Raw genomic sequence first — 72,089 nt, forward strand, 5'->3', positions numbered from 1 at the left:
GTAATGCTAATCTTCCTCATCTTTGTGCCCCTTCAAATGAGAAAAGAGACAGATCACCACTCATTCATTTAGATAAGGGACTGGTCATTGCTTTTATTTGGAAAAAAAGTCATTTTCCCTTCTTTCCTCTCCTCCCCCTACATACTTGTGTTAAATTTTGTGACACTCCTCCCTCTGTTTCCCTGTGACATTTTCTATTGACCCCCCCTCCTCCCCTAATCTCACCGGCTCTCCCGCCCCCATAATTAATGACCAGTCCGTAAGTAGCAACTGAATTTGACAAATATTTAAGTTCTCATCAGCTCTGTGGTTGAAGTTGGTGAAAGAAGGTAAAATATAAAAACATAAAATTTGGCAATGAGTCGAGATCTGATAATAAATTAAAACATATATCCGCTCTTTAACACTGAAGTAAAAGTCCAGCTTGTAACTACAACAAAGCAGCTCTAAAACTTGTGCGTTGATTGTAAAGGTTCATTACAAACTTCTGTTTCAAATGGTTCGTATGTGGGACCTGCTATATGGTAAAGCAAGGATATTGCACTGTAGACGGGAAAGGTCCTGTTCTGATGTTTTGGCGATGATGTCGAGGACAACTAGCACCCAAGTCGGGAAACAGAGACAGTTCACCTGGACATGATGGAGTGAGCCAGTGACTTTGGTTTTACGCTGCTTTTAGCAATATCCCATCAATGTCACGGCAGGGGACACCAGAATGGGCTTCACACATTGTACCCATGTGGGGAATCAAACCCGGGTCTTTGGCGTGACGAGCAAACGCTTTAACCACTAGGCTACCCCACTCCCGGACATGATGGAAGATGATGGTTGATTGGATACACAATAACAGAGACAACAAATCAAGTTGACAATATTCATATATCTTCACAGTTCAGGTTTCTCTCGATTTCAGAAATAAGCTCAGATATCTATTTCAGAATCGGCGCCAGGTTTACGTTACATAACAAGTAGGCAAACAATCTCAACCAAGTCTACACATTAGGCTGTAATAGTGACATATAAAATATACTTGTTGAAACAAACAATAAGTGATGCACACAAGAGCAAGTTAAATGGATGGACACCAGATTATCAGCAGAGCAATGTGTTCATGCCAACACTCGTTTAAAATCATCGATATGTCTTATCACAACTTCGTACTTGACAAAGGGAGACAACTCTCATCAACATAAAAAAGCACATAGTAAAACTGTACAGGTGAAGAAGCTTTGTACAAGGACAGAAAATAATATACAATAGCAGATGTAGTCTGTACAAAAGGTTAAAAGTTGTCAAGATAAATAGCATAGTCCATCCGAGCAGGTTTCTCACTAACGGCTACTAGAGTCAGCCGGTCTTGCATACTATGTACCATGCACTCCCACAGCATTCATTCGCACTGTCACTCTAGCAGTCATACACTGGTGTTCTGCATTTGTACAAGGCATTCATTAACAAGAGAAAACCACTCAACCCAGAAACCAATGGAAATAGTAGCTGTACTGTCTCAGGTTCAATCCAAAGTTGTTGCTCTCGTTACAATTATCGAAACAATTTCTATCAACTACTGCTCTAACTAAATCGTAAACTACCATACCATGAGTATGTATGCAAACATGAAAAGAAAACTTACAAACAATTCATCAGAATTACAGAAGTAACAATATACCACCATGTCAAAGACTAAAACTCATTATTATCCACGTTGAGCAATTTTCTCTTGTTTTCAACGTAAACATATTTGACTACCATGCATAACTCAATCTTAGCATGTCCATAAGACATTACACACACATGTATGACATAACTCATCGTAACATGGACGTGTGACGTATGTCTAATATATTACGTAAATTAATCAATCGTAGCATGTAGGACTTACGCATACTATTTGTGCAGGCCTCACAATTTGTGCCACAATGATTGACTTACAAATATAATGTAGGACTTACGTACATCGTAGCATATTCGATAAGTTATGCATACATCGTAGCATGTTCGACGACTTATGTACACATCGTAGCATGTACGTAAACTGCACACGCGTCAGTGTAGTACGTAACTGAGGAACTGCTTGTAAGAACATGGCCTGCAAAAGCAAGGGGTATAGAAGACGACAAACAGTTCACCTTTTAAGTCGGTCTTCGACTGACGTTTGACAAATGACCTCCAGCTGTTCAACATCCATTATCTTATCAAGGCACAACAACTTTCAGAAATTGATTTTAACAATGAATTATGCTAACACTAATAGAATTCCGAAACTTACGTAGTTATTATGGAATTTGATTTAAATCACCTTCATACTTACGATCCTTCATGGAAGGAAAACACTTTATTCAGTTCAATTTTATTTCTTCCAGGATAATTGAAATTATGCCAATAATAGCAAAAATTTCCAAAAATGTCCTCATTAGGGATTTTTATATTATCACTATCAAATCAATGAAATTATGCCAGGTGGCTACCCTCCCAATATAATTAGACAATTTGAACTAATAAGACAATTTCCAGTTCAAATAAAACTTGATTGTCGAAACCTGAAATAAAGCTTTAACATAAATTATAAAATAAACATATTTCTACTTTCACACCATTGCATGAAAGTTCAATTAATTTAGCTCGAAATTGGATGCAGCTGGACACTTTGATATGTTTCTCAGGTCAAACTCATGACGATGACGTCACTGTCAGCAGATAATGAGGTCATCATGAGTGTTTGATGACGGACATGCTGGCCACTGAGACGGAATATTGCATGCCAAAAGGATGCTGGGATAGGTGGGAGGGGCAGTGCTGAGGATGACAGGCCATGCTTAGAATGGGGCTTGGGTGTGGGTTGCCATGCTTGCAGAATTCTTTCCGAATGGTGTCAAAATCAACCTATGTTTCGCTTCTTCCAAAACTGGATTAGATTTAACCATTAGATAAAGTCCTCTTTATCAACACCCCATGAAAGAATTATGCATGAGTTAGTTTATTAAAGGTAACGCATGCAGACAAGCAGATGTGAACAGAACAGCAATAGACAGGCAAAGAATAGAAAAAGTATTTGTGATCAAGCAGACTGCACTCTGTTTTGACAGTGTTAATTTTGGCAATGGTTACACAAGCATTTGGAAAGCATGCATAAGGTGAGTGAGGAAAGTGAATAAGGAAACGAAAGACGAGTTGAAACAAAGGGAAGTAACTGTTGTGGAAACTGAAAACCAATTTCCAGCATTCACGTCTTCTACAGCATTCAGTCAAGCTACACACCTACTGGCTTCTTCAAAAATAACTTTGTATACAATGTTGTGATCTCTCTCTCTCTCTCTCTCATGGACAGGATTCATTGGCCGGTCTGTCCTCGGTGCTAGGTATCACATGATGACACGTCACATGACTAACCACGATCATGTCTATTGGTGCACACCCACCCATGTGAAATCCAAAGCAAGGCTTTGAGAAGTCCAACAGAGGTTTATGCAGCAGGGTTAATTGCATGATGGGAAGGAAAGAGCGTCAGAGAGCGAACGAACGAACGAGGCGGGCGGGCACTGTAGAAGGGTTAGCGTTGTTAGAAGAACGAAGTGGGTTAGATGTGAGATGGCGGGCGGGCTACGGGCGGGCGGGCAACGGGCGGAGGGAAGAATGCAACGGGCAGGTGGCAGACAGGCAGCAACTTTCCGTCAGTCAATCGTGGTCGGTATGTCCTCAATCTCTAGAAGAGCTACAATAAATAACAACACCGTAGTCATGCATTAAATACACACAGGTTTACAAGAATGCGCATATGTAGTAACACAGTAGGCTGAAAATGATCAAAGAAAATAGATAGACATTGTTTCAAATCAGATCCTTTGGACGAACATTGTGTTCTGGAGCCAAACTGTTGTTCCGATCTTCCACAAGTTTGGACATAAGTTATAAAACTGCGTATAAGTAGTCTGCAGTATAACGATTCACTCTACACTCAAGTGACGAGTTCTGGTTCACTGGTGAATTGCTCAATCACTCTGCATGCAATACAATCAAGCTGATTGGCTCTGGAGTCAGTCACATGACCTGGACATGTGACCAATCACATGACATCCACAAAGAACTCACATGGGTTTCCCATGGCCATTCTAAAGGACTGCCTGCTCCCACTGAGGTCTGCTGGCATCTGTGCAAGAGGCCCAGGAGGTGGGGGGAGGCTGCGATCGCTGGGGGCACCTCGTCGCGCGCTCGCTAGGCTGGCTGTGTCAGTGTCACTGCCGCCGCCGCTCCCAGCAGGACTAGCAGATTTTCGGTCGGACTTTTCTTTCTCCTTCTTGCTGCTACCAGATGCACTGCTCCCTGAAAAAACAACCACGTCTTTGAGGAGAAGGGCTTTGGAATTAATACACTGTACTAAACTGTAGATCTCATGCAGACACACTTTACACATTCAAATGCAAAAGTTCTAATCTTACTGCATGCAGTTGACATTGTTTAGTGAAATCATAATTACATTTTTTATCATAATTATTCACATTTGTAAAATTATTTGTAATTTTGTTTATGTTCAATAACTGATTAATTAATTATAACTTTTCATTAGCATAAACAATGGACATATGCAAGACTACCATGAAGGAAACCTACTTGACACTGTTAATGTTAATTCTACATGTTAACCTAGGAACATGAACTACGTCACAAACCACAGCTTAACGTCACACTACAGTGACCTCCCTTCACCAGGACATGACAGACACCACAGTTTGAAGCACGTCACACGACAACACAATGAAGAACACTGGTCAGCCAATGTAGCTGTTCTATGCTGTGTACGAGGAACACGACACCATTCCCGATTATTTGCTGACAAAGCATGTTTTCTCTACGACCCCACCTAACTAGCCAAGATGTAATATGTGTTGACATACAGGTAATGCTTTCAGCACTGACTTGGCCCTGTGTGAAAGCGGTCATAATGCTGACAGTGCAATCAAACAGCTGACAAACCCAGGAGTGTTGAAAAGCAAAACGGTGACACAAAAATAATATGATAACCTAACAGTGAGCCAAAGCTAATGTGGAATGTGGACATCCTTTAAAAAGAAAAGAATGTTGAGGCTGTGTCCAACTTCTACAACTACTGTAAATCTTCAAATTAATGCGAGCGTGAATTAAATGCGAAAAATGAGAGTGGTCTTTGTTTGCATTTATGAAACTTTGCATTTATGTCTCCAAAATGACTATCAACAATAAGACAGCCTTACCGCACATTTTGGATAGCGGAAATACCAACTTGAATATATACACAAACAAGATTTAAGTCATTTAAAGAAAAGGAATTACACAATAGGCTTACAGTGAGTTATCAGTGCTGGGGTCAAGAGCTCTACCCACTCGTGTCAAACTAGGCATCATTGACCATTCCAATCAGTGAACTGTTGTTGGTTCAATTATTTTATTGCCTTGAACTTCCTTAGCGCCAGTCAACAGAAAAAACATATAACTGTGTTGTTTTTAACACAACAATGTTTATTGTTATTACGGAAGTTCTTTACTCGGTGCTTATAAGCAGTGCTATTTGTATTTGATAGGATTAAGGCAAGGCTATGTATCTTTCCACTTGGGATGGGGTGGGGGGAGTTGCATTTTTGCCTCGGTGTCAGCAGTCGTATTAATTTGGAGATGCACTAATTTCAAGATTTACAGTATATGGCTTGTAGTGAAAAGAAAACACCCCTTTAGGGATTCCGGTCAGTTACAGTCCTCCGTATCCCATGCTGGTCACAGGAGCTGACTAACGAGGATAGGGTGGTCAGGAATCAGGACTTGTCAGTGTGTTATCTTGCCCATGATAGTTGCTCATGTTTTCAGTCACGGGTTTGTGTGGCCCAGACTCAAGCCAGGATATTGCTGACTGGTATTAAACATTCACTGAAAGCAGCCACGAGGCAATGACACAAGCACCTGCTGCACTGCTCACAAACACCCAGATGTAAAACAAACAACCTGCTACTCCATGTTGAGAGAACCAGAGGAGATTTAATAGAGGGAAATGACAGCATCAATGTACAACAGCTCAACTAAACCTGAATGATGATGATGTAAATGAGGGTACTGATGAACAGGGAGAAACTAGCAACGTGACATGGCTGGTGGCACAGCACATAGGTCCTATCAGTCTGGAGTGGTAGCAACGTGACATGGCTGGTGGCACAGCACATAGGTCCTATCAGTCTGGAGTGGTAGCAACGTGACATGGCTGGTAGCACAGCACATAGGTCCTATCAGTCTGGAGTGGTAGCAACGTGACATGGCTGGTAGCACAGCACATAGGTTCTATCAGTCTGGAGTGGTAGCAACGTAACATGGCTGGTAGCACAGCACATAGGTTCTATCAGTCTGGAGTGGTAGCAACGTGACATGGCTGGTAGCACAGCACATAGGTCCTATCAGTCTGGAGTGGTAGTAACGTGACATGGCTGGTAGCACAGCACATAGGTCCTATCAGTCTGGAGTGGTAGCAACGTGACATGGCTGGTAGCACAGCACATAGGTCCTATCAGTCTGGAGTGGTAGCAACGTAACATGGCTGGTGGCACAGCACATAGGTCCTATCAGTCTGGAGTGGTAGCAACGAGACATGGCTGGTGGCACAGCACATAGGTTCTATCAGTCTGGAGTGGTAGCAACGTAACATGGCTGGTGGCACAGCACATAGGTCCTATCAGTCTGGAGTGGTAGCAACGTGACATGGCTGGTGGCACAGCACATAGGTTCTATCAGTCTGGAGTGGTAGCAACGTAACATGGCTGGTAGCACAGCACATAGGTCCTATCAGTCTGGAGTGGTAGCAACGTGACATGGCTGGTAGCACAGCACATAGGTCCTATCAGTCTGGAGTGGTAGCAACGTGACATGGCTGGTGGCACAGCACATAGGTTCTATCAGTCTGGAGTGGTAGCAACGTGACATGGCTGGTGGCACAGCACATAGGTCCTATCAGTCTGGAGTGGTAGCAACGTGACATGGCTGGTAGCACAGCACATAGGTCCTATCAGTCTGGAGTGGTAGCAACGTGACATGGCTGGTGGCACAGCACATAGGTTCTATCAGTCTGGAGTGGTAGCAACGTGACATGGCTGGTAGCACAGCACATAGGTCCTATCAGTCTGGAGTGGTAGCAACGTGACATGGCTGGTGGCACAGCACATAGGTCCTATCAGTCTGGAGTGGTAGCAACGTGACATGGCTGGTAGCACAGCACATAGGTTTTATCAGTCTGGAGTGGTAGCAACGTAACATGGCTGGTAGCACAGCACATAGGTCCTATCAGTCTGGAGTGGTAGCAACGTGACATGGCTGGTGGCACAGCACATAGGTTCTATCAGTCTGGAGTGGTAGCAACGTGACATGGCTGGTGGCACAGCACATAGGTCCTATCAGTCTGGAGTGGTAGCAACGTGACATGGCTGGTAGCACAGCACATAGGTCCTATCAGTCTGGAGTGGTAGCAACGTGACATGGCTGGTGGCACAGCACATAGGTTCTATCAGTCTGGAGTGGTAGCAACGTGACATGGCTGGTGGCACAGCACATAGGTCCTATCAGTCTGGAGTGGTAGCAACGTGACATGGCTGGTAGCACAGCACATAGGTCCTATCAGTCTGGAGTGGTAGCAACGTGACATGGCTGGTGGCACAGCACATAGGTTCTATCAGTCTGGAGTGGTAGCAACGTAACATGGCTGGTGGCACAGCACATAGGTCCTATCAGTCTGGAGTGGTAGCAACGTGACATGGCTGGTAGCACAGCACATAGGTCCTATCAGTCTGGAGTGGTAGCAACGTGACATGGCTGGTGGCACAGCACATAGGTCCTATCAGTCTGGAGTGGTAGCAACGTGACATGGCTGGTGGCACAGCACATAGGTCCTATCAGTCTGGAGTGGTAGCAACGTGACATGGCTGGTAGCACAGCACATAGGTCCTATCAGTCTGGAGTGGTAGCAACGTGACATGGCTGGTGGCACAGCACATAGGTCCTATCAGTCTGGAGTGGTAGCAACGTGACATGGCTGGTAGCACAGCACATAGCTCCTATCAGTCTGGAGTGGTAGCAACGTGACATGGCTGGTAGCACAGCACATAGGTCCTATCAGTCTGGAGTGGTAGCAACGTGACATGGCTGGTAGCACAGCACATAGGTTCTATCAGTCTGGAGTGGTAGCAACGTGACATGGCTGGTAGCACAGCACATAGGTCCTATCAGTCTGGAGTGGTAGCAACGTGACATGGCTGGTGGCACAGCACATAGGTCCTATCAGTCTGGAGTGGTAGCAACGTGACATGGCTGGTAGCACAGCACATAGGTTCTATCAGTCTGGAGTGGTAGCAACGTGACATGGCTGGTGGCACAGCACATAGGTTCTATCAGTCTGGAGTGGTAGCAACGTGACATGGCTGGTAGCACAGCACATAGGTCCTATCAGTCTGGAGTGGTAGCAACGTGACATGGCTGGTGGCACAGCACATAGGTTCTATCAGTCTGGAGTGGTAGCAACGTGACATGGCTGGTAGCACAGCACATAGGTCCTATCAGTCTGGAGTGGTAGCAACGTGACATGGCTGGTGGCACAGCACATAGGTTCTATCAGTCTGGAGTGGTAGCAACGTGACATGGCTGGTGGCACAGCACATAGGTTCTATCAGTCTGGAGTGGTAGCAACGTGACATGGCTGGTGGCACAGCACATAGGTTCTATCAGTCTGGAGTGTGTTTAACACAGCTGTGACCAGTATCTCCTTCGTATCATGGTGTCAACTTTGTGTTTGAGGAAAGCACTAAGGATGCCCACTGAAGAGTGAGTCAGTGAATATTGCTTAATGCTGCATCAGCAATTTTGCATCTATTCGCGGCGAGCACACTGAATATGTTCACCACTTCGGTGAAATCCTTGATTGCAAGCAGAGGATTCTAGCAGCTAAAGTGTTTCCACTGGGGGTGATGAGTTCAAGATATGATGACGATGCTTGGTGATGATATTCAGGAATGACACCAGATGTTTGGCAATGATTAAAACATGACATTCCATGCCACAGACAACATCATGATGAGACTATGAGTGAGTGAGTATTGTTTTACACCGCTTGTAGCAATATTCCAGCAATATCACGGAGGGGGACACCAGAAATGGGCTTCACACATTGTACCCATGTGGGGAATCAAACCCAGGCCTTCAGTGTGATGAGTGAACGCCACTAGGCTACCCACCTCCTATGATATTGATGGCATTAATCACGAGATGATGAGACAATACTGATGTCTGATTACCATGCCAACATGACATTCCAGGCTATGAGATGACAATGGTGAATGTCTTTGGAGACGATAGCATGAGGTCAAGGTCGTTATGTGTTGTCTCGGATGACGATAGTGAGATGATGGTGTTCCGTGCAACGGGTCACTAACCTGTCTTGTTTTGACTCGCGGACGTGGCGGCTTGTGCCGTGGTTTTGACACCAGGAATATTGTTGTTAGGTTCAAACGTATCATCATGACAGAGAGTTTTGTGAAGGAACTTCTCGGCCGCACCGTGCCAGTGCCGGGGGAGACACAAACATGCATTTTGTACTGGTAGTCAGAGAGAGAGAGAGAGGGGCATATGTCAAATACTGGATACCATGGTAACAATGTTAGTTACTATGGCAACCATATCTAAATGTCAATGTTTACAAATGATAGATAAGTTCACACAGGCTTTCTTCAGGCCATTAAGGCCAAGCACCTGCTGACACAATTTGGACAAATTTGGACACATAAACGTTTGGGGGGTAAGAACTCTTTTAGAAATTTTTATCATAATCAGAACTTAAAAAATTGGATTTATCAGTCACATTAAAGTCCAAATTGTGACATTCAAGCTTTAAGCTTGTAAAGTAGAGCAGTGCAAAGTCTATACAGTTTGGGGACAAAGATTCTGATATCATTTCGATCTACATCTGTAAATGTCAGACTGAATTATCAACCATGTTAATTAATTTGTTCTTACTTTCAACAAAGTGTGAACATTCCGACCAAATTTGGACCCCAAAAATCTTGTGGTTCTTACTAAGGGTCTCAATATTACGGATCAGTTGGATGCATCTTTTTCAAAATTCAGCAGCGGTTTAAAAAAGGAACTTTCCATTTGGGTACCATATTTACCGTATTAAGCACCCTGTTTCAGTAAGCGAACCCCGACCAACTACTAGACCAATCTGTTAGTATTAATTATAAGTGCCCCTACAAAGACTAAACATTTATGTGATTTACTATTGTAGAAGAAGTTTCAGTTTCATCAACGTTTGAACTGTTTGAATATGGTTTTAGTAAACATCCTCCTTTGCAATTTCCGAAGTGCCCGGGGTGCTTTTACGGCAAATACGGTATGTGATTAACCTATCATCAAAATCAACAGCAGTGGTTGAAAGTAAGTTGGGGTCCTGAGAACCTTGAGATTGCTGCTAGTATTTAAATCTAGGGATCCTTAAATTCTGGACAGTTAACATGGTTTTTTTGGCAAGGACTCTTCGACTTTAATGCTCACTTTGAACACTGAGGGAGATCGGAGACTAGGCAGATCCAAAACACAGCATTATTAGCCAGTCTTACGATATTTAAAATGGCTGAGAAGGAGAAGCAGAAGTTGAAGTCCCCTCTACTGAGAGCTGAAAGACTGGTGCAAGTTATCATCATGTGAGAGTAGTCCATCATACAAAACAAGATCAGTGATCACAAGAAGAGGACATTAATTGAAGATTATCCCTAGATAGTACAAGCAATCGTGGGATGTATCATTTGAAATATTGATTTGTGTTGAAACATCAACAATTATATCCAGAAAATACTTCAGGATGTCTGCTGGTGTTTTTCGTGTTACGTTGCGTGAGTTTTTTAACAACACATTTCTATCACCAAGGTGGTGCAAGTCAGAGCCATAGACTTAAAGTCAAACGTCAACGACAGCGTCATCGTCATTTCAAACAAAATATGAATAATTCCCATTTTAGTCGGGTCTTGTATTGCTTAGTGCAAAAACAAACAGAAGCACACAATATTCTTGAAACTGTGAGGTCTCTGCATTGTAACCTTGTTTTGTAAAGTCATAGCTCTCTATCTCAATGGAATGTCACTGCACAGTACATAGTGAGGTAGTTTGGAACAGTTTCATCCATTTGCTAAGAAAATAGCACACTATCGTCTAGGAGTAATGATCTTTTCTTACAGATTACCATTTTATCCAGATGTGGTAGTTAGTAAGCACACAACACAATATACAGTAACACTTTTGTTCTGTTTTTAACTGAACAGTGACATCCAATAATTCTTATTTGAATATTACCATAGAAAATGTGAAAGACCAGCAGACATCCTGCAGATAAGATTGTATTTTCTTATTTTCTCAAGAACGTTGTGAAAACTAGACATAGAAGCTGACAATGACTGCAAAGTAGGATAGCCTGCAAAAAACTGAAACTTGTAGTGCATATTCCAATACTCCTATGCTTCCATAGCCTGCCTGCATTCACAGCTCCTATCAGTCCAGTTGGGAGACATTTCTCAATGTCAAAGTTCAGGATGAATTCCGGTAACTGCACCTTCGTGTGTCAGAGAAACCAATATCAAGCAAGCAGAAAAGAATAGCAAGCTGATAACGAACACACTGCTGCGGAAACGGAAATGGCGCAACATGGCAGAGCAAAAGCTGTACACAGAGAACAAGGCTGCCGAACAGCACTGGTGTGTGTCGTGTCAAGACGAGACAGGGGCATGATGGGTAATGTCTATTTGAAGTGACGATGAAGGTGATATGTGTACATACAGGGTTTTACTTGACAGTGTGAAGACAGCCACTGCCAATACAGTGAAGATGGAAAAATAGATGTATTGTTTCTATTTGTTTTTCATGATCCAACTTTTTCTTCTTCCAAATGTATTTATTTCTGTTTACAGATTATTAAATTTGATGTTGTTAATACAAATATAATTATTCTTGGTAAACTGAAAAAAAAATAATATGTGGCTGGTAAGATGAAAAATATACTTGACAGTTTTACAGGTAAGTCATTTTTTCCCCCATTTTAGAAGTAAGACAATGCATGAAGAGCAGAATAAAATTCAAGAGTCGTCACAAATAGAATGAAAGTGTGGTTACAATCTATTCTCTCTTTCCCGTAAAATTAAAAAAAAAAAAATGAAGGCAAGATGCAGTGGTACATGATGCAAGTAGAAACAAAACATCATCCTATTTTTACTGAAGACTGATCGTTCAAAGAAGTAATTATACAGAAATGAAGTTTAATGCCGCACTCAGTGATATTCCAGCTATATGGCGGTGGTCTGTAAAAAATCAAGTCCGGACCAGACAATCCAGTGATTGACATCATGAGCATCGATCCACGCAATTGGGACACGATGACATGAAGTGAAATGATACAGCTGCAGGTGCCATAAGTTGATAATAAGTATCTATGTAGCATGTGCCAATATTGATGAGTTTGTGGGCTGCCGGTGCCATAAGTTGATAATAAGTATCTATGTAGCATGTGCCAATATTGATGAGTTTGTGGGCTGCCGGTGTCATAAGTTGATAATAAGTATCTATGTAGCATGTGCCAATATTGATGAGTTTGTGGGCTGCCGGTGCCATAAGTTGATAATAAGTATCTATGTAGCATGTGCCAATATTGATGAGTTTGTGGGCTGCCGGTGCCATAAGTTGATAATAAGTATCTATGTAGCATGTGCCAATATTGATGAGTTTGTGGGCTGCCGGTGCCATAAGTTGATAATAAGTATCTATGTAGCATGTGCCAATATTGATGAGTTTGTGGGCTGCCAGTGCCATAAGTTGATAATAAGTATCTATGTAGCATGTGCCAGTATTGATGAGTTTGTGGGCTGCCGGTGTCATAAGTTGATAATAAGTATCTATGTAGCATGTGCCAATATTGATGAGTTTGTGGGCTGCCGGTGCCATGAGTTGATAATAAGTATCTATGTAGCATGTGCCAATATTGATGAGTTTGTGGGCTGCCGGTGCCATAAGTTGATAATAAGTATCTATGTAGCATGTGCCAACATTGATGAGTTTGTGGGCTGCCGGTGTCATAAGTTGATAACAAGTATTTGTCACAGAGTGACGAAATATCCCCCGCCATATACACCATAGTACCAAATATGAAGACAATCCAGCGATTAGTTCTTGAGATATTGTGGCAACACCGTTTTCCAACTCCAAAAACAGATTTGCCTGCTGTGACCTTGAAAATGGGGTCAAGGTCACCAAATCTGACAGGTGTATGCAGAGTCTGTATATACACTATAGTTCCAAATATGAAGACAATCCAGCGATTAGTTCTTGAGATATCGCGGCAACACCGTTTTCTAACTCCAAAAGCAGATTTGCCTGCTGTGACCTTGAAAATGGGGTCAAGGTCACCAAAACCGACTGGTGTCTGCGGTGTCTGTATATACACCATAGTTCCAAATATGAAGACAATCGAGAGGTTTAGTTCTTGAGATATCGCGGCAACACCGTTTTCCAACTCTAAAAGCAGATTTGCCTGCTGTGACCTTGAAAATGGGATCAAGGTCACCAAAACCGACTGGTGTCTGCGGAGTCTGTATATACACTATAGTTCCAAATATGAAGACAATCCAGTGTTTAGTTCTTGAGATATCGCGGCAACACCGTTTTCCAACTCCAAAAGCAGATTTGCCTGCTGTGACCTTGAAAATGGGGTCAAGGTCACCAAAACCGACTGGTGTCTGCGGTGTCTGTATATACACCATAGTTCCAAATATGAAGACAATCCAGTGTTTAGTTCTTGAGATATCGCGGCAACACCGTTTTCCAACTCTAAAAGCAGATTTGCCTGCTGTGACCTTGAAAATGGGATCAAGGTCACCAAAACCGACTGGTGTCTGCGGAGTCTGTATATACACTATAGTTCCAAATATGAAGACAATCCAGTGTTTAGTTCTTGAGATATCGCGGCAACACCGTTTTCCAACTCTAAAAGCAGATTTGTCTGCTGTGACCTTGAAAATGGGATCAAGGTCACCAAAACCGACTGGTGTCTGCGGAGTCTGTATATACACCATAGTTCCAAATATGAAGACAATCCAGTGTTTAGTTCTTGAGATATCGCGGCAACAAACAGGTGGGACGTACGGACGTACGGACGGTCGTGAATACTATATCCCCCGCTTCGCGCGGCGGGGGATAATAAGTATCTATGTAGCATGTGCCAGTATTGATGAGTTTGTGGGCTGCCAGTGCCATAAGTTGATAATAAGTATCTATGTAGCATGTGCCAATATTGATGAGTTTGTGGGCTGCCGGTGCCATAAGTTGATAATAAGTATCCATGTAGCATGTGCCAATATTGATGAGTTTGTGGGCTGCAGGTGCCATAAGTTGATAATAAGTATCTATGTAGCATGTGCCAATATTGATGAGTTTGTGGGCTGCAGGTGCCATAAGTTGATAATAAGTATCTATGTAGCATGTGCCAATATTGATGAGTTTGTGGGCTGCCGGTGCCATAAGTTGATAATAAGTATCTATGTAGCATGTGCCAATATTGATGAGTTTGTGAGCTGCCGGTGCCATAAGTTGATAATAAGTATCTATGTAGCATGTGCCAGTATTGATGAGTTTGTGAGCTGCAGGTATCACTTCCACAAAGGAAGATAGATATCACTCAGTGTAGGTACAGACAGGAGACATATTGTTACATGTGCCATGTTATGATGATCAATCTGTAGATGCAACACCATTCGTACATCATGCACAGGAGTTTAGCAAAACAATGAAATGTTCCACCAACAACTGCTCAGGTCATAGTTAACAACTGACAATCAAGAAAAGACAACTCTAAAACTGCTTCTACTTGGTAAATGTCTTCACTTAATGCTGCTTGGAACTCTTCATGCAGAAAGAGCAAATGAACTGTTCTTGAAAACAATCAACTTAGTTTAAAACTTGATGTTGTGACAATGAATGAAAGAGACTGATCATGACTCCACAAAATGAACATAATACATGAGACAGATTTGAAACAAGGAAATTGAAATTGTCAGCCAAAATAATATCTGTAATATCTATATATTCCTTCCTGACTGGAATTATCTCCCCTTTAACTGACACATTTTGTAATTATCTCCCTTTGTATACTTTTACACTGCATGAGAGGATAGTTTCACAGCCAACAGCATACTTATCAATTTATTGGTCAGTATCACCACATGATCCACATTAAAACCTTTACTGACCAGACATGAAAGTAGTCTAAAACACATTGGATGAAGTCCTTATTCTCAAGACACATATTTAATTTTAATACGAGATACAAATATGCCCTGAACATGTGTAATCAGTCCGATATTGAAGATTTAGTCCATCAAGTCATAGCTTTGTGACAGGTTTATAAGTATCCATATTCCATGACAATTTGGAGTAAACTACAAACGGTAAAATACACAGCATATCACAATGTCCATTAGGATCTCTTGCAGTTAATTCAATATTGATGTTAACTTGTCTACCCAGCATTAGTAGCAATGACGGAGGAATTAGTGGCAGCAGTATGTGTGATGCGTTAGATTAGCTGATGCAGTTATGGAAAGTACTTATTTCACAATTATCCATACCATTAAGTACTCAGTTTGTTTTACAAAGACTATTCTCTTACCGTTTGGCCTTAATCATGGTATTACTAACACATAATATGCTCAAACAGGATGGGGCCATTTTTCTAACTTTAAAAGCATGCCTTATTTTTGTATCAATAAAACACTATCTATTAATACTAACCACATATACAAACAGTTGACTTCTTTCATGCTGACAAAGACACCTAAAGGCTAGTTCTAACATACTACAACATGCTGACAAATAAACCTAACAGGCTAATTCTAACATACATAATAGGGCTGGGACGGGTAACTCGGGTACTCGTGTCGGATGGGTCCTGAGTAGGACCCGGGTACCCACAGGACTACCCGGACCCGTGGTTAGTCACGTGATATATTGTTAAATGACAAAAACTCACTATAGCGCAGCGGTTACACTAATGTCGCTAATGTTCGCATTTCCTTCTGACGATGCACACATTCCTTTTGACTTGTATATGTTTGAGCAAAGAACAAGCTTCAGTAAACTTCAGCGAACGCATGATCTGATTGTTTGATACATGTATCTAAATAGTATCTGTATCTTTTAGCCAGGGCTGCGGTAAACAATTACCAATCAGGCATTTTGTTCCCAACTCTTGAAACTTGCAGTGGGTACCCGGGTAGGGTCGGGTAATAGGGGGTCGGGTACCCGGGTAGTAAATTTGGACTCGTCCCAGCCCTAATACATAAAGTACATCATAAACACTGATTTAAATAACTACACATACAGTTACTGATGATGGAAATAAAATACATCTACAACTATGTTTAGGATAATCTAGATAGGGTCCCCGTAGCTCAGTTGCCTGCTGGTGTGTCAGTCAAATGATTATTTCAGAGAGAGAAACATTAACATTGAAGACTGGCTACTTACTATCAAGTCAAATTATTAACCATTACTTCATGTACATAACAGTACCTCAAGGTCACTGATCAGTTAACACTTAAGCCACAACTGTCAAGTACTTTGAGGATGTCCATGGCGAGAAAATATTTGATAGCCTCACAAAGCTGGTCAGTTTCCAGAGGCATCTCAGTGAGAGGGTTACAGTATAGGAATTTGCAAATGCCCCATCAAAGTCACATATTTAATAATGTGACTTTAAAAACAGAAGTAAAGTTTTTTGTCAATACAAATCCGAAACTTGTTTCATTTCAAACTGAGGGTGGACAAAAGAAGGGCAAATCATGTGACCAAACAATCAGCAGTCAACTTTTTGGAGGGGGGTTGACGGAAGTGCAAGGAGAAGACTACAAACCCAAACTACTCGAGGAATTTCTCCTCCATGCAATATGATGTCTGCTCCCATGCATGGCGTGGGCGGTGTGCTCCGCCAAGCTACGCCGGTGGGGATCACACGAGGAGGACTGTTGATGGTGATGGGCACTTTGTTTATCCTTATTTTCCCAAAGCTTGCGCAAATGATTGTATGTACTAACTAAACATGTACAGTCTTTAGCAGCGACTGAAATCAACAGGAAATCAAAAGAAAATCACACATATTGAAACAACACAGTACAACAGCTGGCATTCCTGGCCAGACTCGGGACATGAATGAAGCGAAGTGTGCAAGCAACTAGGCATGCATAACGAGCAACACAGAGAAGCATGCTTGACGTGATGTGTGTGAATGTCATGCCGGGAGGGTGGGGAGGGAGGGAGTGAGTGAGTGAGTGTGACATGCTCGGAACTGATGAATCACCATCACAATCAAATGATAACCACAGATCTTAAATAACTAGTTTACAAATTAACCACTTGTTATATCTGGACTCCATACTTTATCCTAGATACATATTAACGACCTTGACCTTACTCTTCACAATGCATCCGTTTACAGAGTATCTCCACATACCAGTTCAACAAAGATCAGAAAATTTGTGAGAGATTCCAATATGAATAATGAAAGATGCTCTGAAGCAAAGAAGCAGGTCATGTGACCCAGACTGAAATGTCTCGCAGACTAAGCATGTGTGGCCGTGACCTAGCAACCAACATGCAGCCATGACAACGCAGGTGTCGCCAGGACAACCATGGTAATGTGACAAGTGGCAAATAAAACAAGCAGCAGCTAGGAAGCAAGAGTTGCAAGCAACGGTAAGACGGACTTGCCCGTATCATGCTACTGCAGAGTAAGGAACAAACAAACAAATCAAAGTTAGCCTTTGAATTTCACATTAGTACAACAGCAACAACTAGTACCATCAGGTCATCTGTCCTCTCTGTTGTCCAAAATATCTTGGATAATACCTATAGGCCTAATCCGTTTCTCAAAGCAGTGTTTCTTCAGTAAATTTACACCATGGTTGTCCAAAATATCTTGGATAATACCTATAGGCCTAATCCGTTTCTCAAAGCAGTGTTTCTTCAGTAAATTTACACCATGGTTGTCCAAAATATCTTGGATAATACCTATAGGCTTAATCAGTTTCTCAAAGCAGTGTTTCTTCAGTAAATTTACACCATGGTTGTCCAAAATATCTTGGATAATACCTGTAGGCTTAATCAGTTTCTCATAGCAGTGTTTCTTTAGCAAAGTAGAAACATAGTTGTCCAAAATATCTTGGAACACTTAATCCATTTCTTAGGTTATGTTCCTTTAGCAAGTAACACCACAGTTATCTCCCTTTGACTCAAACGCATCCAATTATAGTTCTTAAATTCCTCAAAGTTTGAGATTACATTCAATAAAATGAAAATGATCTTAACATAAATGGAAAATATTTGGTCAAGATTAACCACCCCGGTCAATATTTCCAACTAGTCATGGCCAAAGAGGTCTTTGGCAACCAACATTTGTTTATTGTTCTCATTCTTTTATATTAATATATCACATTCAAACACATGTTTCATAGGCACATAATAAGAATGTACTTAGTTGAGCATTAGCAAGACTAAATATTAGGTTAGTAAAAGCAAATCACCCACAGCCATTAATGTCTAATTGGCAAGCCAATAAATATAAACAGAGACAAAATGCTTATTTTCATCATAAAAATGGGAACATAGAAAAATACATCTTAACTTTAACATGAACTCAAGTTTAAGCAAATTGAAATGAAATACTTTTAACTTGTCTCAATTGCAAGCTCAAATAAAGCAAAGCGAGAAATAAAACAGCAGTAATTTTGGATTCTCTGCACAAACTTTCTTTGTCAAATTGACAAACCCCCTATAACCAAAATACTCTAACAATTATATACAAAGCTAAGGATTCTTTTTGGCTAGGAATGGACAATACCATTTACATTGAAGGGGAGACAGGTTGATACATAAAACACAAACTCTCTTTAAAAAAAGAAACCTACACCAAAATGAATCAATCCATAGATGATGGATCTGAACGGACAATTCCATTCGTCCTCAAAGGGATGATAAGTAGGAAGACATACTACCCAAAAACATTCTATTTCCACAACCACCGCCTTACCTGATGCACTATGGACACTCCCTGCACTGCCATTACCTCCACCACCAGGGGGCACTGCACCAACAGGTGGGGGCGGCATGCCGTCGACGAAGCTGCCGACGTAGCTGGTGTTGTCAGTGCTTGTGTAGCTGTAGGGGGGTATATAGCTGAGGTTCTGGGGCAAGTAGTTGGAGCTGCTGTAGGGGTATTGATTGTTCCACGCAGGGGGTGGCAGGGGGGCGAGGGTGTCACGGTCGGCTTCTGATACAGAGTCCACGTCTTCAAGACTCAGCGATGTCAGATCTGGAGAAGGAGTAATGAATATACAGTGCTGTCCAGCATTTAACTTGCATTATTTCTATAATACCTGTTGTTATTTGTTGTTTAATGCAGCACTCAGCAATATTCCAGCTGTATGGCGGCGACGTGTAAATAATCGAGTCCTGACCAGACAATTCATTGATCGTGAGCAACGATCCACGGTGTCAGGGTATGACACGCCATCAACCAAGTCGCCGAGTCTGACCACCGTTTGGTAGCAACTTACAAATTTATGAATATCGATACCAAATAAATAATCCAGTGCCACAGAAACGTTTATGTGTAATAAGATGGACAATGAAGAGGCAGAAAATTTAAACCATTAATGGGCCAGCCGTTCTTATTTGTCATTAAATTTATAACTTCCAGGTCATCATAAGTAATGTTTTATCAATAAACATACAGAAACATTAATATTATTACTTATGCATATACAGTTTTGTTTGTTGTTTGTTGTTTAACGCCGCACTCAGCAATATTCCAGCTATATGACGGCGGTCTGTAAATAAAAGAGTCTGGACCAGACAATCCAGTGATTGATATCATAAGCATCGATCCATGCAATTAGGATCGATGACATGCATCAACTAAGTCAGCGAGCCTGACCACCCGATCCCGTTAGTCGCCTTTTACGACAAGCATAGTTGCCTTTTATGGCAAGCATGGGTTGCTGAAGGCCTATTCTACCCCGGATCTTCACAGGTCTGTTGATATACTGCCATACTCTGATATGCTGTGATACTCTTGAGTCAACATAGTGATACCAAACTTCCCACCAATGACACCACTGTTTTTAAGTAGTTTAGAATTCTGGCAACTGATTAAGGAGGAGATATGGGAGGTGACAAATGCAATCAGTGACTGCAGGCTTACCTGGATACTGCGGAGGACCTGAAACAGGAGAGAGGAGCAAGTATATAACATTGTATACACCACATGGGAGGTCATTATTATATTGTTGTTATACACCAGTATATACACTGGGCCACACAAACCACTGGTTAATATCATGAGCACTGTGTCAGGGTGTAACTTTTATCTGATAACGCCGCACTCAGCAATATTCCAGCTGTATGACAGCCTGTACAGAATCAAGTCGGGACCAGACAATCCAGTGACTGATGTTGTGAGCAACGATCCTTGTGATGGGGAACAATGATACGCTATCAAGCAAGACTGAGTCTGACCACCCCATCCATTTGGTCACCTTTTACCACCAGCAGACATAGCTGGGTACCTATTCTAACCTGGGTTCTCCATGGAAGGTCACACAGTGATGACACACAAGCCTGACCCCCCGGTCAATTTTAGTTGACAAGCAAAGGTTAAAGTAGACTACTCTAACCTGGAATCCCTATTCACACTACATTATCATGGAAATTAAAAAAAAACTGACCAAAGATGATGTCGTAAATTAGCAGGTGAGTGAGTGTGTTGTAACACTGCTTTGAACAGGATTTCAGTTATATCATGACGTGTCAGCTTGATGTGAGAGGAAATGCTAAACAGTGTGAGTTAACAAGATTTGCTTAATGCTACTTTGAACAGTATTCATGTTAACAAGTTAACACAAAATGATTCAGGCCGTAGACTTTACCACATGAACATGGGTATTGTGCTGACAAAACCTGAAATATAATCAGGCAACTCTTGGATTTGAACACTGAAAATGATTAAAAGACAAAACTTTACCACAGAGATCTCCAAAGACGTAGTAGCACTGTTCTGAAAACGTCAGCTTGTTGACTGTGTGCCGGATGTAGCCAGCTTTCAGCAGATTACAAGCATATTTCCTTGCATCTCTCCGGTCAGCGAAACCCTCCACGTGCGTAAAGAGCCAATCTACAAGATCGGAACCTGAGCGAAAGAATAAATGACCTGATTATCATGTCACAACAATTTGTCCGAATTTCTTGATTCAAGATCACTCTTTCAGCATCCTTTTCAGTCTTTATTAGATTATTAGTTGAGCGGTTTCTTTACTGTAAATATCATTTGTTAAGAATAAACAATTGGTTTATGTGAGCCTATGGCGAGAATAATACATATCCTTCTTTCCTAACACATGATATTTACAAGAAGACGCACACACAAGGAAAATAATCTCTTTATCAAATAATGCCATTCTTGTAATAATCAATGTTTAACACGTATTTTCACTCAATGAAGTCATGTTAGGAGGAGGAGGAGGATATGAATGAACCCCATGCATCATATAATGCCCAATGATTTAGTCGTGTTTGTCTGCACATACACCCATATATTGCCCAATGATTTAGTCATGTTTGTCTGCACATACACCCATATATTGCCCAATGATTTAGTCATGTTTGTCTGCACATACACCCATATATTGCCCAATGATTTAGTCATGTTTGTCTGCACATACACCCATATATTGCCCAATGATTTAGTCGTGTTTGTCTGCACATACACCCATATATTGCCCAATGATTTAGTCGTGTTTGTCTGCACATACACCCATATATTGCCCAATGATTTAGTCGTGTTTGTCTGCACATACACCCATATATTGCCCAATGATTTAGTCGTGTTTGTCTGCACATACACCCATATATTGCCCAATGATTTAGTCATGTTTGTCTGCACATACACCCATATATTGCCCAATGATTTAGTCATGTTTGTCTGCACATACACCCATATATTGCCCAATGATTTAGTCATGTTTGTCTGCACATACACCCATATATTGCCCAATGATTTAGTCGTGTTTGTCTGCACATACACCCATATATTGCCCAATGATTTAGTCATGTTTGTCTGCACATACACCCATATATTGCCCAATGATTTAGTCATGTTTGTCTGCACATACACCCATATATTGCCCAATGATTTAGTCATGTTTGTCTGCACATACACCCATATATTGCTTGTTTGTTGCTTAACATAGCACCCAGCAACATTCCAGCTATATGACGGCAGTCTGTAAATAATCAAGTCTGGACCAGACTATCAAGTGATTCACATCATGAGCATCGATCCACACAATTGTGATGCGGTGACATGCATGAACCAAGTCAGCGAGCATGACCACCCGATCCTGTTAGTCGCCTTTTACGACAAGCATAGTTGCCTGTTACAGCAAGCATGGGTTGCTGAAGACCTATTCTCTACCTGGATGTTCAGGGGTCGCCCATATATTGGAAGCTAATATCTATCTGAACCTATTCGGGAAGGTCAGACGATAACTCATTCATCAAGCAGATATTGCAATGGAGGAACACTGAATCAACTTGATCACAGCTACTCTGTGAGGGATAAACTATCAAAAGGACTATCCATAATTGGCAGCCATTGTGGCCATTTGATTCCCAATTAGTTGCCATAACAACAATCACTTGGTATTGAAGCCTTTTCTGCTCTAAAACATGAAGCATACATATAAACATATATATATATATATATACCTATAAAAGCATTTGGTATCGTTATTTTGAGCCACATTCTGTCTCGGATTTCCAGCCCTGAGTCTGGCTGTGCCATCGCCTTGACAACGGTTGCCATGTCAGTATTCACTGTGAGATTTAAGTCATCAAACCCTGAAAACAAAAAAATAGCTTGTTAATTTTATTTCATTTGTGCTTAAGCCATTAAGTACAGTTTATAAGGGCAACAACCATATTGCAATGTCATGTAGCAACGTATATTGTTTCTTGCATGTATACGTCAACAATCCCAACAGTTTAATCATAAGTACTTAACATAGTATTCAGTAGCCAGCAAGTGCCATATGAGCAAGTTGGGTTTTATGCTGCTTTCTTAGCAATATTCCAGCAACATCATAACAGAAGAAATAAGCTTCACACATTGTACCCATGTGGGGAATAGAACCCAGGCCTTTGATGTGATGAGCGAACGCTCTAGCCACTTAGCTACCCCCATCAACCCTAAACCCTGCAGGAAATAGACAATCCACCTCCATTTCTTGCCCCAAATGATAAAAACAACAACAATGAAACAAATCTGTCCCATAGCCTGAAGGATGCTCTCAGGTATGGGGCCATGTGTTTTGGGCAGTTGGGAAAGTGATATCTCCCTACTACCCCTTCCAGATAGAGGGATGAACTTACGTTCTGACTCAGGTATAGAGCTAGTGAGTGAGGAGCTAGTTGACGTCATATTGCTGATTGAGGTGCTGGGTCCGCCACGCCCCATGTAGTGTTCCCGCATCGCAGTCGTATGTGCAACCCACGCCGACGGGTCGATTGGCCGAACTGGCTCCTGTCTTGGAACTGTGAAATAACCTTTAGGGTTTGGGTCCCAACATTTGGCTACGACTAGTGTGATTGGACTGAAACAAGATGACATAAATCAGTTATCACACAGGTGATTCCAATGGATAATGGCAATATCTGAACATCTCATAAAACTATTCATCAACTATACACTGTATCTGCCAATTGCTACATTAAATACCTTTTGAATACTGTTTGGATATTTTTAACACAAAGCTTATTAAGTGAGGGAATGTAGTTTAAAGCTACAGGATTAATATTCCAGTTATTTGTAATAAAGCTTTACAAATTGCAAAACTATTCAAGTAAGCCAAGGTATTCAACATACCCCGGTTTCTGTACTGCCTCTCGTAACGTCCTTACGGCATCATCGTTACTCATGTTCTCGAAACTGATACCATTCACCTCGAGAATCATGTCCCCTGGTTCAATGCGGCCATCTTGAGCTACAGCGCCGCTGTAATGAAGAAAACAGAATGGCTTCTTTTACATAACTGAAATAAAGTAGTCACTACACAATCCAGTGAGCATTGACCAACGGGATACGGCAACATGCATCAACCCAGTCACCGCACCCGATGCTGTTAATCACCTCTTACGAAAAAGTATGGGAATTCTTCACTGGGAAAGGGTTCCTTGAAGAGTCAAGGGATATCAAGATCTTCCAGTTTCAGTGTTGCCATTATGACAGGCGTCAGTCTGGCGTACTCACCCTTTCATGATGGAGCCCACATAGATGCCGCCATCCCCTCCCTTGTTGCTCTGTCCCACAATACTGATTCCCAGGAAGTTGACTGTATCTGTAACACAAACCAACATCACTGTAACACGCAATCATCACTGTAACACAAACCATCACTGTAACACAAACCAACATCACTGTAACACAAACCAACATCATTGTAACACACATACACCACTGAACATAAGCCAACCTTAACTAATGCAAATCATCTGTTGATCTCAAATTTGAATCTACAGGTCATGAATATTTCTTTTTGTCCTTTCCAATCACATCCAGTGATAAGAAGCATTAGCAACTACAAATCTACTTAATGTTGAAGTTAATATTGACAGAGCCTTTAACAGTTTGCTGACAAATGGTAAGGCATATGTCATGAAGTTTTAGTTGTATAGCTGTTCTTTTACTGATGATCAAACTGATGATAATCCGCACACCATGCATACCAACTGCATATTCTTCCATTTACAAAGTAAACAGCAAGAGACATGACACTACTGAACAGTGCATCAACTTACCCATATTAAGTGTAACTGTTATTATGTTTAGAGACATTGTCGAATCGGTTATACTGCTAAATGATGAAGCCTGAAACAAAACACAGATCAATGATAAACACAAAAATAACAAATTCAATATCAGATGGCAATAACTGTCTACAAACCAACCCTTTCCAAAACTGACCAGAGCGTCAACAGTTTTCAGTATTCACCGAAACACAAGACTCGAAAAATCATGTTTTAAGATTTAATGCCACATTTAATAACACTATAATTTGTGCAAATGATGCCAAGAGCTCAGTTCGAGCAGTAAAGACCATGTGCAAACAAATAACACATTATGAAAAATAATTACAAAGTTTGAGATAGTTATTTAGAAGGTTTTTGGCACAGTGGTCTGTAACTAAAAAGTCTGAAGGAGCAAACCGGTGGTTAGGTAAACATCATGCTGTCGGGGTATGATGACACACAATCAGCCAGTCACACATAACCACCCATTCCTCTATATATCCAGCTCTATTACAAGCCTGGGTAATTGGCAACCTCTTCTCCCCAGGCATCAAAATAAGGGAATATCCCAAATGATTGGTGAGCAAATAAATATCCCAATTACACTAATGCAACATTAGCATTTATTTTATATTAAAAAAAAAATAACATCAGGATATAATCTTACTCTACTGATAGGAGGCGGCCGATGTCTCCTCCGCCGTTTCCGATGGCGACCATATCGTGATGACATTCCTGTTGTATCAGTAACTGTTGAAAACCTGTAACCACAAAATACAATGATCAGATTGGTGCACTGGTCCAAACACTGCACTGAGCAGTATTTCAGTTATATCACGGCTGATAATGAATTTCTGATTTTGGTAGAGACACATACATGAGTTCCCAAGCGATGTGCCATCCATTATCCATACCCAGCAGCCATGTTGACCAACTGGTCCTAGGGGAGACAACTTAACCTGATACATGTTCCAACCCTAATAGTGATAACATATACTACTCAACTTTTGTTAAGGACCCAACTTTTGACTAACGAGGACTAGTTGGGTATTGGCCTGACTTTCATGTTGTAATTTAGTGCAATAATGATTCAGGTATTGTGATGCGTACCACAACATATCATATGCATTCTATCATCCATAATTTGTTATGAACCTGAAGATTTCCCCCCCTCATTGATACCTTCCCAAAATGCCAGAAATTTTATGAACCCTTAAGATGCCTGCATGTTATCATTACAAGGACTAGTGGACTAAAAATGTTAGTTTCTGCCGCTGCTCGGAGATTGTATTCAATGACATTGGTCATGCAATACATAACTCAATGGTACGACAGCTTGTCAAGCGAATTAACCCTTGTTAAAAGGTGAGGTCAAATTGATTTTAATGTCTCGTCCACTTTAATGAAGCGACGTGCATGTACATGTATGCATGTGTGTGTCGGCTTGTTCTAGTACGGACTGATGCTGATTGATAGTGCTAGCTCACTGAGATACCATGCTACAGTTTAACATTAACACCCCACTCAGACACAGTACACCAACTCTGAGCCGACTAGTCCTTGTTTTTGCCCCTTAATGCCGAGCGCCAGACATGGTAACAACAAAGGAACCATCTTTTGGTGCGACGCGGCCGAGAATTAAACCCAGGACCTTCCGCTCTCCGGGCGGACGCTCTACCACTGGACCACAGAGATGGTCCCTTGTTATAATGTTCAGTTTGAGAGTGAGTGAGTGAGTTTTAGCAATATTTCAGCAATATCAGGGCAGGGGGCACCTGATTTTGCGAGAATGTACAGTGATATTGAACGAAGCCAACAATTACATGGTGTCTCACCTGCTATCATCCTCCGAGTCAAAGAAGCTGGTGGTTTCGAGATCACTGCTCATCATGGTGGATGTCTCATACTGATGGGGGCCGGGAGGCCGCTCTCGATGTCGTTCATGCTTTGCATGGCCATTAATTCGGGGACCTGAAAACAACACATCCACTGTAATTTGTGTCAACAAAAGATCCAACCTTTCATGTCCAGTTATTACTGATAGTTTCACATTTTTAACCTTTCCTGAAGTTGATGCCATGTTTTCACATAGATGTCAACTGCATCTATAGCCACTCAAGATGTAACTAGTAACCTACACAAATCAAACTTCAAGCTCACAGTTTTCCTAATGCACAGTAGAAAAACACAAACACATACCAAGTATGTCCAAAAAATATTCAAACTTGGCAATTTCACTTGTTAGTCAGTTGACTTCTTCTACTGTTTCTATTTATGTTATATGTAACTGAGACTGAACATTCTGTGTTAAGGTCTTTCTTCCAGCTGTTTATTGTTGTTTTGTTTGTTTGTTGTTAAACGCGGCTCAGCAATATTCCAGCCATATGATCATGTAAATAATAGTATCTGAACCTGACAATCCAGTGATTGACATCATGAACCTCGATCCACGCAATTGGAATCGATGACAGGCATCAACCAAGCGAGCATGCCTGACCACCCGATCCCGTTCGTCGCCTCTTACAACAAGCATAGTTGCCTTTTAAAAGAATGGGTTGCTGAAGACCTATTCTACCTCGGATCTTCACGGGTCCTTTAGTCATTAATGTGGGATGTGTGTTCAGTGGGCGTGTCAGTGGGGTGTGACCTTACCCAGTTGACACAGACCGAACACAACATGTGAGGTCACAGGGGAGGTAATGCCGTTAGTGGAGCTATTGTCAGCTTCACGGTACACACTCATCCCTGACAGTGACAAAGTGACAGTCTGCCAACTCCAGTTGTCCCACCAGTTGTCATGGTGATGGACAGGACAGGCTGCCTGTGCAGGGGGTGTACCTCATGGCCTGAGGGTGTAATGTGTATATTCCTCAAATGTCTGTATCACAACAGGGTCACTTATGACCACAAATGGGGTACTGGGGACCTATTTTAACCCAGATCACCACCCAGGGAAATATTTAGAGAAGAAAGCTACTTTCACCAACCTAAAGACTAAATAAATGTCATAGCAATAATTTAAAAAAAATATTGTTTTAAAGCAGTAAAAATGAATTCTAAGTGGAATTATTTCTTGTTTCCACTAATATTAAGCCAAGTTTTTTTCTGTCAATTAAAAATTGAAAGCACTTATGACAGACACAAGGGAACTTGAAGCCTATTTTGCCCAGAAACACCATAGGGAATATTCAGTTTTTCTTACTATGTCATGACTACTCATTTTGTAGCCAGTCTCTTGTGGACAAATTCTGTACAATACATACCATTCTCCATGGACAAAGTCAAGAAGGAATGGGAGAAATATACAGAGGTAGACACCATTGGCCATACACAACTAGTCCACACTCATTTCTGACTAGTGATTTGTTTTGTAAAATAACTTCGTTTTGAGAGAAAAAACTAGACCCTCTATATTTTCACTGGTCTCATTTCTACATCCACATAAATATGCTGAAAGTATTATCTGTTCAGAAACAAAAGGAGATATTGGTAGTCAAACGAGCATTTCAAAGCTAGTCTAAACAAACCCAGCTCTTGAGAGCAGAATACACCAGCGGTCTACGTTCCCCAAACTGGGAGCAACAATCCTATCTATGCACAACCAACACAAACAAAGAAGTTCAACAGTTTTTGCCCGTCTCTATTTTAGCTGGAGAATGTCTGTCCTGATTCAATGTAAACAGATGCATGTGTCAGTAGGGAGGGAAGATGGTGATTACAGAGCAGAATCCCATCCTCACACGATTCATTAGGCTCTTCACACAATTCATCAAGCAGTAACAAGCCCTGATTCCAGCCGACTGTCCCAGATGGTCCCCCTACACTCCACACCTACAGTAACGGCTGGGAGCTTCACCACTACACCTCACCTACAGCGTCGTCTGGAAGCTTCACTGCTACACCAACACCTACAGCATAGGCTTGACTAGTCCGAAAGAACATCTACCACACAGGCCTCAAATACTGGCTAAAATTGCAAACTCAACAATTGAACTATTTACTGGACTTGGCATTCAGACCAGTAGCAAAGTCTCAAGGGTCTAGAAGCTTCACCGACAACACTGCTACACCACACCTACAATAAAGCATCTATTGGTTGTATGTGCCTTATTAATGACAATGTGTAGGTGGTTGAATACACATTTGGATAGAAAAATGTTGAAAGAATTCAATATCTAATCAATCATCCCATCTAAGTAAACTATGAAAATCTTTATGATACAAAGGCCTTGATTGTCATTCGTGACAGTTTTTATATCTATAGAGAGAGTGAATATAGCTATATCATGTCGGCTTGTGACAAAGACAGGATCTGACAAACCAATAGATGGCTGTGTGAAATATGATACAGACTGTCTGGTTCAATAACACTCGATAGACTTGATGACCACTGCATGTTGGTCAGAAACATGAATTGAGGTGTTCCCTGCACTAGATGTGTGAGACTTCACATGTGAGTAAGTTAGGGTTGAAGTGCTTTTAGCAATATTCCATTTATATCACGGCAGGGGACACACATTGTACCCATGTGGGAAATCAAATCCAGGCCTTTGGGGTGACAAGCTGACGCTTTACCCACTAGGCTACCCCTCCGCCTAACTTTATTATAAGAGAAGTCACTTACATTAGACTCAGTCTACTTGTACAGGGTAACTCTTCAATGAGGAAATCATACTCCAACAAATACTACAGCATTGAATGAATACAACATCCATTTGACAAATCAATTTGTGATGATTTATCAATCACTTGGGGCAAAGAAATTAATCCGGCAAATATTAGGATGATTGTTGAGCTCAAAGGTCATAACCCCATCAATGTCGCCTCAACAAGGATCTAGAAGAAAATGTGACAGTTCAACTAAAAATAAAACAGTCACGTCCTAATTGGGTTGTTACTGCCCCATCAGTCGAGGGCAATCACCATCAAACAGCAATCACTAGAGATTCTTCCATTGATCTAGCCAAGTGATTTCACTGCCTACAATCTCATACAGGCACACCATCTCCCCAGGGACTTATTTAGGGTCAAGTTGCATCTTCCCTCAATACTGTATAGCATAAGACCCGTATCACCTTGGTTACAGGCAAGTACTTAATATATGACACTTCAACCCTGGGGTTGACGACAAGGCTTCCTTCTTAGCCTCTCAGTAGTCATCCAACATTTGTATCAATCATTTGTAGCAATCATTTGTAGCAATCCTTAGCCAGATGGATGAGTGAGTGAGTAGGGTTTTTACACCGCTTTTAGCAATATTCCAGCAATATCACCTCAGGGGGCATGAGACATCTTCACTTTTGGTACCGATGTGAGGAATCGAACCTGGGCCTTCACTGTGACGAGCGAAAGCTTTAACCACTCGGCTACTGTATCAGCCCCTCTTTACAATGGCTACTGCTAACTATCTTACATATGACCTGTGTTTGAAATAGATCAAGCATAAAATGTAATGGGTACTTGATGTAACAATAATGCTAAAAGAAAGACATTTTGGAGATAATCAAATCTTGAGGACACCCCTTAAGTTTAACCACAATGCGTCAGATTAACCTTGAGGTGGATGATTGCTTCTGAAACTCGAGTTAGTTTACCTGATGCCAAAGTCTGTCTTTCTTACTTATCACAACACCACACAGAAAAGGTCAAGACTTTATGGGGGTGGATGTGTGAAGTGTTAAGGGTGGGAGACTGAGGCTGAAGGGTTGAGGGTGGGAGGCTGAGGCTGAAGGGTTGAGGGTGGGAGGCTGAGGCTGAAGGGTTGAGGGTGGGAGGCTGAGGCTGAAGGGTTGAGGGTGGGAGGCTGAGGCTGAAGGGTTGAGGGTGGGAGGCTGAGGCTGAGGCTGAGGCTGAAGGGTTGAGGGTTGGAGGCTGAAGGGTTGAGGGTGGGAGGCTGAGGCTGAGGCTGGAGGGTTGAGGGACGAAGAAGACTGAGGCTGGAGGGTTGAGGGTGGGAGGCTGAGGCTGAAGGGTTGAGGGTGGGAGGCTGAGGCTGAAGGGTGGGAGGCTGAGGCTGAAGGGTTGAGGGTGGGAGGCTGAGGCTGAAGGGTTGAGGGTGGGAGGCTGAAGGGTTGAGGGTTGGAGGCTAAAGGGTTGAGGGTTGGAGGCTGAGGCTGAAGGGTTGAGGGCGGGAGGCTGAGGCTGAAGGGTTGAGGGTGGGAGGCTGAGGCTGAAGGTTTGAGGGTGGGAGGCTGAAGGGTTGAGGGTGGGAGGCTCAAGGGTTGAAGGTGGGAGGCTCAGGCTGAAGGATTGAGGGTGGAAGGTTGAGACAATGAGTCAGAAGGAAGAACACAAGGCTGGAAAGTTGAGGGCTGATGAAGCTGGCAGAAAGTGAAGGATTGTTGGATGGAGATACGGGGAGCATGAAGCTTGCAAGGCATGGTCGGAAGACTATGATAGAATTTGTAGACTTGCTAGAATGCCTCCTGGGCAACATCAAAAGCCACATCCGAATCCAGCTACCCACAATCCCCCATCACAGGCTCTGCTAGCACTATCTACAGCCTTCGCCTACTGTGTAATACTACAGACATGGGTGGAGACTGGTTAACTGGCAGTCTGGGCAGGATCAACATCTAGCTACCCACTGCCAACCTCAATGTGTGCCAGCAGTTTCCTTCATCCCCCATTACAGGGTATTAGCATGGCATTAGCCTACAGATCCCCAGCTCTACTCAGCACTGATTCAGTGATTGCCATCTCAACCAGGGAATCACCAGCAGCTGTTGGGATTCTGGGCCTTGTCAGACAAAACCAACCTTGCTGAATCTAGATAGACCTTCTCCATGGGTTGGTGGGTACAGCACCAATGATGGGTGAATACAAGCCCAAGTATAGCCAGTGTACAACCCATCAGCATTATCAGGCTGGATCAATAATATTTATATGGCTGACTTACAAACTATTTGAGTTCATGGGGTGAGTTGACACTGGAATATACAGACCTTTTATCTTACATGTACACAAAATTGCGAATGATTATTTTTTATATTTTAGTTTGTGTCAATGAAATGTTTCCATGCTTTTCTTCATCCAAAATTGTAAACATCAAGGAGAAAAATATGGACTTTTTCTAAAAATATTATTTCTTCATGTCATGTTGCCAGATTGTACTTGGGTTGTAAGAGGCACCATATCCTTTCAACATAGTCTAACATATAGCCTATGAATTCTTTTATTACAAAATACATTTCTCTCCTCTAAAAGTAAAACAAATAATTTTCCTGATGTTGATGTGGAATAAAGCTGGCTAGACTTGCTTTCCTATAAATCTAGATTAGTTTTGTTTTCATAAAATACATATATTCCACAGTCATGGTGCAGGACTACACTTCAACACGGACATTTGTTATATCAATTTGTGAACTGCAATGAAAATATTGATCATTCCATTACAGAAAATTACAAGTATTATCCCCCCGAATAAGTTCCCACTTTCCCTCCTGTGATGCTATTCCCTGTACACTAGAAACAGTTCACAGATAAAGTTGATGAGTATTTCCTAGACCTTAAAAACCATCACCAGATCATGAACTTAGGTGTCTTTGATCCTAGCTTGCGGAGTCATATCTCCCAAGTTTATTAGTGGACCTGTTTGGTCCATATTCTGTCTGATGTTGCTGTGCCAACATATGTACACTACCACCACCATGTATTCATCTACCAGGAGCCACAAAGATCCGGGTTCGAATTGGTCCATGCTTTTCGTAAGAGGCGACCAACGGGATCTTGTGGTCAGGCTCGCTGACTTGGTTGATACATGCCATCATATCCCAGTTGCGTAGATCTATGCTCAAGATGTCAGTCAGTGGATTGTCTGGTCCACGTGCCATTATTTACAGACAGCCATCACATAGCTGGAATATTGCTGACAGTGGCGTTCAACAACCCAAAAACTCTGGAGTCATAACCCCTGCCCCAAGGATTAAGCCTATGAGCATGACCTGAAACATTAGAGATTAATCTAGGATTTGTAAACTAAGTTCCCATGGCAGGAAAATATGGGGGCAACGTAACATTTTGGTGTCAATGTATTTTAACACTGCATTCAATACAATAATCAAAGCAATACATCTGCTATTTCACAGTAGCCTGTAAACAACTGTGGCAAACCAATGGTTGATATCATGAACAATGATCCATGGACGCTGACACACAATCAGCCAGGTCATACACTATATCCACCCGGTTTTCATTTCAGTCTGTTAATGTGACAAGCATGATTCTCATCATGCCAAGGAATTCCCATAAGCTACATATAAAACCTTTCTTACTCATCTTAAACAAAATACAACATTTCTAACTCCCCCATAGAAAGAGTTAAGTACTGGTCTTGGGACTTTTTCTCTCCGAAAAGCAACTCGTGTAATTTCAAACCTGAGTTCTGCAGTTCAAAAGGTAAATACTTTGTGCCGTTCCACACAAACCTGACCGAAAAAACTTGTCCCATACAGCGGACAGATTGAGTTCAAACCTGTGATTCCATTGTAAAGATATTCCCAGTGTTTCAACATCCTCATGTTTTCGTGTAATCAGACAGCAGCCCATCCAAGTCGGGGGGGGGGGGGGCTGGGGCATATAATGAGACAAGTGGCCCCCAACTGGCAACGTGTCGATTGTGTTGCCTCTCATGCCTCATTCTCAGCCTTTATGGTGGCTCTATTTGAAGAAGCCTACTTGCATGAAATTCAATTTAGAACGGGGAGAAAAGTAAAGTGTACATAGTCTGTGACTTAGAAAGAAGATGTAAATTAACTCAGATGCATTTATTTGTTGAGAAAGTGTTCCAGCGTAACACATACCTCCCTTCAAACTCTTCTCTTTGCCAACAGAAAGTACTTAACCCTATGGCAAATGCTACGTCATTTCACTATTATCCTATCTCTGGAAACTAACTAGGATAGGCTCCAATCTTTAGCTACACAAACACAGTTTAATCATCATGGTAATTATGAAGCTTCTTTTCTGCTTCCCTTGACTAAGATGTAATTTGGTAGAAACATCTCAGGAAATTGTCTTTTTTATGATATTCATGAACCAAAATACATAATTTGGTGAAAAATGATATTCTGTCACTATACCCTAAACCGATAACAGCGCTTTTTGTAATACATATTAAATCTAAAATCCTCACACAAGAATGTCTGGGAATGTGACAAATCTCAACTCTTCTAAAACCAATTTCACATTGAGCATATGCATAAACAGTAAGCTGCAGAATGAATGAGCAGGGAAAGAATGGTGTAGCTGAAGCCTAAACCAGTTTGCCCAGCGTGGGGCTCTGACTGTACATGCTGTAGACACAGCATGGCTGCTGCAGCAGCTGTGGTCATCAGTCATGCTGCAACAACATTGTGACAGGCTGCAGCTCCTGCATCAAGTCAAGTCAAGGTGCCAGTTTCCCATACAGACATCCTCTTAAAACATTCACTTTTGTTTGTTTGTTGTTTAACGCCGCACTCAGCAATAGTCCAGCTATATGACAGCGGTCTGTAAATAATCAAGTCTGGACCAGACAAACCAGTGATTGACATCATGAACAGCGATCCACGCAATTGGGATTGATGACAGGCATCAACCAAATCAGCGAGCCTGACCACCCGATCCCATTAATCACCTTTTACGACAAGCATAGTCGCCTTTTACAGCAAGCATGGGTTGTTGAAGACCTATTCCACCCCGGATCTTCACAGGTCTAAAACATTCAGTAACTCACCAACTGTTCCCTGACACATCGGGAACATTGCTGACTGCGGCATTTAACAACATTCACTCTTTGCTGAGTGAGTGAGTTGGGTTTAATGGTGCTTTGAACAGTATTTCAGTTATATCACAGTGTGTCAGATTAATGTGGGAGGAAAGCCTGAAGTGATGCAGGTCTTAAACCATTTTGGTGAAACCCATGAGTACGGGTATGGTGCTGACAAACCCAGAAACATAATCGAGACAAACCGGGATTCAAATCATAGTATTCTGGCGTGCCCAGGGGATTTGACTTTCCACAGTGAATTGCAGCGCTATAGATGAGTGGGACACACGTGTCCCCATGATGTCATCAACTTTGGATAAGACATTCTAACTCTATGAAATTTGGAAATATACATACAGGACATTTTGGATGAGTGTCAGTGTCCTATAAAAGTAACTCTATGAAAAGGTACCTATTATGACCGGTGCTGATTATTAGCTATCCTGTTTCCTACTAATCTTGACTTAGCTAAAATACATAATGATGGTAAAATATTTAGAATGAACAATGTTAGATAGTGTCTGATTTATTATTTCATTTTACCACACGGCAGCCTTTCCATTTGGTCACCTTGTGAAACAACAAAACACATGATGTATTACAGCACATTAGGAGGTAATCTAAGCACATGTTGACCATCACAGCACATAGTGTACAGCACCAAAACACATGAAACATCCAAGCAATGATGTGGGCAGCACTAAGCTGGTGAAGCACAGTGGGACAGAGGACATTTAACATCAGTGCAACTGCAACACACTCCACAGAAACAAGGACTTTGTATACTAGTGTGCACTAATGTAGGACTACATCACTGTATACATCAGCTGTCCCAGGGGACCTGCTGTATTTAAGGTTTCCTGTAGACTAACATTTACTCCTATAAATAAAATTATCTTATTTCAAAATATACAAATGTAAAAACAATTAAAGACAGCCTGATTCTCTCATATTACTGAAGTTAATCTGTCATGCCAAGACACGTTAACTATAGTAATAGGAGAAAGAATCAGATGGTCCTTTGCTTTTTTTTAGTAGTATACATATCCACAAAATAAATACGAATGGTGAGTGAGTGAGTGAGTTTGCTTTTACGCCGCTTTTAGCAATATTCAAGCAATATCATGGCGGTGGACACCAGAAATGGACTTCACACATTGTGCCCATGTCAGGAATCGAACCCGGGTCTTCGGCGTGACGAGCGAACGCTTTAACCACTAGGCTACACGACCGCCAAATACGAATGGAGCCCAGAAAAAAGGTTAATTCAGTGAGGGAAACTAGACTTGCCAAATCATTCTAGACATTAGTTGGATTCATTTATTAGTTTATTCTGTCGGGGCTGGGAGACAGGCTAGGTTTCCTGCCATGTAATTGAATCTTGGGACCATCTAATGTGTTTGTTGTTTAACGCCGCACTGAGCAATATTCCAGCTATATGACAGCGGTCTGTAAATAATCGAGTCTGGACCAGACAATCCAGTGATTGACATCATGAACATCGATCCATGCAATTGGGATCGATGACAGGCGTCAACCAAGTCAGCAAGCCTGACCATCGGATCCCGTTAGTCGCCTCTTACCACAATAATAGTTGCTTTTTACGGCAAGGATGGGTTGCTGAAGACCTATTCTATCCCGGATCTTCACAGGTCGGGGGACCGTCTAAAACATTAGGGTCATGACAAGGACTCCTTGTCTTTCCTGCCTAATTTAGAACACTGACCACTCTGTACCTTGGACTACTAGCCAGAGGCAGGAGTCTAGTCAGATTACAATGGGGCTAGCAAACCTACTAATAGAGCTCATCTGTTCAAAAGTAAGCTAGTAAGAGCTCAGGGGTTTAAAAGCAAACTCAGATTATTCTGATTAACTGGTCTGTAGCCAATTTGAGCAGGATTTCTTTAGTCAAGCAAGCTTAGACATATACTACTCAAAAGAAGTTAAAGAGTGCTCTATTCTTTCATATTACTATAGTTAATCCGTCATGCCCTGACAGATTAACTATTAAGTAATATAAGAAAAACACCAAATGATGAGTTTGGGCTAGTGAACTCGATAGTCTTTTTTAAAAGTAGTTTTACCACAGGCATGGTGCTACTAGTAGCTAAAGTGATGGTGTACATAATTTCTTCATGATTAGCACATATATTTTTCATCATTGAAATCTCATTAAACAAGCAATGTGGTGCTATGCACAAAAAGGTAATAAGCATGTAGCAAGTTCACGAGGTCTGTGCTTTTTAACCATTAACCCAAACATAAATCGTACATGTTCTAGTCAAGTTAAAGTTCCAAAGTTCTCATGCAAAAGAGCAGAATGTGTTGACAAGTATGCTAGTGAATTAGTCTAGGCTAAAGGCTAAAATGTTTTTCTGCCAAACTAAACTAGTCAGTCCAGGCTAAGAGTTTGAGTCTAGCACAACGAGTATCTGATCTACACTGCGACAAGTGCTAGCATACGAACTTGAAGCAAAGCCTCAGTGCAAGACAGGCATGTGAGTACTGTTGGAACAAAGGTGTCTTGAAGCCTTAGTGTCAGCTGAAACAAGCAAGAAGCTTGGTGTTCTCACACCTTGGTGCCATGTGTTACAATCATGTGCCATGTGTTACAATCATGTGCAAGCCAACAAGAGCAAGTGAACATAGCAGCAATCAACGTGCAAAATGTGAGCGAACGTGCATGTTTGGCCGCGTCCATGCTGTGGCAACGCCGATGCTGTGAGCAGAGAAAGGTGAAGGTCTTACCGAGGTGGGCGGTGTGTCTGTCCCTATACTGACTAGAATGATTATGTCGCGAGCTCCGGCTCGAGGGGCGGTCTAACACAACCAAAGAGAGAGAGAAAGACAGGTCAGTCTCATGCTACAATCAAATTAAATAACCATACATGTGATATATAGGAGGGTCCAGACAGGTAAGAGGCCAAAAGTCTGGAAATATTTCTGTATGTTATGACAGTTATACATCATAGAGCTGGAGTATATATAACATATAGGACAAATATTTTTTTCTCTCTGACCAAACAATATCATTCTTCAAGGAGGAAATGAAATACAATTTACTTTGGAATATGAAGCTGGTACAATTTGAATCATAAGAAACAATAACTCTAAATGCAACATATTTAATTAATTCCACACTACTCTCTGCCAATGAGGAATCTCACAGAATCCAATGAGGGAGGGGGCAGTTTTGTGGTATCACATGTATGACCCTGTTAAAAACAGATAATGTCATGTCATGCATCATTTCTGGTCACATCAAAACTGAAAGAAAAGAAATAAATAAGCTACAAAGTCAACTTACCCATGCATTCATAATAAAACGTAAGTAAAAGCATGTTGAATATTAAAGTTATTTGTGTTGGTCTGGCTTGGGTCATGCAGAGCTATCAGAGATCAAGAGGAAGAATAGAAATTGCTGGAACAATGTAAATCATTTTTGTTGTATTCTGTTGCAGAGTAAGAGAGTAAAACTTGGGTTTACAGCTGCCTTCAAATGACATGGTATGGATCAGACAATCTAATCAGGACAAATATATTTAGCAAACACATCCAACTGAAGTACCTCATTTTATATAAGATTTTCTTTCACAAAGGGGTATAATAAATTAAACTTTACAAATAGTTTTAAATAGCTGTGAGATTGCTTAGAAGAAGGGTCAAACATTTTATCAGATGTAAGCAAAATTATGCAAAAACAATCTTGGATTGAAATGCAAGTTTAGAACTTGGAAATTAACCGTAATTTTCACTAGTCGACTAAATGATCTGAACAGAGTTGCCATCTGTCTTATGGTAAAAGTGAAAGTCCACAATGAAATGTCATTGGTCCGTCCTGAATTTTACTAGTCATGGACTAATGGACTTTTGCTATTTCCAAACCCAGAACTGATCCTTAAGCAACCGTTATGCCATGTTTTTATGGAATCTTTCCTGATATCCATATTTGTAAGCAATACCTCATAGAAATAAGCCAAAGTCTTTTCATGTCAGTTCTACAATAGCATCTTTCAAAATGGCCACCACTTGATGCTATCTGGTGGACAACTAGTGACATGTGGTAAGCAGATCAGGCCTCCTACCAGACAACTACTTCTGATATGTATCCTTACGCACTTCCTATGACAGGAACCACATCAATCAAGAATCAGTACTAATCAAGCAGCCATTAATATTCATTAAAAAGATCAGCCAGTCTCAAGCAGTTTGTCATCTCGACAGTCCTCTCGTTACCATTTGTCTGACTTCAAAGCTAAACGAGTTCCAGTACCTGATGCATATTTTGTGCTGAAAGGAAACTTAACTAAAAAGATATGATTTTGTTTGAAGCATAATTACATATATGTACTGTAACTTTTCCCTTCAATTCAGCTCTATTGCATTAAAATGCTTTAACCAACTTTCAAAACCTGGCCATCCGGAATGTGTGGCAATTGATCTGGTGTGTGTTAAACAAGAAATAGATGAAAAGAAACATTAACAATATTACTGCCCACAAAAGATCAAACAGGAGTCAAAGAATATCCATTTTCACGCCTTCACATTCAGCTGATAATGTGTCAAGTTACATGTTCTAACATAAGCGTTGTCTATTCAGCCTTGGGCTGTTGTCACTCTCATGCTCTCTGTAATTTTTCTCAAAGGATTACCAGAAAACCTAGCTTCTGTTTCAAAGATGTTCATCAAGTAAGGGTAGGTTAATTTTCCCAAACGATTTTTACTGAAACAAACCTTTGCAAATAACCAATTTACAAAATGTTCCCAGTTGTCCTGGGACGTGATTAATAACCATACTGAGTGAGGGAGTGAGGTATTACAGCTCTGGGCCATCAAAGGGCGATGGACACCAAGAATAGACTTCACACATGGTTCCCATGCTGGGAATACAATCCAGTTCCCTGGCATGACAAGCTAACACTTTAACCACGAGGCTACCCCAACACCAGTTTGACGACAGGGTGAGTGATTCAATTAAGCCAAATCAGCAAATATCAAGCTCAATTTTACAAAAGATACTTCCTGTAAGAAAAGAGCACATTATTCTTTATGGATCTGCAATAAATTCCAATACTTTGAATCTTGTGCTGTACCTGGGATTGCCCAGCAGTTCACATACAAGGTTTGAAAAAGAGAATGTCTTCAAGTTTTCAAGCGCAACAGAATAATGCTTCTAATCCAAGAGTACTCAATGTCTCCAACAGGCTGCCCTTTAATCTGATAAAGATAAGCAAGATAAGAATACTGACATGTCATTTTTTACCAAGCTAGACACCTCACTGATAAAACCACTAGTCCTGGGCTATTCCACAAGTGATCTCAGCTCTAAGATGATCATATCTCCCATAGACTTACGACAATCATAGCTTTAACTAAGTATGCAGATTGCTTTTTGGAATGGGACTGACCACGGTCTTGTAGGCCCAGTGATCGGAATAGTTTTGTGACCCAACAAGACAGCTGGGCAGGTGATCCATAGATGTTGCATGCCCATCTTCAACGTTACCTGCCCCCGTTCAGACAATATTGAATTTAAATATATCCTTGGGTACTGTTTCGAGGCCCTAAGTGTTTCTGATTATGTGTCTTAATATCAATCCCAATACACTAAAATTAAGACTAGATTGACCAATGAAAACATAGTTACTTCCTTTCATCCAGTGTTAATAATGGATTGCAGACGACAGTATGAGAAAACTCACACAAAATAATCTGAGACAAATTGTGTCTTGATTCAGTTGGAACAATGAAAACAATTACTTGAGAATCTACCAAGAATGCTGACTACATAAGTAGTCTTAAAATTATCTCCCAGACAGTCTGGCGGATGGGGGCAAATTTCATGCAGCCCGACAGAAAAGTCACCAGCCGCGGGCTGGTGGGCAGGGCAGTTATTTCGGACATTGTGTAGATAGCGTATTTGTCAAACCCTACCATATGAGTGAGTTATGTTCAACGCTGCTTTGAAATGTATTCCAGTTACATCACGGCATGTCAGCTTAATGTCGGGGGAAAGCCTGAAGTAATGCAGGTCTCGGACGTTTACCACTTTGGTGAAACCCACAAACACGGGCATGGGGCTGGCAAAACTGGAAACATAATCACGGCGATTCGAACCTATGCTAATAGGGACCCATGCGCTAGGAACGCAACTCTGCCCAGTGAATTGCGGCGCCATAGTCTGGGCCACCCGTGCCCCATGGCTCCTTAAAAGACTGGGCCACCCATGCCCCTCTCGCCTTGCCATATGACTAAGAGCAAGCAAGGCTATATCTTTGCAAATGGTTCTTTATGTATTTAGAATATGGTTACAATTTGCAAAGGTCACCGGACTGCCTGTCTGCTGGATATATGTATACATATACACATGTATGTTCTTAGATATTCATCAAGATCTACAGACAGGCTTTGTCTCAGTATGGGGTGAGGGCATCAAAGTAAGACAGGAATCCTCTACAGGGATCCTAGGTTAAGTTTGAAGTTGGAAAGATCAAAGGCATCGTTCACCTGTTGAGTCGACAACAACTTGTGTCTGAAGACACCCCTCTCTAACGGAATGGTTCCAGTCAATCACTGTGGCAATATCGGCCATACATTTACTGGGCATCAACAAACATATGGTCTACGTTTCTCTCATTGTAACCGTATCACAGTAAACTTGGCATACAGGAGATCTTTAAACTGTCGTCAGTTCATCTACACCTAATCCCCATCATAACAGTAAGGCTATATGAAGAACCTCTGTATGCAAAACATCCCTGGACTAACTGTCAATACCTTATAAACTTAACATTATTTCCTCATATCATGGGTTGAACACGAGGGAGTAAATGACTAGGGCTTCAGGTTGCTGAGAACAGTATTTTAGTCCCATCATGCCAGCTCCATGTGGGAGGATTGCTTCAAGTGATACAGGCTGCAGACACAAAGTCCTTGGATGAAACACCTGAGCATGGGTATGTTAGTGACAGACCAACATATTGAATGTGCAAAATCTGGGTTTCAAACCCATGATCAGCTGATTCTGAAAAAGAGAGACAACTCTACACGCCAGCTTTTGGCGCTTAAGACCACTGGGTCACAGGTGCCATCTACATAGCTGCCAACTTTCCCAAATTACAATTAGTATTTTGTTCCGTTGTTCTGGTCGGGGCACCAAAGCCTCATGATAGTGTGATTCCGAAACTTGACCACAGCAGTTTCTGGTAATACGAGTGGAGTGTCTCGATTGGACGGATGTAAAACTATAAATAGACTTCACACCAGTTGATAAACAAAAGGAGCTTGTGTTTGCAGCAGACAGTGTAAGGCCTAACAGAACAAGGTTCATACAGACGTGGAACACCAAAAATCAAGGCCTTTTCAAGGCTGCCAACTGTCATGTTCAAGGCTATATTAGTCGCAAGACCTAAAAAGCAATATTTATTTTTCACCCAACAAAACATAAATTAACTATAATAATAATTGTCATGAATTCTTCAGGCACACAAATCTACCACTGTGATAAATCTCAATTAAGCATCTTTGGTACATATTTCTGTGTGCTTTCATACTTTGATTAACAAGTTTATGTAAATTTGTACAAATTCAAGGCTTTTAAAGTTAATTTGGTGATTTTTAAGGCATTTCAAGGTTTACACTAAAAATGAAGGCTTTTCAATAGGGACCTTAAAATTCAAGGCATTTTCAAGCTTGTTCGAACACTGCAAAATGACCTACAAATTTAGGAATAAATCACATTTTGTATATTTGTTGCACATTCGTAGCAAATATGAAACATTCGGACAACTAGCAGCTATGCATAGAGAACACCTTATTTCATGCACTATCTACACTGTAAAAGTGAACACAATTAAGGAAAGCATTGACAGGCAATAATGATAACTTGAAGAATTTTCCCCCTCCCCTTCACTATTAACGATACACCAGACACTAACAGTTTAATCTGTTCTACTGATAGAAAGCACTTCCATTGAAAACAGCTGTAACATTTTTTCTACTGTTGTTTTGCTGGGTGTTCCCTTTCTTTTCACCATCAGCATATCAACAGCTGTGTAATTAGGATGCATCTTCAGAGTAGCTGGATGCAGATTACTGGAGTGAGTGAGTGAATGGCGATCGATGAAGCCTGTAAGAATAGCCAGGACATACTGGAGGTCAACTGCATAAGAAACGGTCCACACTACATGAAACTTGAAGCATGATTGAAGCATGTTATCATATCCCAATTGCATAGATAGATGTTCATGTCATCAATCACTGGATTGTCTGGTCCAGACTCGATTATTTACAGACCACTGTCACTTTGCTAGAATATTACTGAGTGTGGCGTTAAACAACAAACAAACAAACAAACATGAAACTTGATGACATACAATTAGCCAATCAGAGGTGATCATTCCCCATGTTTCTCAAAGCACTATTCATACACAGATCTATGAAACAAAATATGTTACAAGTTCACCCTTTTCACGATTTGAAAGATGAAGTTTTACAAGCAATCAACGGGACAAGTTCCATGGAAATAATCATTGGTCCCTAAGAGCATTTGATCGACAACTCCAGAACATCGACTGTTATTAATTTCACTCATTCTGCCCTTAAATTGCAAACATTCCATCAATGTCTCTCCTTTCATTCTCTTAAAGGTCAACACAATAAGGATGTTGTCATTACATACGTTTCACTATCATGTCCTGATTAATCTACCAACAGTCAAGTGGTCGTCAAAACCGGATCTTATGATTAACATGAAGAAAATCATCCTAATCCATGACATCGGAATGAATATTATTTTTGTTGCTGAAGTTTCCAAAATGCCATCATCCCCTGGTACCACTGAACACCATGGGGCACAGCACCAAATGACCAGCTCCAATGTCAACAAAACTACATTTCCCTTCATTATTTCACAACATGAACCCAAGTGTTCTGTTTCAAAAGCCTTTATTACTGGGATTGTTTCCTGTCATTATACCTGTTATTAGGACTTTTTGAAGTTAATGACCTCTGACCTACATAACTTTGGACATAAAACATGATCAGCACTAAGTGTCGCATATGAAACTTGTCAAGGGGCACTGCACTTTTGAGTTACAATGAGAATCATCAATGGCAATTTCTTAAACAATGTCACAAATATTTTCTTCATAAAAGTTCTACTGAAGACAGAATACAAGATTGACAATACATAAACATTTTTGCTAGTTTCATCCAAGGCTAATTAATTGTCCACAGTTCTCTCATCAAATCATTCGCCATCCTAACAAATCATATTTCTTTTTCATCAGGAATCACTAATGGAGCAACATTATTGTTCAGTTTCTGCTAGACAAGATTATTTTTTCAGAAAATTCCCAGAAACACCACCCAACCACAACACAACACACGATATAATAATCAGAGCCTGTAACCAATGTAAATCACTGTACCGAACTACTGGGTATTTCAAATAGGATATCCTGTTATCATAACATCATACTTGAATGTGCTGGCATAGATTTATGTTGACACAGGTATTCGTGTTACCATCTGACTTCTCCCTCGCTCAGCAAGGCTCCTGTCACACATGTGTTTCTTACATAGCTGCACCCTATGCAATGTGCTTTAACAGATCAACTATAGCCCTGTCACAGCATCATTACCTCCTCTGCTCACTAAACAAGGCTTCTGTACTCTCTGCCTGCAGACTTATTTCTTCAATACCTCATATTTGAGGGTTTCAATACCTCAAAATTGAGGGCTTAGGTCAGTGCAAATGACATTTTTTTGTGTCTGGATTTAATATATTTCAAAGTTGAAAAAACACCAAAATAATTCATTGCAATGAAACAAAGCATATTGCAGATATTTACTTTTTTTAGTACTGCTCTATATTGTAATAGATTTAGAGAAATTATTATTATTCTTTGAGATGGTAGAGAATAATATTCAACCATTTGTCTTGTACTATTCAGATGAGTGACTTTCCAATTATGATTTTTGACCACACCTTGTTCAATGAGAAGAACTGAGTATAACATGTACAAATCCAAAAATATTTCTAAAATTACTCTGTTAAAGCAGCACATAATATCAGGAAAAGGGAAACTTTGCTGTGCTGAGGGGGGGTATTATGCTGTTGTATTTAATCAGCTGTCAGTTTTATCCGGTGCGAATTGAAAAGATAACTTAGTATTTGACACCAGTGCTTTGGTGCAAAACCTCATTGATTTGACTCCAAACTTAGAAAGAAATTGAAAAATCGGAAAATATGTTGGCAGGTTGGTAATTAGTGTCAAGGGAATCTTCCTGCCTGGAAGATGAGAGCTGAAATCAGTGCTGTCAGCTTGGCGATGAATCAGTCACACGTGACTGCTGATAAATACGCATGCACATAAACTCCATGAACCAGTCATCATAACTACCGTCTCCATGCATCCTTGAAGGTACACATTTCCAGCAATATTGTTTTAAGCTTCTATCAAGACAAAAACACATCTTAGGCATCACCTAATTAGAAGGCGCATGGAAAATGATCATTTGATGTACGAGGTCTTTGGGGCTAATATGGAGAACCTACTTTGGTGGATATTAACATCTTGAATTGAGTTTGGATCTTTTCTCAGGCCTTTGATTTACTAAGTATCTTTTCTCTTAATTTCACCATTCCCAATATCTACAACAGACCAGAAGTCTATATGTCAAGGCAAAATTTGCAAAAGGTGTACTAAATCTAAAAAGTAATTTTGGGGTTGTAAATTCTATCAAAATCTATCACCGATGTCAAATTAAGAAAAAAGGTCAAATCACTTTAGCACACAAAATATCTGAAACAAACTGAAAATTGAGACTGAATTACACTTCTCTGTGTGTATTGCCTCCAGCTTAATCACCAGTCGTTATCTAAACTACATCTGCATGTAAGAACGTCACGACCCACAAATAAGCCATTGCTACAATAGTCAGCACTCATTTCATTGCGTTTTGATATTTGCCGAGGTAAAACAGAAATAAACGCCTGAGCAATTACACATGCAGAAACTGTTACATAACTACTTGACAGTGCATTCACATAAAATGTAATGGGCATTCATCTTAAGTATATTATCAAGAGTGGGACTGGGAGGGCGTGTCACTATGTTGAGGTAAACTGTTAACAAAATAGGGCTCAAGTGACAGTGTGAGTGAGTACACTTTTAGCCAGTAATTTCACATCCATATATCTCCCAGGGACGATCTGGGTTAGAATTGTCTTTGACAACCCATGCTTGTCATAACTGGTGACCCATCAGGATTGGAAGGTCAGGATTGCTGCTGACTTGGTTGATGCATGCCATCGTGTCCCAATTGCATAGATCAATGACCATGATGTCAATCACTGGATTGTCTGGTCCAGACTTGATTATTTACAGACCGCCATCACATAGCCGGAATCCTGCTGGGTGAGGCGTTAAACAAACAAACAAAACAGCCATACATCAAATCTGCACAAAACACACCGATGACTGACAGAGTGAGCAACACTCCACTCCATTGGGCTATGAGGACACAATCTCAGCTTGTGGTTTCCTCCACAAGACTGATTCCTTGTCTACTGAACGTATTCGGTCCAGCAAGCTTGGTTAATAATAATCCATAGATAAAGTTCCAGGGATAGAAGCTAGCCAAGAAAGTCTACTATCTACAGTGAATATATGACACTTTTTTAGGGATAACAACTCGTATTCTTTGCCACAATGTTTCAAAGCTACTTCTTGCCTCTTTACCTGATGAAGGGGCAATTGTTATCCATAAAAAAGTGTCATATATTCATGTTCTTCCAACTTCAAAACACCTATCAAAGACTTTAGCTTGAACAGTGATAACATATAGCAATGCCAATAACGCTCAAAACTTTGAAAATCCACTAGCCTTTAGGATTACTTTAATATTAACAAAACTGGTCCAGGCTGGTGCTAATTTTCATCCCTGCATCAACACTAAATAGACTGAAAATGATGGGTAATCTCAAAAGACGTTGGCAAAGACTGCAATGTTCCAGCTCAAGTCAACACTATCCATAGTCAGCTCCCATTGGCACCAACCAATCCCCATTAGTCCTTGAATTACAAACATGAGGCAATAGTTACCATGGAAACCAACTAGGGACACAGTATATTTAGTTCTATTTGTATTCTACCATGGGCAGCTACCAATTTGGATTCTACATTATCAACGCTCATATTCCTATACCACAACACTTGAATCTTCTGGAGTGGTACGTTATCAGTACAACACTTGAATCTTCTGGAGTGGTACGTTATCAGTGATCAGTTAAGCTTCTCCTAGACAGAAGTATTGATTTTTGAGTTATTGATTCACTGATCATGGCAGTTTCAAACAATAAATCAACTGACAACATGACAGCTTTCCTTTAACTCTCACCATTCTTGACCTACTTACCTACCACAAACTTTTCAAAACAATGCCAAACCTTACCTTACTTCACAAATCAATCAACATACAGAAGTGCACCTTGTATCATTGTTTAAATCTGGACTCAAAACATACATTTTGGAACCCTACAACTGAATGTGTATATGTTTATTATCTTACTCTCCCCTCTCTGTTGTTTATATATGTACATATGCTGTGTTGTGCATTGAGCATGTCCCTCAGTGATTAGGAATTTTGAGCCTAGAAACAGCATTATTATTATTATTACCCCCCCCCCCCCCCCTCCCCAAATGATCAATTTCCAAATACTACAACACAGTAGTACTAACTTCACTTATGATCTTAATGAACATTAAAACGTCAGAGAAACAAATATCTTCCAATATTTAAGTTCTCTGATTCTACTTATGAGGTTACAGACAGACATAACAAATACATCGACCAACCTCCCTTGAAAGGTACAGATCCAAAACATGCCAGAAAATACCTTGCCATGGTAGCTCCTCAATGTCAAAGTCGTCATAAAATCGACTTTTCATGATGTCAGAACTGCAGGATCTTGCTTTTGTCCCAGGCGAAGATCTGATTCAACTGTAATCAACACTCCTACAGGTAGACACTGACACTTAACCACTGCTTAGTGTTAGTCCTGACACAACATGCCATAAATCTCATATAACATTATTGTCTCCCGTCATATAAGACCATACTGTCTGTGTGATACAACACTATTGTCTGTGTGTATAACACACAACTGCCTGGAGAGATATACCCTGTATAGCACAGCTAGACAATATCACGTGTCTATATTTGTTTAGCACAGCACTAAGGGGTAGGAAGGACACCGATACAATGTTTATACCACCGTCAGAGAAAGATAAAGACTTCATGTCACATGGTAATGGCTACCAATTGTGATAACAATCTGGTTGTTTGTATACTAAAGATCAGGAACATACACGACTAAGGGCAGATATTAATCTCAAGAAGGTTTTTATGCCTTTATTTGCGTGATTAGAAGGGATTGAGTTCCTGACCAATAATGGCCATCACATGACAGGTATTAATACCTGTTAATACCTGGTCCCATCTACTGGCTCTGTATTGAACAGTCTGTGTGGCACCTACATATTGATCACAATGTTCACTCTCAAACTGTATTCACAAATGGGTCGGCTGGAACCATAAATAATAGTGCAGATGGGTCATATCAATGAATAATCCTTCTTCCGTTCAACTCCAGATGTTGCCATAAGAAGGTGAAAGAGCCTCACTGACAATGATTCTCTCATTCTGAGTGTGTTGGTCAATGCTACTTGAAGCCATATCACCACACAGGAGAAGAAGAATTGGCTTCATTCTACTGTAGGGACAAAAAACATTTCGGATAAAAGTACAACTCTTCCAACCAAAGCATTTGTTGTGTACTGACTTATTCAGCTGTATGCACTGATGTAAGGAATGCAGGCAAACTGATGTCAAGTTACTCCTGAACTGACTCAAAAAGAATTGATCCGTACCTACAACTTTGATATTGACAGAATGTTGGCATGTCTTTTTTTCTAAATTGCCAATAATCTTATCTTCTATTTACACATAACATGTCAAACATGCCAGGATTGTCTCCCCTGAACCCTGTATCCTGACCCCACACTGTCAAGCCCTTGGGCATCAAGCAACAGAATCTGAGTTTATCACTGCAATATTTCCCCCTTAGAGTCCCCTGACATTTGGAGGTGTGTCGAGTGTGTTATTTCATGTGGTCGAGACGGAAATCAGAATGAGGCTCAATCCTTATCCGAGTGGCATCCTGGGAAGATACTCTACAGTATAAATAAACATCTATCCAATCACGTTTAGCTCTTCACCTGCTTGCACCCAGACAGGGGGTGCTGTATCGGGGTCGCACATCAATACACATAAACTCAGTTGCGGCCGCATTTTAGAATCATTTAGGGCTTATTTTACACCTGTGGCATAAGGTGGTACAGCACGGGTATGGTGCTGACAAACCTAGAAACATCATCAGGCCAACTAAGACTCCCACCAAGACCTTAGGTCTCTGGCATGCCAAAACCTGCAACTCTGCACAGCGAAAACCAAGATAAAATCTAGAATAACAAATTATATCAATTTGTAGATTTATCTGCACATACCTGATTTGTAAATTAGAGATCAAACATGACACCTAAATTATTAAAATCCAAATTAATTTTGAAATGGCGAATTGCGATACATTTTCAAACTTTCTTTTCAAGATGACTCATATTTCATAATCTCAAATTTATTCATCAATCACAAATTCCCAGGACAGCAACAGTATCGACACATTTCCTGTACATCATCTCATTGTGTTTATGGTTTTGCTACCAAATTAATCAACGTCTCCCAAAAGGAGTATAGATATCACCACAAACTGGAAAATTGCCAAAAGTTATCTTCATGACCATACTTTACAACATAGTCATGATAGCTACCAATTCTATGTTATTTTTCATTCTGTGGTTGAATAAGATAAAACAAACCTATTAGTCAAAAAGACCTATTTGGAGCTATTTAAAAAATAATAATAAAACAATAATTTTTTTCTTATCCTAAGTATCAGAATGTTCTTATGTTCTTTGGCAAAACAGTCTTGAAAATACAATTATGACCACCCTGCCACTATTTTAGCATGTCCTAATACCGTATTTCCTCGATTATACGCTGGTGATGAAAAAAGCACAAATACGCCAGGTAGTTTCATAATGCATTACATATTGTATTTCAACTACTGTAAGCGTTCAACACATTGTCCCTGGAAAACTAAAGCATTTTATAGAACTTTTAAACTTCGGTACCGAAGGAGAGTTTGAGCGAATCATAGTCAGAAATTGGAATTATAAGGCTGGTTCTTGATTAAACGTTGGTAGTTAAGAGTGTCTGAAAGCGTTTAGTGGAGGAATACGGTACTTAGGCTATGGAACTGAAGATCTATCATGCTCTGACATCTCAGACAACAGTAGGTACACAATTATGAATATTACCCATATTAGGGTAGAGAGATAAGTGTAATCTGCCGAATGATATGATGATGTGATATGATGTCACATTGCTGAGAACAATAAGGCATAACATCCATTGTTCATGACATCACAAAGAGATAAGGTTATGCTATCTGAACAATATGCTAACTTAGCAATGTTTCTCCAAAGGTTGGACATTTCAACATATTTCCTTTCTTAAAATGATAATGAACAATATATAGAATACATGAAAGTCAGAATTAAGCTTATTTCACTTTTGATGAAAGAATGCTGTAAGTCCACCACTTAACACCTAGTACAAACAATCCGTAAATCCTTCTAGCTTGTATTCTATAAGCACCCAGCAACCATCTTCCTGAGGCAAGGGCATTAACTGACTGTGAAAGTCGAGTTTCTATCCTTTCCCTAACTAGGCTGGAATTCCTGTGCACGATTGTAGCGCTACCAGTGACTATTACGAGTTATGTCTCTCCAAGCCTCTCCTATGGAACAATCAGATTCCACCTCTCGTATCATTTGCACTTATTCTGACCAGGAACCCAAACCAGGAAACAAGCCTATACTACTGAAGGCCTATTTTGCCTTGGAATCCCAACAAGCAGACAAGTATGAGTTATTGGGGACATATTCTGACCAGTTCAAAATTTGGGGAGGTTCATGGCCTTGTGGTATTCAAACTTACTGGTGTCAGTCACAAACATGAAACATATTCTATCAGTTTCTGCTGTACATTGTTCCAAATAAAACATGAGACTCAGGTGGTGTTAATAATAAAATTGGATGTTGAAAGTTACAGATAACCTTAAGGATCCCACAATTACAAATGCTGCTATACAATGTCTTTAACCTGCATTGCCAGTTAAAGCCAACATCGACATATTATTCCATTCACATATAAACCAAGTACGTCCTTCATCAAGAGTTTGTCCTAGGTCTGTAGACACTGTGTAAAGTCGTTTCTTAAGTTATCATCACAGTTTACCTAGCGATAGGCAGCTATCAAGTACTGTCAAAGTTTATTCTATCAATCGCTACTAGCCTCATAAGTGATTGAGTGAGTGAGTTGGATTTAATGCCGCTTTGAACAGTATTTCAGCTATCACAGCGTGTCAGCATAGTGTGGGAGGAAAGCCCTATGTGATGCACTTTGGTGAAAAACACAAGTACGGGTATGGAGCTGACAAACCAAGAAACATAATCAGGGGGAACTGGGATTTGAACCCATGCTCCCAGGTTTCTGGCTGCCCAATGGATGCAAACTGTCATGCCTTAGACACCTGGGCCACCTGGGCCTCCACTGGCCTCATAAAGGCATATGTTTATCTCCTGGGTATATATGGGTATAGATATATATCTCCTGACTTTGCACCAGATATATCACAGTAACCTAGAACATATAAGGGTGTATATACAAGGGAGAAAACTCTACATACCTCTCCTTGCCGCTGCACTGATAACTGAGTCCGTCTCCGTGCATGTGTCACAAGTTTCATCTCGACTCACTACTGATGCGTTTGCACTGAAATAAACAATGGCACGTCTAAATATAATATTTTATGCTCGTTAGATAGGTAGATAAATGGTATCTGAAAGACACTCCTGTAGTAAACTCTACATCTATCAGGCAATGATTCTGATGACTCCTTGCCAAACCTCTGTATGAGCAAGGGAACTGTTTACCAAATGTTCGAGTCACGGTACACCTGTGTATAAATCAAGCCTGGGCCAGACAAACCAGTGATTGACACTATGAGCAATAATAAACACCATTGGGATATGATGACACGCAAGCAACAAGTCTAGGCTCATAACCCAATCAAAGAAGTAGCAGATGTAGTCCTTGCCTAATAGTTATGGTATCACAAGGACCAGTAGAAATTTGCCATTTGTAAAGGTGTTGCTTTATGTGATAATTATAAGGACTAGTGGAACAAAAATGTTAGTTTCTACTACTGAGTAGCCTCTTATGACCAGCATTAGATAGTGGGGAACAACTCCAATAGATTCACACTGACGTGGTTAGTTCAGCGTGTAGAAACCTGCAAGGGGTAGCGATCAGCCAGGTATGACATAGAGCTAGATGAATCATTTCATTTTTCTTAGAAACGGACAGTTATTTCTTCTTTCAAGGGACAATAACCCTCAGCCACTGGTTCACAGAAGGACTGTACACAATACATTGTGGATCTCCTTGCATCTACCTTGTTTATCAAACATAATGTACCCATGATAATAGACCTCTAGCTAATGTACTTGGAAAGATGTTTTCCCTCATCCAGTCACCAATCAATCTGCCATGGGAGAGAAACTGCCCTTAACAGTTTGAAAATGATATAATTCTTGGTCTCCCTGTCTCGGCACCCCCAAATCATTGAACTCTCCCAACCAGTGAGATTCCTGGATTCAGCATGAATTTACATGATCATCCTACATCAGTTCCTTCCAGAAATATTACAAGTTATTTCAGGATATTGTCAGAAAATATTGCACGACCACTACACATGAGTTCGTCCAACTTCAACATTTATAGTTGGAGGTAAACCTTTCGCTGTAGCTCTGTCTGGATCTGCAACAGCAACAGCAACAACAGCCACAGAGCAACAGCTGCTCAATGGCTTAAACAGACATCTTGATTTCAATCATGGAAACTACGCTTGGCTTGCCTCTCTTATGCAATGAAAGCAAGCACTGCTTCTTTAGAGTTGTTTTGACAGATGTCACGATGCTGTTTCGCAGCAAATTCCCAATTATTTAGCCTGTTCCTGAATAGGTAGAACCAGAGCTGGGTCCTTCAACAATGAGCCCAAACGCCATGGTTTATTGTATCAATATACAAGGAGTCAGGATACAAAAGCGAAATTAAGTGTAACAATGTAACCTTGGGGTCACAATTCAACATTACTAAGCTTCAAATTGATTTGATACCTTATGGATCAAGTACCCAGTTACTTGTGAGCTGTTGCTTTCAGCAACAATCCAGTGATATCATACCAGGAACCCCAAGAACGACATTTACCCTTCAAGACTCAAACGTCTTCTGTATTTTGCTGTGATGAGCAAAGTGTGAACAAAAAGACTACATTATGACAGTTGCTGAAAACTTGGGGCTGAATACTGGCCACTGAGCAGGTCCAGATAAATCCTGCGTACCCACCCACTCTATATAAAATAGCAGTAAGTGGTATAAAGTGGGGACAAAAAGACCTGGCATTACACGACATAGCCATGTGCAGGCAAGTAGGACCCTGTTATGGCGTCACAAGTAAGTGCTCTCACCACTGAGCTAAACCTTCACCTTCCTTGACACTGCTGCAATACTGATGAATGCAGCATAAAAACTCACCTCCTCCCTCTATATAAAACGGCAGTAAATGGTGGGTGTGCTGTTCAAGTGATTGTTAATGACAACCTGGGCATATGCTTATTCCCTCATAATGGAGGGCTCATAATGGAGGGTTCACTCAAGCGTGAAAGTATCCGGCAACTGGTTACATGTTACTACACTGGAACTTGGTTCAGTGCAACTGTGTGCAATTTCACTCAAGTAGAAGACATTTTCACATCAAACTGCTGTTCTACATTCTCAGATTCAATCTCTGGAATGTTAGGAAAAACATATTTGATTACATTAAAACATTTTGTTTTACACTTCTGTGGGGGTAGTGGGTGAAATAAGCATGGTATCCCCACTTGCCTATATCATACACTGAAGACAGTTGACATTTTCTTTCTGAACATTTTCGAACAGATGCTAGAATCTTTCTCAAGTACTTGCAAGCACAAGTCAACTGTCTTCGTTGATACTAATTTCTAAAATGCCACTTATATACTTGTAGGTTTATACCTTAAGCAATTTTTCAACATGTTTGTGATTTCTTCAAGAATTATTTAAATAAGGAACAGCACAAATGAGCCCTATGCATCATACCATAGGCAAAATAAAGTAACTCAATATACTAATTGGTGGGCCACGTTTCAAATCATTACTCTAATATTTTTTTGTACAAGACCTCACTTCGGCACCACACACTTCCACTAACGAGTAGGCTTATATGACGACAGTATCTCATCTCAGAATTCCTCCAGCCAATGGAGAACTACCATTAGCAAATTGCCCTGAGCCTTTGTTAAGTTCAGTCAGGTTTCAACTTTTTCACTCCTAATAACGACCCAAAGTATGTCCAACACTGAAACCCATAGTTCAATATACTTACTGAAATGATGGCGGCCTGCTGTCTCCGATCCCCCCAACCCTCTCCGCGGGGAGGGGGACCACGTCCCCAGCCTGGGAGTCGGTACATTGTGACTGTGTGTCGGATGCACTGCTTTCTGCGGGTACCAACTGTAACACAACATGGACATTAAGTAACAGGATTAAGATAGCATGTACAGAACAGTGGTCAAATTTTAGGTTTAGGGGAGTCCTGGGGTCAATGAACTTTGCTCCTGTAGTCTTTGAATCGAGACCCATAGACTTGAAGACTACTACAGTAGAAAAAGCAAGTAAAATGAGTAACATGACGTCCTCCTCCCCCATGTTAAAGGTATCCCATTCAGGAAAGTGCTAAGAAAAATAGTTTTTTCCCTGAATACTATAGTGGGGATAGTATAAATGGAACAATGTCGTTCAGACAGGAAATCATATTAATCTTATCATTATATGGGCAACAGCAGTGTTTCAGATGGGTTCAATTTCAAGGACATTGACTGATTGTCATACAAAAAGGTCCTGAAGATATTTTTCAATTTTAGTAAAGATACAGTAAAATGTCCTGTCAAAAACTGTAAGAATCACAAACATGTCCTAATGATATTAACTCTTTCAACACCAGTCAACCAGAAGTGTTTACTGCTGGGACACCGAGTTCCCAGAGACTCTTGTGTGATAGATGAAGCCAACATTTATCAAAGAAAATACCTGCTTGTAAAATATATTTGCTACTACATGTTATACACCATTTGAAAGGTCTGATCCTATGGTTTATAAATATGAAAGTTATATTTTTCAAATTATTTAAAATAATGCATTTACAACTTAATTAAATTCGTTGTAAATAAAAAATGTACGCTAACACGTTGTTAACATCCAGATTAAGGACCAAGGAAGAAAAACATTTGACGATTTTCGGCAAATATGATTTCATAATATCCACGTACCTATTTCTGTTTTATTTTCATTGTTTACGTAATTGGAAAATCATTTTAAAAAGAATTATAAATAGTTTCTGTCATCACCCATTTCCCGATAACAGCGACTGTCCGCTTAGTAAAATGAAGAAATACCCCCGTTTTCGAGGTTTCGTATGAATAACACGTTCGTCGAAGAATGGCATATGACACATCGCTGGAAAGCTTATTCCTTCATCTACACGCTCGTAACATCGACTGGTTTTTTTTCGTAGTTATAACAAGCGATTTCATTGGATTAAAATTGGTTTCTAATGACGCTTTCTTGCTGAAATCTGCTACAAGTTTCGTGATTGGTCAATTTTGAGCACGTGACCTAAGGCAGCCAATCAAATTACGGCTGTGATACCAAGCTCGTGTTCGATAAATTACAGAAGTTTGCGAAAGAATTTTGTTAAATCGTGTTATTCTGAATGTTTTGAGCAGGAAATCACGATATATATTAAAAATATGGAACTTCGTGAATGTATCGTGCTAGGTTACGAGCTGTGACAAAGATTTTTCATGCATATATTTTTGCATTAAACATCGTGTCAGAGCCGAGATATCAAGGCGATGAAAGCCGAGATGTCATTTGACTTACATTACACGCGATCGCACGAAAAGATGGAAATAATAACTTAGATGTAAGTTTGATTACTTTTAGATATATTTTGGTTGATTTTATTTATTACTTTGTATAATATATTTAAAGATTTATTTAAAACGTCTTTATTTTCCTCTTTGACGTGTTCGATGTGGACCCGTTGTCGAAATGTGTGTCCGAGAATTTTATTTTCAATAACATCGCGAGAAATAGTGAATAATTTTTTAATTTAACGATAAAAAATGTTAAATTGAAATGGAATATGTATTTCAGACATTGTGAAATGTGATAGATTTAATAAATGAATGACATTACAGGTAGGTCCATAAAAATATATACTATTTTGACGTGACTACGGCTTGGCCGGATAACCGGCCTGCGGTGTCTGGGGACTCGATGCTTCTTGGCCGGATAACCGGCCTACGGTGCTGAAAGAGTTAACTCTCTCTAGCCAAATCACTGCAAATGCTGTAAAAGTGGTTAATTTCTCTGCTGTAATGGAAATGAAGCAGTCAGAAAAGCAACTAACTATAATCTTTATGAAATGTTTAGAAATTCACGACAAGTTCTCCCATTCAGGCCTACCATGCTGGTATAGTAAATACATCCAAGAAATACATTTTGATAAAAATATAGAAATATGTGACTCATTTTAACCTTTTGGCTGATGGATATCAGTACTCTACTACTTCTACAAATAAATAACTGAAAAAAACCTGCCACATATGGAAAAGCTCTATGGAAATACAACACACTGAAAGCTTTTCCACATTTTCTACCTGTCAATTGGCTAAGAATTTCCACTAAATACCTAAATAACCTATTAACATACTTCTCTCAATCCATAAAAACATTAGCTGCAAGAAAGGCTGGCATTTAATCCCGGTGAGGTGTTTTAACACTCTACATCAAATAGTGGACATCACATGGCAGAGTGTTCACATGTCTGGGCAACGTATCTGTACCTTGCCCCACACACCACTATTTTCTACACTGGCCACCTTAAACAGATGTATCTATGATTCCAAACTAAATGCTCCTTGGAGGCAAACTGGGGAAAATAATAATTTTGTTAAAAATTGGGATATTTTCAAAGTTTTATCTTTTATTTCTACATTCAGAGGTTTTCTTAAACATTGTATGATAACACTGCATTCAATGTAATAATGCAAACTAAGCATCAATGTAATAATGCAAACTTAGCATTTAAGCATCTTCCACCATACTGGTTCTGTAAGTCACCTCTAAAATACCATAAGATTAGTTGTAACTATAACAACATGAACTGGGAAATGTTTAAATCCAGTTTCGAAATTTCCATAGACATTTGGTATAGACTTGGGCCAAATTCTGGCCTCTGTGCAGGTCTAGATAAATCCTTGTTGGCATCCATATCTTCCCATTTGGAGTAAATATAACCAAATGACATGTAGCGCTTGGATAACAATTCATTATACTTATTTATAATATGAAACGCTTTGTGACCAGTTTACTGAAATATGTATCATATTATGATCAGTCTACTGAAATATGTATCGTATTGTGATCAGTCTACTGAAATATGTATCGTATTGTGACCGGTTGAAATAGGTATGGTATGGTATGGTATGGTATGGTATGGTATGGTATGGTATGGTATCCTGCGTTTTCGACCACAGTCTGGTGTGAGCATCATCAATATCAAGCAAAAGGCACCACACAGCACATAAACTGTGCCAAAACACTCAGGGTGCATAAACTCATTAAAATGTAACTGAAAATGCTGTGTAAAACCCAAATATGATGACTGGTTGATGTCTCAACGCATGTAACTAGACAGCTCATGGTGAGACCAGCCTCCATGTTTCGCCTCAAGTTATCACCATAATTACTGATGACTTTTAAAATCTTCCAGTCTACCTTTGTTGCCCGGCAACACTCAACTCCTGGCATTGAGCTATGTTAGTTTATATTTTGTACACCTGATAAGTAACTAACGCTATTCCTGTTGGTAATTACAATATTCTGGGTAATTAGCACCATGTTCCCGCAAGTGCCCCAAAAGCATTTCCAGACCATTAGGAATATTACATGACCAATTAATGCTCCCTGTTGCCCTGCTGTGGCCACTTAATCTGATAGACAGTAGACGCACAATCACTCTTTAGTGCATGGAGGGATGAAAAATGACTAGACTCCCAATCAGATGTTCATCAAAGGTGACATCACTCAAGTTTGCCCTTCAGCAAAAACACACAGAAATCTTGTCTCGTGTATTCCATTCTGTGTCTGCAGTCTACCAGCCCAAATTCATCTATTGGCAACATTCTTAATAGCCAGTAATGTTAATATATGGGCTCTTATGATCCTATTTGTTGTTTAACATTACACTCAGCAATACTCTAGCTATACAGTGACGGTCTGTAAACTGTCAAATCTGGACAAGGCAATCCAGTGATTGATATTATCAGCAGCGGTCAATGGCTTTGGGGTATGTTGACATGCAACAATTAAGTCACCAAGCCTAAATACCCTATCCACTGCGTTGCCTCTTACAACCAGCATAGGTTGCTGGGGACTTCTGACCTGGATCCCAACGGGGTGGTTACTGTATTCGATGTAATAAGCGCCCAGGGCACTTAAAGCTGCTCGTAGATTTTCTGCATATACAGTAAACTACGGTTACCACTAATCTTAGTTTGTAATAACCGTAGTTCGTTATAAGCATATATACAGCATTATATACAACAAATGGCCGGGACTAAAAAAGTTTGTTATATCGGTCAGTTCATTATAAGCGTGTTCGTTATTAGCGTAGGTTACTGTGTATATGCACACTCAAATCTATTGAAAATAGTGCCAATTTTGGCATCTGTTACTTTGGAGCAGGACTCTGTAATATTACAGCCATATGATGTCAGTCTGTAAATAATTGAGACTGGGCTACACAATCCAGTGGCTGAAATCATGAGCATCGATCCACGCAATTGGGATATGATGACATGCATCAACCAAGTCACTGCTTGACCACCAGATCCACGTAGTTGCCTCTTGCGACAAGCAGTGGTTGCTGGGGACCCATATTCTTACCCGGAATATCTACAGTATCTAAAGAACAACAAATGATGCCAATAGTTTGAGCTAGCAGATTCAACGCTATTGCTGCAGACAGACCCAACAATAATCTGAAAGTTTGATTATCTAAATTGTCAAGCACATCTTACAATCTTCACTTTCCTCAAAAGAAAAACATATTTTCTGTTCTTTCAATGACTGTCATTGAGATTTCACCTGCCACAGGCATGTTGTGATATTGGTGGTGATTGTGGCATCCTTGCCAATTCCTGTTTAGTAAAGGTTCAATTTGTTGAATGTCTCCAGGACACACAATTCCATTCAAATACAGCAGTTGGGGTCCTGAATTTCAAATTAGTCAAGATAGACATCGTTTGCCCCCAGTTACAAGTCTATTTACATAGTCTTATACAGTAGCTGTTTATAGAAAACTGACATATTTGAAGACTTCAATTTACTTTTGCTTTAGTATGTGATAAGATTATCAGAAACAACATGTAGAGTTTATTTCACCTTAAAGTTTCTAATAAGTAGTTTTCTTTCAGAAATCTACTTGACATGCAAAACCAAATATGACATCTTGCTGTGGCTCATTGTCAAGAGAACTGAAAAGGTTGACAACATAATTGAACTTGTCCTTGACCTCCACAAAAATTTAATAAAATTGCGACCCTGACCTCAAGGTCAAAATGTCTCAAGTCCATAAAGTGGTTATTGGGGAAACAAACTTTTCTCAAATGTTTTTGAAACCTTCACAAGTCATGACCTTGACCTTCAAAGTAAACATGCCCATAAACTTCACCTGATGTATAGACATGGTTCATAAGGTATGATATATCCGACACTAATAGCATCCATGAAGTAGACAAAAGTTGACATTCAGCTATATTCAGATGTATTCTGACACCCAATGTCTGATGGTTGCCATGACAGCCATTTGAATTTATCTTTAACTGAGAAGGCTCCCATAAACATTCGCTAAGAACGCCAAAAAAAATGTCAATGGAGAAGGCAAGGAGTCTCCATTGTAAAAATAAATTGTCTGCTGTGGCTGCCCTTGTTGATTTTTATGAAAAAAGAAAACCCAACTGCGTTGGAGTCTGGGACATCCAGAAACTTCTGCATAAATGATTTTGATATTTGTAGGTCTTAAAAGGGGAGTATTAGTAGCAAGTTTGAGAATAGACAACACATGAAAATCCAGTGTTCCCTGTGGGTTTCAATAAATCTGTTGGTCACAGTGACTATACTAAATGTTGCCGTGATACATTAAGAACATTAAGGCTCACTGAAAGAATGTATACTTTGGGGTCAGATAATGCTAGTAGCCTTCTGGACACCAATAATGACAGCTCTTGAAATTACTGGAAAACGTAAACATTGTTATATTTTAGTAAACACTGACCCTGTGTTAGAAGTTAGCAGTAGTCCTATAGTACTTGCGAAACTGCCAATAGTTAAGGTATCATGAGGACTAGTAGAGATTTGTCATTCTTAAGCGTTTTGCTATATGTTATCATTTTAAGGACTAATGGACTAATTTCTACTGCTGACCATAGAGTGAAACACTACAGGACCATAGAAACAATTAAGTCCTGTCTTAAAGACATGATAAGAGTCTTATAAGTCTGTGAATAATCGAGTCTGGACCAGACCACCCTGTGATTGATATCATGATCACTGATCTATGCAAATGAACCAAGTTTGCGAACCTCTTACGGCAAGCATGAGTTGCTGAAGACCAATCATAACCCAGAGTTTCACGGGTGTGAAAAAATTACAATACAACACAATGGAGTTGTAAGTTGTAATGTGCAAGGTCTTGAGTTAAACATAATCAGGGCGAACCTGGATTCGAACCCACAATCATAGGTTTCTGGCGTGCCCAAGGGACGCAACTCTGCACAGCGAATCACGGCACCTTAGATGACTGGGCCACCCGTCCCCCCTACGAGTAATCAGACAGGGATAAACACATTCCCTGTAATTGAATCATGTAATCATTATTGGCAATATAAAGTATTGTGAGTCTTTGAGTAGAGCACACCAGCCCATATCCTCCTATGTTCCTTCAAGGGTCAGAAGACTTTCTCAGAAAATAGGTACTCTCAGAAGATCCGAAAATAGGTATTCTCAGAAGATCCGAAAATAGGTACTCTCAGAAGATTCGAAAATAGGTACTCTCAGAAGATCCGGAAATAGGTACCCTCAGAATATCCGAAAATAGGTACTCTCAGAAGATCCGAAAATAGGTACTCCCAGAAGATTCGAAAATAGGTACTCTCAGAAGATCCGAAAATAGGTACTCTCACCAAGTTTATCACTTGATCAGCTTCCCATCACTGGTGAAAATCTAAAACTTCTCATATTTGGTGCAGATCTCATATTGACAAATATTATACATTATTTCAGCGGAGTTTTATTCTAAAACAGTATTTGAATGGCATGTACCATCTAGGCCTGGGACTCGTGTATTTGGGTCGGTTGGATCCTGAGTAGACCCGGGTACCCACAGTACTAACATCACACTCAGCAACATTCCAGCAATATGCCGGTGTTCTGTAAATAATCGAGTCAGGACCAACCAATCCAGTGATTGATATAAATAATGACCCATGTCATTGTTTGATGTTTAATGCTGCACTCAGCAACATTCCAGCAATATGCCGGTGTTCTGTAAATAATCGAGTCAGGACCAACCAATCCAGTGATTGATATAAATAATGACCCATGTCATTGTTTGATGTTTAATGCTGCACTCAGCAACATTCCAGCAATATGCCGGTGTTCTGTAAATAATCGAGTCAGGACCAACCAATCCAGTGATTGATATAAATAATGACCCATGTCATTGTTTGATGTTTAATGCTGCACTCAGCAATATTCAAGCTATATGACGGAAGTCTGTAAATAATCAAGTCGGAACCACACAATCCAGTGATTGATATAAATAATGACCCATGTCATTGTTTGATGTTTAATGCTGCACTCAGCAATATTCAAGCTATATGACGGAAGTCTGTAAATAATCAAGTCGGAACCATACAATCCAGTGATTGATATGAATAATGGCCCATGCCATCATTGTTTGTTGTTTTATGCTACACTTTCCAATATTCAAGCTATATGAAGGAAGTCTGTAAATAATCAAGTCTGGACCAGGCAATCCAGTGATTGATATGTAAATAAATCAAGTCTGGACCAGGCAATCCAGTGATTGATATGAATAATGACCCATGCCATCATTGTTTGTTGTTTAACGCCACACTCAGCAATATTCCAGCTATATAATGGAAGTGTGTAAATAATCGAGTAAGGACCAGATAATCCAGTGATTGACATCATGAGCATCGAACTACGCAACTGAGATATGATGACCTGCATCCACCAAGTCAGCGAGCATGTCCGTCCGATCCATGCTTGGCCACCTATTGTACTGCATCATGCACCCCATTGACCTCAGCCTGTGTCATTATTTCTGATTTGTTGGTTTATGCCGCACTCAGCTACATATCCACATTATGAAGATAATCGAGTCTGGACCAGACAATCCAGTGACTGATAAAGTAAGCGTGATCCACATGGCCGGTGTACAATGAAACACAATCAACCAAGTCACCAAGCCTGCCCACCCATTCCGTGTCGTCGCCTCTTGGGACCAGCACAGGTTGCTAGGGACCGGCACAGGTTGCTAGGGACCGGCACAGGTTGCTGGGGACCGGCACAGGTTGCTGGGGACCAGCACAGGTTGCTAGGCACCGGCACAGGTTGCTAGGCACCAGCACAGGTTGCTAGGGACCAGTTCTGACCCAGCAACCCCAGACAATGATTGATATGATCATGATGCCTACCTTTGTGTTCAGTATATGACAAACCGAACACACATTAACATTGATAGGATTAATGGAGAACAAGTATTTGTCACAGAGCGACGAAATATCCCCCGCCTGTACACCATAGTACCAAATATGAAGAAAATCCAGCGATTAGTTCTTGAGATATTGTGGCAACACCGTTTTCCAACTCCAAAAACAGATTTGCCTGCTGTGACCTTGAAAATGGGGTCAAGGTCACCAAATCTGACAGGTGTATGCGGTGTCTGTATATACACTATAGTTCCAAATATGAAGACAATCCAGCGATTAGTTCTTGAGATATCGCGGCAACACCGTTTTCTAACTCCAAAAGCAGATTTGCCTGCTGTGACCTTGACAATGGGGTCAAGGTCACCAAAACCGACTGGTGTCTGCGGTGTCTGTATATACACCATAGTTCCAAATATGAAGACAATCCAGTGTTTAGTTCTTGAGATATCGCGGCAACACCGTTTTCCAACTCCAAAAGCAGATTTGCCTGCTGTGACCTTGAAAATGGGATCCAGGTCACCAAAACCGACTGGTGTCTGCGGAGTCTGTATATACACCATAGTTCCAAATATGAAGACAATCCAGTGTTTAGTTCTTGAGATATCGCGGCAACACCGTTTTCCAACTCTAAAAGCAGATTTGTCTGCTGTGACCTTGAAAATGGGATCAAGGTCACCAAAACCGACTGGTGTCTGCGGAGTCTGTATATACACCATAGTTCCAAATATGAAGACGATCCAGTGTTTAGTTCTTGAGATATCGCGGACACACCGTTTTCCAACTCTAAAAGCAGATTTGTCTGCTGTGACCTTGAAAATGGGATCAAGGTCACCAAAACCGACTGGTGTCTGCGGAGTCTGTATATACACCATAGTTCCAAATATGAAGACAATCCAGTGTTTAGTTCTTGAGATATCGCGGACACACCGTTTTCCAACTCTAAAAGCAGATTTGTCTGCTGTGACCTTGAAAATGGGATCCAGGTCACCAAAACCGACTGGTGTCTGCGGAGTCTGTATATACACCATAGTTCCAAATATGAAGACAATCCAGTGTTTAGTTCTTGAGATATCGCGGCAACACCGTTTTCCAACTCTAAAAGCAGATTTGTCTGCTGTGACCTTGAAAATGGGATCAAGGTCACCAAAACCGACTGGTGTCTGCGGAGTCTGTATATACACCATAGTTCCAAATATGAAGACAATCCAGTGTTTAGTTCTTGAGATATCGCGGCAAGAAACAGGTGGGACGTACGGACGGTCGTGAATACTATATCCCCCGCTTCGCGCTTTCGCGCGGCGGGGGATAAAAACACATCACACTCCAAATCATAATCATTAATATCTCCAAGCAGGTTTTCAGTGCCTACTTTGCCTACACGATGAAAAATGCACCCCTTACATTAATTGTGGACTTTTGTATGTTATACAATCTGATTAAAATCAGATCTTAGTTCTCACTGACGTTAAACAATGATCTGAGGACATCCCATTATGGGTCACATCAGACCGACCTTGCGCGATCTTTGACCGACCAATGGAATGACCAATCAGAAGGCAGCTTTCTCATGCTTTATGGCACAAATTTCAAATTGGCGACTACACTTCGAAACATATTTTGACAAATTCTCGATTACAAATTTGAAACCTGAACAAAAAACATTCTGGAATGGCTAATAGATTGTCTAGATTGTAAGGATTCAGTCGTCAAACCCGTAACTATCGTTCGGAATACCCCATGTTAAAGTTTTCGAGATTGCATCATTAGAAATCACATTCTGACTGTCACTTTCATAATTTGGTAAGCGACGCACTGATTGGTCGGATGAAAGGTCGTTCTGACGTGACCCCTAATGGGATGTCTTCAGATCTTTGTTTAGCGGTAGCGAGAACTAAGGTCTGATTTTAATGAGATTGTATGTTCTATTAATAGAAAGAAAACATAGTTGTTTTCAGAGTCGAGCCTGTTGTGGGGGAAAATGTGTGTCGTACACAATATGACATTTAGTCAAATGTCTTCAGTCACCTCATAAGAAAGTCACGAGTCAAGTGGCTTGCATGATATAAGTTGACAGAGTTACGAGTGGTGCAGCAGTCCGTATATAATATATATATCGATATAGACAAGGAGCATGCTATACTTAAAGGCCTTGAAGAAATCAAATGAAAGTATCAGAACACATCTCATGTATATGGGGCACAAAATGTCTTGTGTTTGGCATATGATGGCAAAAATACTTGAAAATACTCCAAGGTCAAGAAATAAACAGGACCCTTTATGTGACAGTCAGTTAATGACAGGATGTACGGTATTACCACCCGTGTATAAATACTGATAACCATGACTTGACACATGTTTCTAAGGAAATGATTATTACTTTAAATGATAATTCCTAGATCATAAAAATAATAAGAACAAGTTGTTCCTAAGAACTGGTCGCTTATCTAGACTTGCCTATTAAAGGTAACAGATGACTGTACATACATGGACTTATTATTCAACACAGACTAGGAGCAAGGCTACGTTAACCCCAACAGCAATGGGTTGATATAGCAATATACACATGGGTATACATGGTATAGGGACATGTGATACTGAAACAGTTTCCAGATACACACACTCGCTCATACTATGACAGGTACAATAGGGCTAGTCTCTCACTGCACGGAAATAAAAATACGGAAAATGTGCCAAGCAAGTCTATAATGCTTTGCCAAAAGTAGATTTCTCCTGAAAAATGACGAGATTCTATGGATTCCTTTGTATGATATATTACAAGGCAACTCAAACAAAAAATATAGACACATTTTCATGTCAGAGACAAATGTTAGCACCGTATTCGCCATAATAAGAGCCCCAGGACCAGCCACAACAACTTAAATCTGTTGTCAGGGATCTAGCGGGAGAGAAGAAACTTGGTTCAGTCACTGGTGACATCAAAAGCTTGTTTGATAAGTTATACTTTCCTGAACAATATACATAAGGAAATAGGACCTATTCCTGTAAATGAATTATTGGAGTGGGCTGCTTTTAAGGAGAATACAGTGGCTACCATAGTCAAAAATCACCTACCTTACACCATCTTCCATCTAGAAGTAAATATGAAGGGGCTGTGAGGAGGTTGTGTCAGAAGGATGTGACAGAAGGATGTGACAGAAGGATGTGTCATGTTGGTGGCCGCACCGTCATGTTGGTGGCCGCACCGCCATGTTGGTCTGAGTCTGCAACAATGTACAACACAATGAACACAACTACATGTATTTGACAGCCAAAGAAAGGGAGATAAACCACAATTGCTATGTAAACGTTCACGCCCTGATATCATAGAAATAAACTACAACTGAATTTAATGGAAATTGATAAATAAGATGTTAATATGTGATTTTTCCTCGTTCAGGATACTAGAAAGAGTACAGTACTGTTACCATGGATACAATCAACTGGTAACACAAATGACAAGTGCCGACAACCTTAATAAAGGTGAAGAGGTTATGTGTTTAGAAAATAGAAGAGATCTTAATGATAAAAAACGATGAGACAATGCACTGTTTGCTTGGGAGTGGGAGACAGTGGGGAGAGGGCCGTGGTTGTGTGACATCGGGTCAGCAGGCCTGTACAGCAGCAATGGAATAAAGACAAAGACTCATAATGAAGGAAGGTGTTTTTGTGGGAAATACGGTAGTTGAATATTTAGGTTTGTTTACACTGTTCGGGCGTGGTCAGTGTGTGAAGGTATGCATTTATAATACATACAATACAGGAAGCTTCCTCGCCACGAAAACACTCGGAATGTGCAGCAGAGGGCGACAAAGACAGGTGACAATGTCTTGGAGGCCTGCTGCTAATGGCCAAGGCACGGGACATGGTTTCCAACATGGTTCCTCCCTATTTGACAGAATGGCAGCTCCATGCAAGAAATATAAACTGTTGAGTAAAATATACAAGGAACTTACAGCTGTCCCTGACCAGTGATGGAGATTTGACCAGACAGAACCAGCATGTTGGTTCACAAGGCACAAGAAAGGTGAGGCGCCATGGCCAGCTGATGGAGGTAAACAAGGCCATTTGATGCTTGCTGCTTCTGGTCATGGAAAGGCGGGTTATTTGTTAGACTTGCCCCAAGTCTTTACTGAATGATAAGTACATTATAATGGATTATAATGGACTTGTCTACAAGGAGGCCAGTCTTTTATAGGGACAAGGTGTTCTTATTATTGATATATTCAAGGAATTACGATTGGAATAATAACCCTATTCTAAGAGACTTGTGCCAGTGTAGTGGTCGGTGACATGGAGACCATGAGCAGGGTGGACGTCCACATGTGGTGGGTTTGTGTAAAAAATGTGGAAACGAGTAGAAATGAGTTGACCTATGAGGAAGAAGATCTAATTGAGACATTGGGTGATGTGAAAATAAAGAATAATTATGCAATAATTTTTTTTTTTTTTCAGAAAACATAAGACATGAAGGTAAATGTGGAACTATAAGCTAACATCATCATTTTTCCGTCACATGTTACTGAAATTACATCATAAACAGGACATTCATGGTGTTTATCCCATTTTATGAAGGAGGGCAGTTGAGTTCAATGAAGGACTAAATCAGTCGTCAGTAATCCCGATGTGATGTAGATGTAAGATGTTTACCACTTAGGCAAAATCCATGAGCATGGGTATGGTGGTGACAAACTTAGAAACATAATCGGGTCAAACCAGGATTCGAACTCATGATCACTGGTTTCTGGCATTCATTTTTAAGATTAACACATACCGTAGTCTCTTCAATAAAGTTATGCATACAGTCAAAAAAACATAATTCTATGAGGAAACACCCAAGTCTCTGAATATTAGACAATGGGATAAGTATAGGATGAGTGAGTGAGTGAGTGAGTGAGTGAGTGAGTGAGTGAGTGAGTGAGTTTTAATGCTGCTTTGAACAGTATTCCAGCTGCAAGGGCTGACAGAGCCGAGAATGGGATGAGTACTATCAGATGGAGCTGATGAAGGGAACAGTGGTTCAACAGATTGGGGTCGATTGTTTTATAAGATCTGGAGTCTTAAAGATCTAGAGAGACAAGATTATTTCAAACCACCAACTTTCCTCTCCCCGGCAGGAATGCCTAAGGGACACAACTCTGCACAGCTAAATTGAAAAAAACTCAACAACTGTGCCACCCATACCACATAGACTCATAGAAAGACAGAGATATGAGATGGCCACCCGGGGATTGAACCACAAACCTTCCACTCTCCCAGTCTCATAAGCAGTCATATATAGGTGCGAGTGAATGAAAGTTGAACAATGAAGAAAACAATATTCAAGCATCACAACGGCAATAATAACTGGGACAGGGTATGTGGACAGGGTATGTGGACAGGGTAGGTATGTATTGCTGAAACACTTTCAGATGTTGGTGACACAACTTCTACTACTGAGAGGAGGTGAGGTGAGGTGAGGTGAGGTGAGGTGAGGTGAGATTGTATTTAACGTCACATCAACACCAGATTATTGCACCAGGCAGGGAAACAACAAGCACCATCCTTTAGAGTCCCACCAGGGGACTGAACCATCAACCTTCTACTCTCCCAGTGTTATAAGCACGTGTGTGAGTGAATTCAAGTTTAACACTGAAGTCAGCAATATCCAGCATCACCACGGCAGTAAATAAACAAGTCTGGGAAATGGTATATGGACATGGTATATGGACAGGGCATATGGACATGTAGTGATGAAACACTTCAGATGTTGGTGTCATACTTTGTCAGCAACAACAGACACTGAAAAAGAAATATCGGAAAGCTCCCAAGCAAGTCTACAAAACTCTGACAACTATCCTCCTGAAAATGAAGAGATTCTCTGGAGTGCTTTGTATCACATGTTGCCAGGGTTGCAAGACAACTAAAACAAAAACCATAAACAAGACCATGACAGTGGTAGTAAGCACCCCCGGAGCTTGGCAAATGGACAAAGGTAAGGGGGCGCATATTGAAACCACAAGTTACATTTGTTGTCAGAGACATCGCAACGTTTGAAACTTGAAAGAAATGGTATGGATTTTCCATAAATGACTTTGGATAAAAAAAGAGATAGCTAACCCATGCCCTACCACATACCTAACCCTAAGGATCGTAAAGGGGTGCTTGATCGGAAAGGGGTTCCTAACCCTAAGGATCGTAAAGGGGTGCTTGATCGGAAAGGGGTACCTAACCCTAAGGATCGTAAAGGGGTGCTTGATCGGAAAGGGGTACCTAACCCTAAGGATCGTAAAGGGGTGCTTGATCGGAAAGGGGTACCTAACCCTAAGGATCGTAAAGGGGTGCTTGATCGGAAAGGGGTACCTAACCCTAATGATCGTAAAGGGGTGCTTGATCGGAAGGGTACCTAACCCCAATGATCGCAAAGGGGTGCTTGATCGGAAAGGGGTGCCTAACCCTAATGATCGCAAAGGGGTGTTTGATTGGAAAGGGGGTGCCTAACCCTAATGATCGCAAAGGGGTGTTTGATTGGAAAGAGGACCTGTCATCATGGTCATGTACATCTATTTGGGGGATTATCTAGACTTGATCAAAGGCCCATATTCAGCCCCAAGTCTGCAGCAAATGACTGTACAAATTCCCAATTTGAATCTAAAATTTCCCAATTCCTCAGAAAGTATGAACATTATAACATGACAAATATCTCAATATTATTATTTTCTTCCTGCAGGGGGAATAAATGGCACCTTGTTGGGAATTCTAGATAAATCCTTGCTATAATAGGAGTTGGGTGCTTAATACCGCAAATACAGGACAGGACACCACATGACAAATATTATTGATTACAATGAGACCAAGGTATAAAATCACCTACCTTTCACAATCTTCCATCAAGAAGAAAATATCCGGGGCTATTGTATGTTGTGTCAGGAGATTGTGTCGGCGGCCACAGAGCCATCTTGGTGAGGGTCTGCAACAAAGTCCAACACAATGAGCACAATTAAGTGATTCACAGACAAAACAAGATAAACCATAATTACTCCACAAATATTAAGGCTCTTAATAAAGGGACGTGTTTTTGTGGGAAATACGGTAGTTGAATACTTAGGTTTGTTTACACTGAAGGGCGTGATGAGTGGTGCATGTTGATTAATGATAGCATAGTGCAGTTCTTCTATCGGATGAAATACGGTATTTGCATCCACTGTTACAGGGCGTGGTCAGTGTGTGGGGGATACTCATTTATCATCCATACAAGAATCCAGGAAGCACCCCGCCCGCTTCTTCGCCACGAAAACACTTGCAACGTGCACCAGAGAGCGGCCAAAACAGGTGACATTTTCTGTGATGAAAGAAGAAGTTGCAAATGGCCAAGGGAGGACAAGTTTTGGAACGTGCTTCGTCCCTGTTTGACAGAATGGCCGCTCTGTGCAAGAAATAAAAGACATGGAGTGAAATATATGAATGAACTTACCTTGAGATGCATGTGCATAATGGTCCCCTCCGTCGATGCAGATGCGACAAGACCGAGCGAGCCAGCACGCTTGGGTGTGGTGATGCCAGCCAGCGACCGTCAGATACGTGCTCCACCATGGCCAGTCGATGGAGGAAATGACGGCCTTTGGCATTAGTTACCTGGCTTGTGATTGGTGCTTTCCCGCTTCCTTCCGGGTGGCTTGGTACCGGCTGTCCTAACTGCGTTTTTTGGCGGTCGGTGCAATGCCCAGATGCTCTCGGCGTAGCCGGTGTCTTCTGAGTGGCTTGGTACCGTCTGTCCAAACTGCGTTTTTGGGCGGTCGGTGCAATGCCCAGATGCTCTCTGTGTAACCGGTGTAGTCACGTGTTGGATTTGTGTGAAAAGTGGAAAGAAGCAGAAAAATGGAACAACATGTATGATGAATAAAAGATATTTTCTTTTATTGGTTCCTGCCAAAAAATGAAGTATGATTGTCAAATTATTTGTTTTACAGACAACTACGGAAGTTTTTTTGTTTTTTTTAATATCTTGAGATAGGAAGAGAGAAAAAAAAAATCCCCAAAACAAATGTCCCTAAAAAGCTTCCGTAGACAAGAGAAAGACGTGAAGGTAAATTACTTAACAGAACGGTGTGTAAACTAAATGGTGAGAATTGGAAAGAGAGTTGAAGCTGCATTGAAGGGCAAGAAGTAAAATGACTATGAGTATTAATGTTTTTTAATATATATTTTTACTAATAAAAATGTGATGAAATGAAAGATAAGACAAGACAAGCTAATCTACATCGCGTTGGAAAGCGAAGAAGCGTAAAAGCGGGGCAGAAGCGGGGTAAAAGCGGGGCCCGGGTAACGGAGGCCAAAGAAGGGAAAGGGAGAAAAGCGATTCATCGGTCTGCGAAAAGGGAGCGATTGGATTGGCGGGGGTCGAAGGGTGAGAGTTGAGTCTTGGGTTCATGTAGCTTGTAAGTAGTTCTTTTAAAAAAGAGTTCCTCCTAGAAAGGGGGTTTGTACCCAATCAGGGTGCCCCTGGGGCAAAGCGAGCCGTGGCAAGATGCTGCGGACCGAACCTGGAGGCATGAGCACTTGCGAAAGGACCCCAAAGTAGCCCAAATTGGATTTCCAGACGGGCGTGAACTGTCTGGAAAAGCCCCTTTCTATTAATAAACGTTCGGATATAGCGCGAGATGAATAAGATGACCGGTGGCCACATTAGCAGTGTGAAATAGACCATTCTAGCTTACGGGTGCACAGGATCGTTTGTCCAATTTATTTGAAGGTTATAAGCCCGCAACATCGCCGTTAAGCACCCGTGCAGGTTTTGTTGCTGGGGCCTTAAATGGAATAGCATACGTACGTTGCACGTTGCATGATATCTCCAGTTTTGTAAATGCGCAAACGATGCCTTAACCACAAGGACAGACGCTATTGATTCCTTCGAAAACAGAAAGAGCAAGACTATTCGTTGGGTATGAATAATATTTGTGGACTATGATACGTTATATTTATATAGATCTTACCATTTCTCAGCACATTTTTTTTTACTTTCAAATAATAATTGCGTTAAAGTGGTCAGACTTCGTTGTATCAATAACTATGAAACTCGTGGCACAAATGTAATATTGTGCTGTGCTGTGCTGTGCTGTGCTGTGCTGTGCTGTGCTGTGCTGTGTGTAAGAGAAGCGATGATTTGTGGATTGTTAACGCATAGGCAGCCTCTAAGTTGTATTAATGTAGTGCATGACTGATGAAAGACACATTTCTCTTAGAATGTCACATTGAAACATGTCTTTCTCGGTATTTAACTGATATTAATGTAAGCGATGACT

General features: G+C 40.7%; 1 protein-coding gene across 1 annotated transcript; it reads right to left on the reverse strand.

The window, feature by feature from the left end:
• Positions 1 to 860: 860 nt before the first annotated feature.
• Positions 861 to 58,197, reverse strand: LOC124121145 (segment polarity protein dishevelled homolog DVL-3-like). The gene is made up of 17 exons (XM_048394670.1): positions 58,171 to 58,197; positions 54,333 to 54,460; positions 51,552 to 51,637; positions 37,424 to 37,495; positions 26,763 to 26,898; positions 25,595 to 25,688; positions 24,937 to 25,006; positions 24,389 to 24,476; positions 24,005 to 24,133; positions 23,512 to 23,732; positions 22,849 to 22,980; positions 21,107 to 21,271; positions 20,288 to 20,305; positions 19,115 to 19,396; positions 16,943 to 17,149; positions 4,090 to 4,320; positions 861 to 3,712 (listed from the first exon to the last, which is right to left on the reverse strand). The coding sequence occupies exons 1-17, from the start codon at positions 58,195 to 58,197 to the stop codon at positions 3,672 to 3,674; spliced, it is 2,127 nt and encodes a 708-aa protein (XP_048250627.1). The 3' UTR covers positions 861 to 3,671.
• Positions 58,198 to 72,089: the final 13,892 nt, after the last annotated feature.

The sequence above is a fragment of the Haliotis rufescens genome, unplaced genomic scaffold (genome assembly GCF_023055435.1).
Source record: "Haliotis rufescens isolate VD_foot unplaced genomic scaffold, xgHalRufe1.0.p SCAF_13, whole genome shotgun sequence".
In the NCBI taxonomy this organism is placed as follows: domain Eukaryota; kingdom Metazoa; phylum Mollusca; class Gastropoda; order Lepetellida; family Haliotidae; genus Haliotis; species Haliotis rufescens.

Excerpts from the sequence above, each read along its gene's own strand:
- LOC124121145 (XM_048394670.1), bottom strand. The coding sequence starts at position 58,197 with ATGTTGCCAATAGATGAATTTGGGCTG. Across the intron at positions 37,496-51,551 it reads CAGTGCAGCGGCAAGGAGAG|ACCGCCCCTCGAGCCGGAGC; the intron begins GTATGTAGAGTT and ends TGGTTGTGTTAG. Across the intron at positions 26,899-37,423 it reads CAGACACACCGCCCACCTCG|GTCCCCGAATTAATGGCCAT; the intron begins GTAAGACCTTCA and ends TGTTGTTTTCAG.